The sequence below is a fragment of the Anopheles cruzii genome, chromosome 3 (genome assembly GCF_943734635.1).
Source record: "Anopheles cruzii chromosome 3, idAnoCruzAS_RS32_06, whole genome shotgun sequence".
Lineage (NCBI taxonomy): Eukaryota > Metazoa > Arthropoda > Insecta > Diptera > Culicidae > Anopheles > Anopheles cruzii.
Genome location: NC_069145.1, coordinates 20,389,654 through 20,456,972, shown reverse-complemented (window position 1 = coordinate 20,456,972; position 67,319 = coordinate 20,389,654). Strand labels below are relative to the sequence as shown.

Here is a 67,319-nt window from a genome sequence, read left to right as displayed (position 1 = left end):
GCCGGCTTCTTTACGTCCTTCTTAGCAGTGGCAGCCTCCTTCTTGGTGGCATCCTTCTTGGTGGCGTCCTTTTTCGTGGCATCCTTCTTCGTGGCATCCTTCTTCGATGCGTCCTTCTTCGCAGCATCCTTCTTCGAACCGTCCTTCTTGGCAGCGTCCTTCTTGCCGCCTTCCTTCTTGGCCGGGGCCGGGGCCACGGCGTCCTTGGAGACGGTGGTTGGGGTCTCCTTCTTGGCGGCCTCCTTCTTGGTGGCTGCTTCCTTCTTCTTCGCGGCTGCCAGCTCCTTCTTGTCCTTCTCGGACGTGATAGAGCTGCGCGAATCGCGCATCGACGACAGGCGCGACCGGCGTCGGACGCGCTCCTGACGACGACGCAGAGCCAAGATGCGGACGTACTCGGCCTCGGCCTCACGACGCGACTCCGAGCGGCGCTTCTTGATCAGAAGACGGTGTCTCTTGCGCTGCAGCACCACCGGTGTGATCAGACGCTGGATCTTCGGCGCCTTGTGGCGAGGCTTCTTGCCCTCCTTGGCCGGCAGCGGCCGCTTCACCACGAACTGGCGCACATCGTCCTCCTTGGTGAGGTTGTACAGCTTGCGGATGTTGCTGGCACGCTTCGGGCCAAGTCGGCGCGGCACCTGCGTATCGGTCAGTCCGGGAATGTCCTTCTCTCCCTTGCGCACGATGATCAGCGCCAGAGCGGACAGGTTCTGGTCAACAATGCAACCACGCACCGACTTGCGCTTACGCTCGCCGGTACGACGCGGACGGTAACAGGAGTGTCCCTTCTTCAGCAGCAGACGAACACGGGCTGAAAATCGAGCAGAAAACCAATCCACATTACCGTAAACGAACATAGTTGAAGCACTGAAGATCACAACGCTTCTCGAATACTCACTGGCCGTCAGCACGCCCTGCTTCATCGGGAATCCCTGCTTGTCGTTACCACCGGCAATCTTGACCACATAGCCCTTCCATTCGTCACCCAAGAAGTCAGCGACGAGCTCAGTGCCCATACGCTTCTCGAAGAAGTTTCGCAGTTTATGGTCATCCGACGGGATGTCGAAGGTCTTTTGGGCCCCCGTCGCCGGAAACGATACGTTCAGCTAAAATCATCGAAAGAAAAACAACAAAACAACGCATGTGTTACTTGCACATAAGTTGGTTAACGAGAGAAATACAATCTGATCGAAGTGTTCGATCCTCCGCCACCGGGATCGCCCGGCCACTGGAGCGACTGTCGATCGTCGGAACGGTTGTCAAACATTTTGCGGTCCGACGGCCACCTACGAGGGTAGAACTCAACATGCGCTTGCCATTCTGTGCACAATTTGTGCAGTATTTACGCCATCGCATACGAAATATTGTTTGAAACTATAGCACACTACGTAAAACGCACTTTCGGTGCCATGTTTTGACCGAAATCGCACTGTAAGTGCAACCAAATTACTCAAAATTCGTTCGTACCTTCATTTTACACGTCTATTCCCATACACTCCAGGAAGGTGAAAAGGCTGTCAATATGAAGCACTTTGCCGAAGCTGAACTGAGACGGCAGTCAACTTCCGTTTTCCGTCTAATTGACATTTCACGACAGCTACTCTAGTCGACATCCAAACCGAGTGCAGTCGATGCTGCACCAATGTCGACTTCATGTCGACTCACCAGAAGCTGGTTGACGAGGCTTATTAACGATTATACTGCGAAAGCTTGTTGAGAAAAGAACATAATTATCAAAGGGCTCAATGGATGAAAAGGTAAAACTATTTAGAAATTTCTGCAAAAATAATATTGTTTTCGAAAGCGAAAGCACTAGGTGCATTAGCCAGAACCGCCAATATGTTGTCTCAGTTTCACTAGTCTGGAAAGAGTTGGTATTACGTTTACTGTTTTCATTTACTACTGTTTATTTCGAAAATCATAAATCAATGTCCCCTCCCATCCGTTAACGATGTTCTTGTCTTTATCAGTCCATCACGCCTTCGCCAGTTTGTGGTTTAGTTCTGTTCCTCGGTTTACAGCTCCTCCATTCCCGTTCGTTCGCCGTTCAACGTACGTTCTGAGGCGGAACATCCCGTCGGTGTCACGCTTGTACCGAAGCAAGGTGAAGCCCGGCACTCGCTTTATCTTATGCTCGAAGAACAAATGCTTCGACAAAGGAGCGCCGGAAAGGTACTTTGCTTTACAAATGTGGCATTCAAATCTTTTCTTCGTCAAATTGAAGTGCTCCCGCATGTGCTGGTGATTAAAGGCAAAATCGGGCGATTATGGTTAGACACATTCGAATGGCGAGTGAAAATAGTCCAGGCGAATTACCTGCCCCTTTGATTGTGCTGTCTTAAACACCATGTTGCACCCGAATTCGGGGCAACGATGTATCTGGTCATGTGTTTCGGTGTGCTGTTGAATATCTTTCGCCGTTCTTGCACGGTACTCGCACTTATCGCACGGGAAGGGTTTTTCCACATTCCGGTTGTGCTTTGCGCTGTGTAATTTCATCCTCGACGCAAAGAAACATTTAAACGGGCAGTGCGGACATTCAAGTTTGGCAGCGTCTCTGTGAATGTACACATGCTTCTGATACAGCGCGGCGGTTGAGTAGTATGTGCCACACTCCATACACTGATATTTGCGAACTGAAACGGAGTATTTTACAATTTTTCAATCAATTTGGTGGATACAGAACCAGTCATACTTACAGCGTAGATCCATCATCCGAGAGCAGTGTTGAATGTATCTGTGGCGTACGCTAAGCATTTCACCACAAACGAAGCAGGCTATTGTTTTTTTGCCGCAATGCAACATCAGGTGATACTGTGGCATACACCTTTTGTACCGGTACTTGCAGTCTTTCCAGAGACATGGCACAATTCTTCCGGCGTCGGCGTTGGCCGCGTTGTACGCTTTGGTGTGGGTCACCACGTGTTCGAAGAACTCCATAACTTTAACAAACCGTTCCTCACACCCATCCCATGCGCACGTGTAGCTCATCGGTTGATCCGAGATGAAGTTCCGTTTATCGAAATCACGATTGCATTTAGGGATGTCGATCAGCTTGTGCAAGCTAGCCGCGTGTGTCTTTAACTTCATATGATAGCCATGATAGTGCAGGTGCGAAATCAGCAGGTCCGCTTTGGCCGTAATGAAATCGCATAGATCCCACTCGCAGTGGTAGTTTCGGTGTGCGTTCGGCTCAGCCATCTCGGCATGCTCTTCCACGTGCGGAAAGAACAGATCATCCTTCCGAGTTCGAAACCGACAATCGGCCCACTCGCACCGATAATCGACTCGATTCAGCCGTTCCTTTTCCGGGACGTTCGCTAGGGTATCGCGCAACCTTTTCTGTGTTTTCAAAGGGGAATGCAGAAGTAGTAAGCCACAGGCGAACCAGGGAAAGTTTGTGGATAGATGGCACAACGTTACCTCGGTGTCGGCTGGTAGCTCGTCCGTCAGGTTGCCATCGTACCGCAATAGTTCCTCCCAGTCTAGATCCTGGAACGGATCGTCTATCATAGCATCCAACGCTGTGTACAGGCCACTTGCCGCCGGTTCCGCACTGGTGGAAGCAGTTTCTGGAGCACCACCGCTTTCCTGCTTCACCTTAGCCGACGGCATCGTTTCATCTAAACCGGTGTCGTTGGACTTTACTTTTTTCCCCATTATTTTAAACAAAACGAACAGATTCACGACGCGCGTGTTTAAAGGTTTTGAAGAATGACGTCCAAAATGTAAACACTACGGACAGCATTGTTTTGACAGTTCGAATTTTGTACGTTGTTTTGACAATTTGTATCTAACTAAATAACGTTTTTTTATTCATTTAGTTATTTTATTGAAATTGTGTGTTCGGTTTCAAGTTGTGTCCAGAATGGACGGAAACCGCTAGGAATAAAAATGCCCTCAAAATAAGTCCATTCACAAGCGGTCTCCATTCACAATAGAGTATATTTTTTGATCTCCATGAACAATAGAGTCCATTCGTTATGTGTGCAGTTTATTATAACTTATTTAATTCATACTTTCAATGAATTGCGTGTGCCATATTTCCGTGGTATACAAGAAACACTGAAAGGTTTATTTTAAATCTTAGAAGAACGGACCGGGAACACTGTACGGTAATTGATTCTTTATAAAACAAAAGTAAGCAAATAAGGACAAAACATTCAAACAACGAAATAAAATACAATACGTGTATATAACGTGCTTCGGTGCAAGGACGATTCAACCGAGTTTGCCGTCAATTTTGGGCATTTTGCTCACCTTCAGGTATCTCTTCATTACCGTAAAATCTTGCACTTTCTTTGCTTTTGGTGTAGTTTTCTCCTCCGGTTGCGGCTGGGCTTGGCTTTTGGTACGTTTCGCCTCCGTCCCGTTCGCCTGCACTGGTTGCTCCGGTGATTCCGTAACCATTTCGTCAACTTCGTCGCCCGACTGCGATTGGTCACCGGAAACCACCGGAAACGAAACCTGAACTGCGAACACATTGTGACCGATCGGTTCGATAGCGCTAACCGCGGGATCCAATTTGACCGATGACGACCGCGTCTTCATCTGCCGTTTGGGCTCAGCCTTTTCCGCTTCAGATTCTGATTTTTCCGGCACCTTGTCCGAATCCGTTGCATCCACGACAGATCTCCCCCTGGCTGAGGCTGTTGAGTTCTTGTTTCGCTCAACATACGTTGCCAGCCGATAGATACCGTCCGTGTCGAGTTTGTACCGGAAGCGGTTATGCCCGGGCTGTCGCTCCATGTGATGCAGCTGGTGCAAGTGTTTCGACAGCGTGTATCCCATGGTGTAGCTTTTGGAGCATATGTGGCACTCGTAGTGCGTCGGTTGACGGTAGTGACTGCTAATGTGCTGAAAAAAGAAATGCGAAAAAACCCGTTGCCTGTACAGTACACCCATTTTCATCCCTCTCTTCATCTGGCTGCCTTACCCGTTTGATGGAAGCCTCACATTTGTACACTGCGTTACAACCGAATTCGGAACACCGGTAAAGATTCTTCTGTGCGTTCGTGCTGTGCGTGACAATATGTTTCTCCAGTTCATACTTCGTCACCGACCGGTAGCTGCACTCGTTGCACATGAACGGCCGTTCCTTTAGGTGGCGCGCGAGTATATGCCGCGATAGGGCCGTTTGTGTCGCGAACGCCAGCGGGCAACTCGGACAACTAGCTTGCTTCTTGTGGGAATTCATGTGATTCTTTAGCAGCCGTTCGGTGGAGTAATATCGGTCACACTCTGTGCATTGATACTTTCGACCTGCAACATTCCGAAAACAAAACGCTGATAATATAAGCCTACTTTGCACAACTATTGCCCTGAGATCATACTTACGACCCAGTTCGATCTGTCGATTGCAGTGATCGATATACTTGACGCGCTCACAAAACATGTCCCCACAGTTGTAGCAGGCGATGTCTTTCTGACCCGTATGCTTCAACATGTGCTTCGTAAAGCGCTGTAGTCCGCTGAATGTTTTGTCACAGAACGACCAGCCACAGCGCACTGGCTCGTCGGTATGCTTTTGACCCGTTGGAAACATGTCGAGAATGTGTGATTGGATGTGATAAAAAAATTCCATCACCTTGTTTATGTGCTCGCCACAACCCTCCCATTCGCACTCGAAGGTGATCCGCCGACTGGTGATGGTGTTTCGCATACGGCTATCGTAGTTGCACTTGTGAATCTTCAACAAGATGTTCAGACTCGCCCCGTGCACCTTTAGCTTGGTGTGGTAACCATGGTAATGAACGTGGCTCACTAGCTCGTCTAAGTTGTCTGCCACAAAATCGCACAAATCCCACAGGCAAGCGAAGCAACCGTCACCGTTAACACTCGCCTTTGCCGCGTGCCGTTCGATGTGCTGGAAATATTTACGATCGTGCCCGGTCAGGAACTGGCACTTGCTCCATTCGCACTCATACTTGACACTGGTGCGTCTCTCCAGTTCATTTCGGTTTTTCAGCGATATCCTCATCGGTATCTGTGCGGTGAGACAAAACAATCCAATGAATCTCGATTGCAATTGAAACGGACAGTTAATGTTACCTCTGTGTCTTCGGGCAACACAGTCGATTGCTCGTTTTCATCCTCCGAAATTTCATCTTCCACATCATCGTAGCCAACGGTTTCGAACGGCTCCTGCTGCTGCATCCACTGCTGCACCTTGCCATTCCGATGATCCAGTACCGGGTCGTCGCGGATCGTAGAATCCGTCCCAACGATACTCTCCTCACGTACCTGTTCCTTCGACGTTGACTGTGGTTTCGGCTTCTTTGCCGCCTTTTGCTCGTTGCCACTTTGCTGACGCTTGCGTTTCTTGCTTGGTTTCACCATTTACGTGCCGCCGATATTAAGCCCGAAAGACAAAACAATACGATTGTACGACGAAAAATGGTACGAAAGACCAAACAATTGTTTCACAAACGTCGAGAGTGCGCCAAACGCTGGTCGGATCTGACATTTCAACACAAACCGGAATGCTGTCAGGCGGCGACAAAAATAAACGACCAAGTAAGAACAAGTTGACCAGGGGTTTTTATGTTAATTCGTGGCACTCCAGAACATTTTTGTATTAATTTTAAATCATAAATGACCATTGAATAAATAAACAAATAATGAAGCGAACTGGGAAATTACAACGAAGAAAGGGTGTCGGGGTCGGCTAAAAATTGTGAACAGCTGTGTTTTGAAAACAGCATACCATTACATTTTTTTATAATTTCTGTTTAGAATAACACTCTGCCAAAAACTCGATTAATCTCAAATAAATGATTGAAAAAAATTCAAATCGAAAGCTGTGAAGACGACAAAACACCGGCATCGACTGCACCCGAATGTCGACGCGTCAGTCACTGCTGTCACTTTCGATCCACTTCCTGTCGGTCGATCCTGTTCGCTTTACGGCTGGCAATTGGAGTTCTTTTCCGGCTGTCACTGACGAGAAGGTGAGACACATTCTGAAGCTCGTGCTGAAAATATCACGAATTAATGGCGATGCCCCGTTGGCCGGCCATCGAGATGGTGTTAGAAGGATACCTTCGCTTCGCCTTCGACCAACGAGGGCACGTCGCTACGTGACACGCCAAACCCGATTATTTAACGCGTTTTGTTTTCGTTCGTTCCACTGACTGCTGCTGTAGGAGAGAAACATGGCTCCGAGATACGAACTGTGCGTTGGCCTGAACCGTGGCCACAAGACCACCAAGATAAAGCAGCTGCAGTACCGCGGAGACCGCAAGGTCAAGGGAGTTCGTCCGTCCCGCACGAAGGGTGTAAGTATTGGCAGTAATTTAGTTTTCTCCGATGTCCATCGTCCGGATGCACAAATGATGAAACTTCCGTAATCCATTCACAGACAGTACGCATTTTCCCACCGGCCGCTGGCTGCCCAATGTTCTATTGGAACGGCTTCGCTGGCCCGGTTCGCAAAATCGTACAAACTGGTTAATTATTGGTGCTGACTTCAATTTCTCTTAGCAAAATCCCCCTTGTGCCCTTTGCCTTTAGCGGTGGAAGTAGAATTAACGTGTTGAATTGTCCTCAACTTTCAGATCCAAACCAAGCACACCAAGTTCGTGCGCGATCTGGTGCGTGAGGTCGTCGGCCATGCCCCGTACGAGAAGCGCGGTATGGAGTTGCTGAAGGTGTCGAAGGATAAGCGTGCGCTCAAGTTCCTGAAGCGACGCCTCGGTACGCACATCCGCGCCAAGAGGAAGCGTGAGGAGCTGTCCAACATTCTGGCCCACATGCGCAAGGCCGCCCACAAGTAAACGGTTGGTGGTGTGGCGTACGGTTTTGTGGTTAGTTTCCGGAAGCTTGATCGCCCCTTCATCTTGGTTCGCCACTTCCGACGAGAGTCACGCGTGTCTGGTGTGTGTGTGTGTATTTCGGAAATGAGCGGCGCCAGGTGTATCTGCTTCCATGGCACACGGGAGCGTTTTTTTTGTAAGAATTGCAACATTCTTAAGGAATAAACCTAAAATCAAACAAAATTTGGCGTTTTCTGAACACATTTCTTTCCCATCCGCCGCCGCCGCCGGATCGATCGATCGCGTCGGAGCTGAGTTGTGGGGTGATCGATGTTAGTGCTATGATTCTTTACAGTAAAGTCATGTTGTATTGTATTGCTAGAGCAGAGAGTCCCCATTTATTGAAAGGTTTTCTTATACATTGCACTGGGAGAGCTTATTTTACAACACATCAAGCACAAATTGCGTTTAGATTTGGTAACATTTGTTTTTTCATTTTGCAGGGAGAAGATTTGGAGTCCTCTTTGCCCCCACATAACAGAACACATATCTTTTCCTCGAATGATTTGTACATTGTAGTGTGGCGAAAGGGGGTAGTAAAAGTTGTAAAACTCGAATCGGGTCATCGCGAATGTTTCCGCGATAGCTTCACGTTTAGCATAATTTTGACTATTGGAATAATATGATGCTATAAGAAGGTGTTTCGTACAATCATCATTGGCCTCTTTTACCGATTTTATCTCCCTGCTGCATAGTAGTATCGCATGCTTTGTATACTTTCCGATAAATTACTTCACATCGAGTAAGTGTGACCCAGCTTTAGTCTACTTTCGAGTGGATTCAGTGTATAGAAAAGTGGTGCGCGAAAAGAGAACCTATCGCATCCTAAATCCTCGTAAATATTGGTGGCTATAGTGTTCTCTCATCATTTTGTCATAATGTCTAAGCTTACACTAAACGGTGTACCAGGAACCGGCATTAGAAAACATAAAACCTACATGCCACGAAACCTACGAGCCATGAAAGGATAACGGGGACAGTGAACCACGGGAACACAGATACACTAAGGCAGTCAACCACTGGGAACAAACAAACACCGGGAAGATACGCCACAAGGAATAAAGATCGACATTCATAGTGAAAGACCCCGACAGAAAAGTAAGACACCGAGGGGTTCGGGGTTTTAAGAGTAAACGAAACCGAGGAAGAGAACAAGGCAAAGAATAAGGAAACACCGAGGGTGATGGCATCGTAATGGGTCGTTGTTCCACGCATCGAGTCCGGCTCTTGTTTGAAAGTAGTGAACGGAAAAAAGTTGGTTTTTCTAACCACATGCTACCATCCGCGCCGTCTGGGGGCGCGTTCCTGTGTCAAGGATTTGAGAATACGTGCCCTCCGGGGACGACGTCCCTGTTCCGTGTCGAAGTCAATGGGGACTTGGGATGTTCAGATCAGAGACATTGCATCGTACGGGACCGATCGGTTCTATCAATACGGGCTAGAATGTACACAGGAACAGAAATGGTTCAACTTTAATACCACTCCAATGGAGAGCTCCGGTGCCGGTACTTCGGGTTCGCCGGGATGGTTTATTGTTTTTGTGGCCTCAGAACACGATGGGAATGGGGAGCATGCAGCAACAGAAATAAAGTTTTACAAATCCTTAATTTGGAAAAACAAAATACTAAAAGAATACTAATCAAAAGGTAACATTTTACAAACCTTTCTTTGCAACTTTTAACTAAACTAAAAAGTTTGACAACACTCTAAATTTCATGGATTTCACTAGGCAATTGACCGGAATAGTATCTGATACGGATGGGGATTCTTACGCAGTAACAAGGACGTACAAAGTCTATAAGTGTTAAATATCCAACGGTCTATTCGGGACTTACCTCTCATTCACATCCAAGAATCGAGAACTACCCGAACAATAATTAAATGCTTTGGGTGCCCGGAAATATAGTTAACATTCCAACAAACAAGACAAAAGAACTAACGATGAAAGGGTGGTGCAATGAAAATTAAATAAACCAAAAGAAAAAGTTATTTTCCCGGATGTATTTCTTTATTCGTGTAATAGTGTGTTGTGTTGGTTCGTCACATTGTAAGCCTAAGATAAATATAAACCATACGTAATTTACGTTGTTCAGCACAAATGTTAACTTGCTCTTGTTAGCGGGTGATCGTTACGTTTGCTATGCCTAAATAATAAACTCCAGTCTAAGCGCTGCTTGACAACTTTCACCATGGAAAGTTATGTTATCTAAAATACGCACTAATCTTGCTCAGCATCAGCCATAGTTTGAGTGCCACTTTTGATAAAACAAAATGTCATTCAAATCGATCCTTTGAGCACAAACATTGTTCACAACAAATTTGCTTAGAATGCTTTTTATTTCAACTCGGCATCACAAATTCAGAATTTATTTGTCGTTTAGTAATTTTGTGTAAAGTGCAAAAACTTAGAAAACATATTCAATCTCAGTTGTCAGCGCACCCGCTGAGGAAGTACGTTGTGGAGAGGTACGCCATGTGAGTGTTTTTTTAAGTAATGACTGGGAAACATACCTTAAGGGGATTGAATATATTTTGAACATTCACAGACATTATGCAAACGGTTACTTTAAACCGTCCAAATCAAATAAGTGTTTCCACATTTATACCGCCTGCCATCTCAAACGCCAGCCATTGTTTACTACGATCGCCACTTAATTGTAGCCCGTGGAAAACTTCTACGCAACTAGACGGACAGAGGAAGAAAACTTGCGCTAGGCTTGTTGTGTCTTAGACAAATTATTGTATCGCAAAACTAACATCGGGGAAGTATCGCACAGATTATTGTGTACTTGAGACATTTTTATAAAAGTGAATCAAAATAAAAAGGAACGGATATCAAACACAATCGAATCATATTATAAGACTAAGGGCAAAGAAAGTGCAAAAGATGCTAATATCTACCAAAGGGATCGGAACGTTTTTTTTATCGAACGAAATCGAGCATTTGGAACAAGAAAACAAACATTTCTTCTTTTCAGTCACAAACAAACTTCCTAGCTCGATACACGCACGAAAAGGCACTAATGATTACGAAGGAGAGAAAAAACGTCCCCACAAGACTCGAAGAAGTAGTAAAATAACGTTGCAAAAGGGTCAGGCAAAACATTTACACCCCAGAAGGGAAGGAAATTGAGTGGGACTCCGGCGAAGATAGAAAGAGTGACAGATAGGTGTGAATGAAAGATTAAGGAAACGCGCTACCAAAGGGGGGCCCTCGGAGATACTGGCCAGGTGGCTTGGGTGGTGGGGTTTGGGAGAGGTGCAGCGCTAGTGTCTTAGTACCTGTTGAGAGTGCTCTGTACGGAGGCGCGGGCAGCACCGGCGGCCGCATCGCGCACGATCTGATTGCTGAAGAACTGACTCTGGAACTCTTCGCGCGCCTTGTTCATGGACATATTTTCTCCCGAGCGGTAAATACGGTGGACCTGGAACAGCAAAGAGGAAGGCGTTGAGTTAGAGATCCTTTCGCCGTACTTTTCTAGTGGACAACTTCTAAGATCTTCTTACCCGTGTGAGCATAATGATGTTGCCGATGGCGCAGGTGCCATAGGCGAGCGCGATACACATCAGAAATAGGCCAACGACAACACCCCAACCGGAGCTGAATTGCTTCACGGCCATGATGATACCGCACGTACCGGAACCGGGAAAGCCAATGGTCTGGATCGTGGTCACCAGCGCTTGGAAGGAGAAGATGAAGAAGAACATCATGAACTTGAAGCTGGAGTCCGTCTTGAAGGCCTGGTACGCTGGGCGATACCTGCAAACGGGCAAAACAGAAATCGATTAACCGACGGAACGGAATGTTGATGAATGGTGGCAGGCACTCACCAGCACATGAAGGAGGCTGGCGTGAAGAGCACCGCGTAGAGGATGCCCAGCCCGAACGTGCGAAACTCGCCGGAATGGATCAGTATCACTAGACCACCCAGAACGTTGACCACCATCACGAGGGCGTAAAACATCCACAGCCTGTAGAGCCACTGCACTACTCGCTGGAACTCGACCGGAATGTCGACATTGATATCGTGGTAGAAGCACGGATCTACCGGGCACATCGAAGGTAACGGTGGCCAGTTGTTGGGCTGGTTGTGCGAAGGCATATTCCTATTCAGGTTCGCTTCCCGGATCTCCAGCTGTCGCGTTTTGCGTTCCAGTTCTTCCTGAGCTCGCTGCAGAGCCGGTGTAGAGAAGAAAAATTGTGTTCATTTTAAAATGTAAAAAGGTTGGGGTGCAGCAAAATTAAAAGAAAAATTGGCATATTATATAAAAAAAGATAACAGATACTAAAAAAATGCAATTATTGATCAGCTTAACCATTGAAAAAGCTCGACCATAACAAATACATGCATCTACCATCCGTTATGGACATCATATGGAGTGCGGGGAACGATTGTCCATTTTGTTCTCTCATTCCACGGCTTAAGACATCGACAAATATGGCCACCAATCGAAACTCGCGAAAGATTGTTCGAAATTAGTCACGCTACTAATACCAAGGGACAAACACATGATGCGTCCGTTAGATTTGATAAGCAACTCGTTTGGTGACACCAATTGGTGACTGGCCATAACAATACGCGGGGGTAATCAGTAGTGAAGAGAATTTGGGAGAAGGTTTTTTGTTGCTTTCTCTCCCGTTTGATAAGCTTTTCGCTGGGTTCGAGATCTGCCGAAAATCTGTCCCTGTTCCATGAAGGTTTAATGTATCAATTTAATTAGCAAACAAAAAAATTAAGCACGCACGAAAGAGTAAAGCTTTGTGGTAGTAACTTCAAACATACCCGGAGATTCTGTGGCCCGCGCGGATGGGGTGCAAATGGGGAAGTACGTTTTGTCCGGATGTAAGAAGAGTGGAAAATTGACCGTATTTGGGTGAATATTTTTTAAACATGGGCATTAGTTGGTGGCGATGGGGACTGAAGCAACGTATTTGGGTTGCCCCGTGCTGAACCTACCTCGAGTTCAGCGGTGGAGATTTGCGTCATTCCGGCTGGTTTGCTCCCGGTGGCGCTCGTCGCACCATTATTGTTCGTCTGGTACTGGGCCCCGCTCTGGCTGTACACCGGCGGCGACTGTGTGGACGGGTGGAGCGTTGCCGGTTGATTGGCACCGTTGGTGCCCAGCACGTTGCGATCATTATCGAACGGCCGATAGTCATCGAGTGTCTGTTGCAGGCTGGTCGTGTTTCTCGTTATCTGCTGTATCGATGGATCCTGTCGGTGGGGAACGGACGGAGATGCGAGTGACTAAAGAAACCAAGCCTGTGGTCGAATCGAGTTTCTTGCCTCCGCCACTTACCGCAAACGGATTGTCAATCTCCGGCTCACCGAACGGATTGTCGTTCAATCCTGCCATTGTGTAAGGGATGTTTAACGCGAAACAGAACCGCACACCGCCAGCTGTTCGTTCGTTGCCCCTGCCGCTGCGAGGTTCACTTTGATCGCAAGAATGGCCGACTGTCAACTTGTTCTTTCTTCCGATGTGGGCTTAGCGCTGGAAATAGTATCGAGCAACGACCATTAGTCGGCGGTGACGAATCGTAACCCTCCTCCGAAGCGATTAGTGGAAGCGAACGGCGATATTGGTTCAAACGAACAGCAAATTCTCGTCCTCCGCACAGTCTTTTTGTCACACAGCTTGAACAGCGCACAACGGCTACGTCACAAGGCTCTGTTATCAGTGCGGCTCGGGCCCGTTTTCAGAGAGCCTACTGCGATGCGAGCGGTGTAAACACGAAACTGTTTAGATCCTGCACTATGTTGGATCCTTTACTAAGTTACGTCTAACAACAATAGGCCTTATTCAGATGAATGCAGAATTCGCATACCATTCCGTTCTTCGGTATCCGTTCGTCCAAGCAGCTGGAGAGCTGGAACTTTTGCAGACTCTCTTCCCTCTTTTCACTGACCATTCGCTTACTCACCGTGTTCCTGTCAGGCGGGTTTCTAACTTTTTTTTCTTGAGATTTTTGTGGGGATTCCTTGCCTCTTGACAGCACATCTGACGGCGCTGCCACAAGGTTGCTAGTGACCAAGGTAAATCCAACACCATGGTGCGGCGAAGAGGCCCGAGTGGCAAAAGAAAAACCTTTCTTCAAAGGAATTTATTCCATTCAGGAAGTTGTTGGGAAATGTGTGGTTTTATTGCATTATAGAATCAACCACTTTTGCGGTACATAACTTAAGCTTCACAGAGCATCTTCCTCGCTCTCATCACTGTCTTCGGCATCCTCTTCATCCGCGCTGTCCATGTCCTCGTCTTGCGTTTCTTTCGGTGTCGGTTTCGCCACACTTCGGGACCCCTGCGCCTCCATATCGTCATCCATTGGCGTAAAATCATTATCCTCGCGGAACTCGACATCACCTTCATGGGCCAGGCTTTGGCCCACCTCCACATCCCGACACTGGCCCGCCATCAGTTCTCTCCGGATTTCTGGTGTGATTTTGTAGTGCGATTTCTTCCTACAAAATAGAAGCAGGAGGTAAGTCAAATGGGTTATCGTCATCACAGCCAACCGGTGGCCACGAACGTACTTTAGCAAATGCAGTAAAGCGTCACGCTGCTCGGACGAGATGTCGTTCTTGTACCGCTGGGCGAAAGTTAGCAAGGCCTTGTGCCAAAGGGACGGTAGCTCGCGTTTGTCGTGCTCAAAGTTGAGGAAATGGAACACCGTGGCATCCACCACGCGATACGGTAGAGCGTAGCGCTTGTCGAGGATTATGCGGATGAACACGGAACACGCGCCGGAGTACTCCATTTCGCAGATTTTCAGCAAACACGCCGATGTGTGGAGCACCGGAATACGGGTGGAGCTAATGATGCTGCCCAAGATGATTGCCTCACGGAGGGTGCAGTCTCCCGCTTCGAGCAGGGGCAGCACGATCCCCTTCATGAAGGCGGCCGGTTTGAAGAGGGCTTTCTTCAGCGCACGGTACAGGTAAAAGTTCAGCCGATTGTACTCCGCTAGATCATCGCGAACGCGCGGCAGCAACACTAGGTTGTAGAATCGCTGGGCCATGTACTGCGTCAGGCCGGAAGAGAACGCACGCGTTGCCTGAAACATGGCGGCGGCACTCCAGCTTTGTGGCTCCGTCAGGTACAGGAACTGTTCCCAGTTTCGCAGCTTGGGAATGAGTTTGAACGCTTTCGGGATCTTGCCATTACGGTAGCGCTTCAGCACTTCCCGGACGCCTTCGTACATCTCACGAACGCGTGGATCGATCTCTTCCATCTTCAGGGAACCGGTGTCGGAGAATTGCGTTTGAATTTCCGTTTGCTTTTCGGTAATTTTATCCATAATCAGGTCGGCGAGCGTGCGTGTTTTGGTGCCATCCCTGTCAAATCGGAAAGCTTAGATCGGTTCTGCAATCACAAAACGCTTCAACTCGGTTGATACTCGCTTGTTTTGAAACATGACCAGGGCGCGTTCATCTTCTTCGGTAATTTTCATGTCATCAAACAGATCCTCTCCATCGATATCGGCTTCATCCTGTCCCTCCAGATCGGACTCATCTGACGATCCTCGGTCTGCGGTGGGGAGGTAAAAGCGCGATCGAGTGACAACGGTTTTGTGACAACACGTCAATAGTTCGCCCGTCTTACCATCCAACCGGTGCCGTTTCTTTACGGTAACGGAATCTGCTAGCGATGGGCCAAAGGAGTCACCGAAAAGGTTCAGCTCTGCCTGTTGTTTACGTGCTTGGCGAAGAATTTTCTTCGATGTCTTCGAGTCGACAAAGTCTTTCTCCTCGGCGCGCATTCGCACCTTCGGTTGCCTCGCTTTCTTCGACACTCGGCCCTCGTTTGAGTGATCATCCATCGAAGCCTTCGGGCCCGAGAGGCTTTTGATACGATGCGCCTTTGATTTACCCATTTTTACGCAAGAAAAACTAACTATATGTTCGACTGCAGCAACGGCGCACCAAGGGACGAATCAAAACAAAAACCTCGTGCGACGGCGACAACTGACGTTCGATGTTTCGAAACCGGCTGCTGTCGAAAGTGACAGTAAACTTGAGGCATTGCTATTCTAAGCATTTGTTTCCTAGCGGTTTTTTGCTGAGCATTCACAAAAATTTCCTTCGAAAAATGTGTTTTGTTCTGCAAAATAAAATAATCTCCATTAAAAATATCATAACACGAATTGGCCGTCGATCTTAGTGTTATTTTGCGCCAAGAAAAATGTGATTTTCTAAACAAATATCAGTGCACGGTGCCGGTCTCTAACCGTCACAGAAAGAGACGAAATGGTGCTCGTTCGAATGCGCCTCTCTCTTTCGCTCCAACGGGCACGGCCTGCCTCCTCCTGATAGGTTATGGAGCCCTGTTACAATCGCCGGGTTCGGCTGGCCGCGGTTTTGCGCCGGCCGGCGGCAAACGCATCCAACGCAAAACAAGCGCGCCACGATCCGCAGCGTTTGCAAATTACGCCAAATTAGATGGGAAAAATCGGGAATTGAATCGACAGAATATACAATAACACTTTAAATTACCTTCAGCAAGATTAATTCAAGAGAAATAACTTTTAAATGGCGGTTTTGGGGTAGTTTTCTTTCGGAAAGGAATAGTCCACACACGTTGCATGTTCAATTATTTTGATTCGTTTATTTATTCGACTTCACGGTTGTGTTTTGTTAAAAGTAAAACTAACTAAATATGAATCCGTTTTCACTGCACTTTACAGTGATTATTGGTGCGCGCACGCGGTATAGTATGGTTTGTGGTATAAAATAAATACGAAGGACACGCAAGGACAAAAATGGTGCCGCAGCAGAGCAACAACGGATCCTCGCCGGCACGCGTCCGCGACAAGGATGTCGACGAAACAGAGAAGCGCAAGTTTCGAAATGATTGAAAAACGGCGCAAAATGTGCTCGGAGAAAAGGCAGGTGAGTTCCGGCGCTCGCCTAGCTGAAATTCGTCCACTTAACGACTAAAAATGCGAAACACATATCCAGGTAGAATTAAAACAGAACGGTACGCTTATGTCCATGACTCCGTGTGGGTGTGTATGTGTATTTCCTTGTGTGTCTATTTATGTGTATTTTTATCTTTTCTAATCAAAATGGCACCCTTCATAAACTAGCAACATCACACGGCTTAAACAATGGGTCTGCTTCGGACCACACACAGCCTCCCCCACGCGGCCATCCCTTCCTGGCTCCCTTCTCCTAATGTGTGGCGGCGGGCGGGAATCCTTCTAGACGAGATGGATTCTGGGCTCTTTTTTTTTGGGGCCACTCATGTTCCGGCCGTACCGCGACGCCACCATCGCCATTCTTCTCCGCACCTCATCGGGCAGGCTTCGCTTCTTCCCCTCATCAACAGGCTCAGTTTGTTTCTTACTTCCCTACGTTAATGCTAGTTGTAATAAGTCCTAAAAGTTTCACATATTCTACATTTCCTTCAAACAGTTACCAAGTGTGCAGTTTTGCGACTTGCGGAAAGTTGTTTACCATACTATTTTCTTCGATAAACCGGCTTTTTCTTCTTCTTGTCTCCGAGCGCTCTGCGTGTGTGTGTGCGATTTCTTAACTTCCTTCCCTCGCGCAAGGAAGGCCAAACCCATTTGGAACCCGTTTGAGACGAGACGCCCGCAAGCGTCCAGGGGAGATCGGGTAAAGTAGAGTAGATTTTCGAGAGCAATGAAGTTGATGGAGAGAAGAAAAACTATAAATGACTTGGTTCAACAGTGAATTGTGCGTGTTCAGCCCGACAGTCTGGCCACGAGAGATGAGGCAGGGATGAAGGGAAAGTTTTGTCCGCGGTGTGTTGTGCCGCGTAGTCTCAATAGCGTGTATAGCCCCCCTATTGCTTTGCTTTGCATAACCTATCACACATTCGTCCTCGACGCGACGGAATCGCGCATTTCGAGGAAACCCACGGGAACTCAAAATTACGCATAAAACCAATCGCACCAACTCTCTCTCTCTCTGTCTCCCTCGGTACTCGGTCTGGTTCCGCTCCATGTTTGCCCACCCCCCCAAAAGTAGTGTAAAATCATTGTCTTTCGCTGCGCCAACCACTCGAGGCCAACGGTGCGTTTCCTCTTTCCGGTTCCCGTCCCTAAATACTGCAGCGGTTTCAATTTATTGTACAGCAACTGACACAACGGAAACGGAAACGGTGTTGTCGAATGTGGTGAAAGTGGCCAGATCACTGCGCTGTTGTAATGTAATGGTGTTTACACATCTCATCTTGAGCAACTCTCTATCTCTCTCTCTCTCTCGTCAGTTCGTCTTAAAATGTAATAAATTGACCCAAAAATGCCCACCGCGATCGTCGTAGCTGAAATTGAATGTTCCTTCGTCTTTCGGTTTCTATTCCCTGTCTGTCTGTCGGTCTCCCAAAAGCCTATTGCTTGTGTCGTCTTGGGCCTTGGGTGAAGATGAAGTAAATACTCAAAAGAAACATACAAGTGGCCCTGGGGTGTAGGTTGGATTGATCGTGGGGTAGCCTCATCCATTGGCGCATCGTTTTCATCCCATCTAGATCAGAATTGCGCCCCATGTTCCCCGAATTGGTCGGGCAATCAAGCCGAACACGATTTTGATTCTCACAAACACCTTGCTGGATTGCTTGCTCTCACCAACACGGATTGCTGGCATTATTATCGATAGTTTTTGAGCTTCTTCACGTCGTCCTTGACTGTGGTTTTCCAATTAGTTCGGACATTTATTTCCAACCTAACACTCCAATGGTGTGTTCGACATTCACATTTCACGCTGCATGGCTAATTCATTTACCCTGATTTCACTGTCACGCACCTGCTGTCTAGTTTCGTTGGAAAATGGTTTCTGTTTTGCTATATAAACTATTGTGTTTTCTTCTCTTCTAGTGTTGCAAAAATCTGTCTCTCCCAACCTTGGCGCCTTGGTTTAGTACCACCGTAACCGTTGCACCGTTGCTGTAATGGTTTAATATATGCTTAATATACTTTTATGATATAGTTTTATATGCCTATCGCTTTTGAATGTAATGCTTTCAACGGGAGATTTCTTTCTGTTGGCATCCTCAACTAGGATTAGAATTTGATTTTTCTTTGTTACCAGAGGGAGACGAACTAGGGAGAGCTCGCTGTGGGCTTGTTTTCTTTCCGGCCTGTCTCTCTGTGCTCTCTCTTTCTGTGTGCGTGTGTGTGGTTTCGAGTTTCGGTGCAAGCTTCGTTCATCTGCTTGCGCCAGCGGAATCCATTCCGTTCGCTGGCTCTCACTTATCGCCGCCGCCGCCGTCGTCGGGGCTTACAAATTTAATCTCTAAAGTGCTATGTTAGTTATCGATTTTTTTGTTGTTGTTTTCTCTTCATAATAGGATTTGGTATAAAAAGGTTTCCTTCCAATCATTCGGTTCCATGTCTCAACTCGTTTGCGCTTAAATCTATAACTCACACTGCATGCCGTTTGAAACACAGTAGGAACAACGAAAGAGGAAAATCGGGCCGCGGGCAGCAATAATAGTCTACTAGAGCTTAAAGAAAACTGACAACATCGTAACATCGAAAACCGCAAACTAATGAGAACTGTCCGCCGCGAGAACACCTGACTTGGCGCCGACTTTCGGTGAATATTAAATGAATATTAAAACCATCTCTAACAAAAAAAAAAACGACCCAACGGCCGAAAAATAGTTGTGCTGAGAAAAGAACCTTCCCCTTAGCGGCAGTAAAGCTACACCTATACGACCCGCCACACAACTTTGTCTTTCGGTTAATGTCTTGTCTTTCCCATGTATACTTTCCCGACGCTCTAAGGTTTCTAACTTCCCAGTTAGCCAGTACTGTTGTGTGATCATGCTTTATCTCTCATTGTTGCTCTCTGTTTTGTTTCACTAGGATGTTTGTGTTCAAACACTGCTCCGTGTTTGACAGCTTTTGCTTGTTTTGTTTCACTTTACGACCCTCTGAGCAGTATTTTTCGACTTTCCTAAAGTTGTTTGAAGTTAAGTTAAATGCTTTTTCCGTTCTTTTTCCGCCTTAAGGAATGTTGCAACATTTTCTTTCTTTTACCGACTCCTTTTCGTTGCTTCACACTGCTTTTGAGATGAGATTTTTGTTCCTATTTGTTAGACTATTAATTGTGATTGCTCTCTACTTTTTACGCTGAAAGGACCGGTATTGAATAACATTAACAGTAAAATTGATCGTTCTTCGACGGAACCGCCTCTATGTACAACTGGTGACCGATGTGACTTCGTTCGAGCATCGTGTAAAAATTGGGTTCGATTTTTTTTTTTTTTTTTTGGTACGTGAGATACTACGTAAGTGGTGCCGGCCCGCCCCGGTGGGGCAAACCCAGCCAGCCGTTCATCCTTGCTTGCAGTGGTTCGATTTGCTTTTTACTACTGTCTTTTTGCGTTCGTTTCGGCTCCAGCCAGGTTTCGTTCGGGAGTCGTGCCCCTTCGATCCGACCGCGTGTCTCGAGAGGAGGGAAATCGACCAGTCGCTGACCCTCTGTGTGATCGCTACGTATTATCTCGTTACGTATGAGAACTTCGCTTCGTGTAAAACTGCCACGGAATTCGGAATCGAGTCGCGTACGTTCAGCGGTTCATCGTCGACGAAAGAGCAACGGTGGGGCCCGCGGTAGAACGAACCAGAACAGGAGCTGATTGGTGTTGGTGAGTCGAACTTAGGTGGCAGAAAAAACAAACTTAAAAATCAAACCTTTCTCACAACTCCGTCACCGAGTAGAGATCGTTGTTGGCCTGCAGACCGCCGCGTTGCAGCGAGCGATAGTAAACGTTCGGGTTCTTGCTGTTCGCGGACGGCGGCGCCGTTGTTCCGTGGCTCGCGTCGTGATGGTACTCATGGCTGCTTCGGTGATGATGCCCGGAGCGTTCCCGGTCGCGATCCCGGTCGCGATCCCGATCTCGGTCACGATCTCGGTCACGGTCTCGCTCACGGTCTCGGTCTCGGTGCTCCCGATCTCGATGGTCTCGCTCGCGATCTCGATCCCGCTCCCTGTCTCGGTGGTGGTGATCGCGGTCCCGCTCCCGCAGCTCCCGCTCGCGTTCTCGCTGCTCGCGTTCGCGAGTTTCGTTGGGCCGAGTTTTGCTGAGAATGCTCTTCGGTTGCTGCTGACCACCGCCACTACTGCTCACAGACCCGAACGAGCTCGATTGCTGTTGCTGGTATTGCTGTTGCTGCTGCTGCTGCTGCTGTTGTGGCGGATAGTGATGGTGGTGGTGGTTTTTCGGCAGCGTCTGATAGCTGGCCACCATCGAACCGCCCTTGGCCTTCTCGATGTTGTTCGGTTTGCCGGTGTGGTGATCACTGCCACCACCGCCGGAACTACCACCGGAGTACGACCGATTGCGACTGCCGGTGTTGCCACCGGCGCTCGATCCACGCTCGTAGCCAGCAAAGCTACCGGCATTGGCACTGGCGGTGTGCGCACCGCTGGAAAGCTGCTCACGCTGCCACGGTTGCTGCGTCAGCTGGTGGTACTGCTTGAAGTGTAGCTGGTTCTGCAGCTGCTGCTGGATTGCATTGAAGTTACTCGAAACACCACCGCCACCGTATTGGTGCGCTTGTATGAAGGACGACTTGCCCTGACCGCCGCCGCCGCCGCCGCCCACCTGTGGCTGACTGTGGTGATGGTGATGGGACTGCGAGGGAGGCGGTGGTGGGGGCTGAGGTAACGGTTGCTGTGGCCGAGACGATGGCAGTGGCGGCGGTGGTCCTGCGCCCGAGCTCATCGAGGACGCCAGCGCCGACGATTTGCTCTGGTAGTGTGGGTCATCTTTGTGGCGGTTTTTCGGTGGCAACATCGGTGGGGTCACTTTCGGTGGAATCGTGGGCTTTCCGACACCGAGTCCCGGCGGTTGCGGGGACGTTACGGAAATGCCTCCATTATGTTGCTGCTGGTGCTGCTGCTTGTGGGGACGCTGCAGAGAGCGATATTGGTTCAGGGTAGCGGCGCACAGCGGTTGCTGGTTGTTTTTAATGGAACTCGCACCTCCGCCTCCGGCACTGATAGGAATGTCAGGCAGCGGCTGATTGATTATGGACACGTTCGAGCGCGTCGTTGTGGTCGAAGCGATGGACGGCGGAGGGCTTGCAAACGCCGACCCGGCACCGGTTTCCTGATACAGCTGGTTGGTGCTGGACAACGACCTGTGGTGTTGTTGTTGTTGTTGTTGTTGCTGCTGCTGCTGCTGATGGTGATAGTTCTGGGACTGCGCCGAGGCCTGCTGGACACTCGGGGAATGCGACGAGTGATGATAACTACTGCCACTGCCCTCGCGTTGATGGTGATAGGCGGACGTGTCGATGCTGTAAACGGTCGGAGCGTACCGCTGCTGCTGCTGGTGGTGGCCGTCCAAATTGCTCTCCTTTTTCAGAATCGATGTCGTTACGGGTGACGGAGCGGATGACGTCTCCGTAAAACCGCTCCCGGGCTTCTTGTACGGAAGCGTAGCACACGAGTACGACGACGGTTGGTTGTACTCTTTCGAAACGGTGGAAATGGCCAGCTTCTGGTCCGTTCGATCCAGCCCACCCATTTCACCGCCCATCTGTGGGCCCAGCGGGCCGGTCTGGGATCGCTCCTGGTGGTGCTGCTTGTATTGCTGTGTTTGGCTTTGGCTTAACATCGGCTGCTGAACGTTCTTCAGATTCGGACTGGGGCTCGTACCGGAGCGGCTTCCACCCAGGCCCATTCCTGCGTGGTGGCCACTGCCGGCACCACTACCGGCACCACCACCGCCGACACCACCACCGCCGGCATTACTCACGCTGAGCGAACCGCCGTAACGGCCACCGTGGCGCAGGGTGGCGCATTTGTTCACGTTCACCGTCGCATTATTGACCGTGGTGCGAATCGCCTTCGGTCCGATACTGACGTATTTCGGATCGAACCGATTGAAGCCATTGTTGGAAATGTCACGCGGATCTTTGTCAGAGAGTGTTGCCGTCGATGCTGTCAGTTTCTTATCTGCGGGGGAATGGGAAAGGAAAGTTAGATATCCGAACCAGGTTGATCCGCGGCCGACCGGCGAGACTTACCTAGCTTATTGCTGCCTGCAGACACGTTGCAGGCAGGCGATTCTCAGTAGAAATCGTTCGATTCGAGCGTTTTGCACTGTTTACTGAGCGTGGCATACTTGCCATTGTTGGGGCCCATTATGGGCGCATGTTGTGACGGCAGCCGTCCGAGAGTGTGGTGTCCCGAAGCTCTGTGCACGTGGCGTAACCGAAACGACAAAGAAGAAAATATGCAATTAGTCAAAAACATTCCGAGCGAACATAGCGAACTAACAGAGGGCTCTAATAGCCGATAGTACTAAGACGTTGGACACAGGCCCTACAGTGCTAGAAGTGATGAATGGTGCCGAGGATGCTCGTAGTCTTAGAGGAGCTTCCCCAAGCTGCGGTGCAATAATAAACAGAAACACTAAACACTGAACCGAATATGAATAGCCAACATGAAGTAACTAGCAGTGACATCGGTAGCGGTAAATATGGCAAATGGCTGGGTGACGAGTGTCACTGACACGAAAGAAATGCAATGGGGTGTCTCGTCAAGAAAGAATAATCACACTAGTGAACTATTGAAACATGTCTCGGAACATATGGTGCTTCTTTTGGGGCCCGCAAACGTTCCACGTCCTGTGCGGCAGCCTCCGGCGCGTAGTGCACTTCCAGTGAAGGCATGAGAGTAAGTGGGAATTAAGGTAACTTAAACCGAAAAGAGGAACAAAGAAGCCATGCCTGTTATCATGCACCACAACGTTATAATCTGGCGGCGGTGACTCATCGCCACTATAGGTTGCAAACCCGCGCATTCCGTGTGTGGTTCCGTTGCGGCCACTGGTCGGGATGAGGGTACCGGTGGCGCCGGCGCTTCCCAGGCCCGCACCACCGGACCCGACGCCAGTTGCACCGTTGCTGGTGGCCGTCTGTGCGTGCAGCAGCGTTCGGTTGACCGTCATCGTACCGGACGAGATTATTGGGGCGGCCGGCGATGCATTCGAACCGGCCGGGAACAGTGGAGTCGTTTCCGCTTTGTCTTCGTAGCCGGGTCGTCTGTGGAGGGGAAAAACAAACGATTACTACTGGCGCTGCGCAACGCAGAGGCGGCGGATTGTGAGTTACTTTTTCGTCAGATAAATCCAGGTGTGTGAGTCGACGCACACGAGCAGACTCAGTATGGCGGCCGACACTAAGCTGGCCAGCAGCATTAGTGTGAGCCCGAGGAGACCCCCTTCACACAGGCTACGCGTAGCGTCCGCGTAATGCTCGGCAACGGTGCGACGATCCAGCATCACCGAGAGGGCCGTCAGTTGGCGCTTGCTGTCGTCCAGCTCGCCGTTGATCTTGTTCACCTTCGAGCTGATCTGGATGCCCGGGTACAGCTCCATACCGATGCCGTTCACCGTTTCGAGCGATTCTTTGGCGCGGTCCACGTGCACTTTGGATTCGTTTAGCCGCAGCACGTACCGGTTGGTGCCAACCGTGCTACAATACGTATACTGAACATCCTTTAGCTTCGGCTGGAACGAGGGCAACAGAAAGAAGAAAGCGTCAGGAATCATTTAAGATTACCATCGGCAATTTAGTTCCCCAGCGACGTTGAAGCCCGAGATACGGATCTTAGTACGATGGGCGCAACTCGTGGCAGGATTATAACTTGGAGCAGTAATAAAATGAGTTTCACGGCCAGGAAGAACCACTTTCCCCATTTTATGAGCAACCCCGAGTGGATCATCAAGGTGGAACACGCCCTTCACTGTACGAACGTCGTCCGTTATGAATCGCGACCAGATCTCCCGAGAGCCGCCTTTCTGTAGACCACCACCCCAACGTGATAGGTGTCCGGTGTTTGGTCGTTAAACTGTGCATCACACACGGGTGCTGCTTCGAATGATGCTTCCGTAGTTGACCTCAGAGAATCACCAGCGAACATAAATAGGGTTAGGATGTTTTATATCAAAAGATATGTGTTATTGTAACAAGCGACACAGAAAGTGTATTTTCAGAATCCAGAATCACAGCGCCCCAGTTGGTCTGTCATATTTGGCAAAGTTTTTTGTTCAACCATTGCCATTTACTCATGCTATGAGTAGTGTTCCAAATGGGAGTGAAATGCTGAACCTTTGAAGAGTTACTCGACGACGACGAAAGGCGAGCATTTTACACCTTGCTAAGAGTACTTGATCGACATTTCGAAAACCTGACGACTTGACGATGGTTAAAAGTTGCTTGTCACAACCGTCACAGCCATCTATGTTAGCGACAAACCGAGAGAGTTCCATACGTGCCCGGAACAGAACGGAAGTGAGCGGTGTTGACCTACAATGCGAAGAATTCATTGTTCTAAAAACGTACATTTCTTCAGGATTGCAGCAAAAAATCATAGTCAGTGGTAAAACGAGCAGAAAGGTGTGACTGTGTACAATGCGTACTATAAGAGTAAAATCCGTGCTGTGAGTGGCGTACAGCAGACCTCTCCAGCGTTGGTGCCTCTGGCGGCAGTTAACTTACTTCAGAAAAATTATCAGCGTTCTCGCCAAAGAGGCGACATTGTTTCTTTTGCCGAGGCGACATTGCCGCACGGTTCAGTGTTTAATTGTTGCTGAAACAGTGCCCCAGCGTCGGTTGGGAACAGCGTCTCCAAGGAACTTTTTCCGAGCAAAACACATCAAAGCGCGCGTTTTTCAACTTCAGCTCGAAAAGCAAAGTTGTTAGAAAGCACAAAAAACCCTAGCCATACGCACGAAGTGTCAAGACGTTTGCGATTCTCAAACGAAACGGAGCGAAGAGCGTAGACTCGCAGGACGAATTCTGGCAGCACAAAATGTGATCGTGGGCGGATGAAATAAAACCCGCCGCACCGTCCCCACACCTGACACACAGAGGCGCGGCGTTCCGCGCGGGTTTCACGGGGTAAGCATTTGGTGCGCGCCGAAGCCGAAAGCGCGCTCAATCTCGTCTAACTTTCAACTTTATTATCCAATTAGCGCTGAGATATGACATAATGGAGACAATTTTATATTTTGTTTATCTTCCACCACGCTTTGCGCTCGCGCGGAGACGGCTGTTCTAGAGAAAACTTTCCACCAGATTTCCTTCTCAGGGATTTGGGCCGACTTTTGGGCCATCTGCTGGAGGTTAAAAAAAGAGCGAGTAAAATTTGCGTATAATATGATTGTCGGAATGTGTGGAAAGTTGTAACCAATAGTGTGGAACTAGGAAGATGGGAATGGAATTGGAATTGTAGTTCTAACCACACGACCACGGAAAGCAATCGGCAAGGACGAACGGGGTACATCGAACGACGTCAATAGCGAATGCCAAGTCGGCCAAGTTCTAGTGCATTGCAGTCATCACTCAGAAGTGGATAGTAATTACAGTGCTCGACCACGGAAGCAGAAAGCATCACGCCAAACAGCGGCCACTAGGCGGCGGAGTGCCGTGATTTTCCTTCGGGGAAACTTTCCCGGTGGTAACCACTTTGGGGAGCTGTCACTTGAACGACGGGAACCTTGCCGGTCTCGCGAGTACGATCTACTCTCGAGAGCGCCGCGATGATGAGTGGATGAAAAATGGTGGAATCGTGACGCGAAAGATTACTTTTTTCCCGTCGCATCAGGACACACCACAGCAGAAGGAAACGACGCCCATTCGGTGTATGTGTGTGTGTGTCCTGGAAAATTAAAGAGTTCTTTTTTTCCTTTTTTTTGTTTATCACCGACGTTCTGCCGGGCATCGTGTCGTCGTTGGTTCGTGCGATGTGAAGGATTGACGCCCGTGAGGATCCGTTGAAACCGTCGCCCAATGGATAACAAAGCCTTACACACGGGGCCAAGAAATGGTTGAAAGGACGTCACGGGGCGCGAAACAGGGTTGATCGGATGCGGCCAAGGAAAAGCCAGGTTATGTGCACACATCGCGTAGTATGTATAGAACCCGCCTTAAAAAATGCTGTGTTCAGTCCGACAACCACCCAGCAATTGACATACTGCATCTCTCCTCGCTTACACTCGGGACAAGTCAGGAAATCGTCCTCGTGAGCTCCTTTACCTCTTGCGAATGCCGTGTGCCAAGCCGTTACAGCGCGAGTTCCGCTTGGCTCGACTTGGTAAAGAAGCGCGTTGGCAGATTACAAGCCGGTTCGTGCTCGACATCGCGCCAGCAAGCTGCTGCTGGCCGGTGATATTTTATTTTTGCCTTCCCCATATACTTCATCGGACATGCATACACGTAATGTGACTGCAAAAAACTTCAAAGCACACACGGCCACGTGGTTGAATGGGAGGGACCGATGTACCACATCGTCGTGCAAAAAAAGCAAGAACGTATACTGCCGTTGATTGTACTACATTTCAATTTTTATCTCCATCGGCCGTCGGTCCCGCGGACTGAAAAGCAATGTCGGAAGTTGTATCGAATGTTGCCACGGTTCGTAGAAGCAACCGTCCAAAGTAAAAGGGTCAAAAGTAGTTGAAAAAAATGTCCCGAAACTTTTGTGTGTAAATAATTCGACTCTAAAGTACGGTTCGAAGTCGAAAATGGAAAACATTAAAATTAAAGTAAAGCAACAAACGGAGAGAGAGTAGCACGACGGCAGCATGAGGAACAGGAAGTCAATTTATCCTTCGCCGAGTATACCCCGAGGTGATTGAGTATTACGAAGTTTTCACGGCACCGTACTGAAACAACGAGCGAGCAAGCCAGATTGTTAATCCGGTGGTAGCGGTACTGTGACCCCGGCCGATAACATTGTTGTCAATGTTCTATCCATTCGACATTCGAACCCAACCGCACCGTGGGGTACAACAAAGCGGTTCATTTTACGGTTCCGCCGGGCACGTAACGGACGTTAATAATTGTGCTGTGGCCCAGAATCGAAACCCCTAATCCGCGGCTGTTGGACACAATAAAATCAGCGAGCGAACAAACGGAAAGAAAGCGCCGAATGGTATTAACCGAGAGGTTGGTTCTTACATGGCTGCAGATGTAATCGTTCGGTTTCATGCAGAAGTCGCCCAGGGCGACGGCACTGGCCAGATAGATGCCGGAGAGCAGCCAGCACACGGTGACGGCCAGCAGCCCACAGACGCTGAAGAAGATGAGGGCACAGCGGGAACTTCGCGTCGCACCGATCATCAGTATGATGCAGAGCAGCAGCAGGAAGGTCAGGAAACCGAGCGTTATGGGCCACCGAAGTTCCTCGTAAAATTCGTAAGTCTGCAAAAGAAGTGAGAGAGAAACGGTAAAAATCTTAACGATCCAACGATGTACAGAGTTGTACTAAGGAGGGTAAAAAATTAATTCACTTCTTTCGTCACACCGAAAAGGAAGGGAAGCACCAAACCGGAAATAGTTGTCGAAGCGAAGTTTAATGAGATACCGGAACCCGACGGTAGGCGCATTCATCCTGAGAGGATGGAGAGCACAATTTTGAAGCCCGGAGTGTGAAGTACAAACATAGAACATTAGTCATACAAAATTAAAATGAAACCTGTTTTGGCGCACTATGGCTTTGACCTTTTTGAGACTTTTCGGGAACTTGAGCAACCGATCTTCCGCCGGGAAGAAGGATCTCCCGTGGAACGAACCCGCAGGTCTCCACCGGCTGCGCACCGTACAGGAAAACTATTTTAATTATTAATTAGGAAAGTTTTTCGCCGGTTTCGGCAGGGCTCTTCCTTGGCGCAAATGTGATGATATCAACTTTGGGGGCCATTCTAGTGCTTCGATGCTCTTGGTCGGCGCTTTTCCCGTGATGACCGGGAGATATTTTCCGCCCGATTCGCTGTCGGTGATCGATGAAATCAGGTGCGCATCACACGATGGGCCATGGAGAACGTCGTGGAGCATAAAAAAGGGCAGACGCAAAGCTTCTCCGAACTTTTTTGCACCAACCGCTCATCGAAAAAAACTTTTGGAAGGTTTTAAGGAGTTGCAGATCCACCGGGCTTAGGGCGCACAGACACCGCCTTCGTACGGAATACGTAATTCTTCTTCTGCAGGTGGCAAACTTATTGTGATTTTTTCTCCTAGTATAACTCTTTTCTGCTAACTTCCGTGAAAGGGGGGAAAACCTGTAAACTGTGATCTGTTGACGGGGCGTATATAGTGACAAACTTTAGTTGACACCTCATATCCGACACGGCCGATTCGGTGATGGATGGGTGAATTTTTCATTATCCACCAGAGAGCCTCTATGTTGACTTAGCTGAGGCACGGTTAACCGCCGTTTCACGTCTCCCAAATCTGTGCGCCACACAGCTTGATGGTGCAACTATTGTTCGGTGCAACTCATCGCCACATACATTCCACAGGCCGGGCCGGAGCATCCTTTTTGTGCCAGTGAGACTGGGTTCGGGAAATCAATCCGTGCTGGTGGCACCCTCGAGCCAAACGTTAAGACAAAGAAGGCACCACTTTTTGAATGGAAATGAATGAAGGATGCAAAAGAAACGAAACGAAAAACATGTCACCATCATCATGTTGGCATGGGATCTAGGAAACAGGGCATGTCAAGTTGAAGAACGATAGTAGAGTGAACGAAAACAGGCCGCGAGAGAAAAGACACATTTGAAAAGTTGGACCCCACATTACGTTAATCACACGACCTAAATCAAGTGCCTTGCGCGGATCTATCAGTGCGTTCTCGCCCAGAAGTCGGCCATTTGGGATTCGCAAAAGTGGTGGAATAGTCTGCATGATACCAAAGCTCTTCTGTCACCCTCAGCGTGTCCTATATAGCTCGGTGCAGGGTGCACAGCCTTTCTCCACAGCTCGGAGTAGGTCTCGATGGTGTTCTCGATGCAAGGGCCGGAAATGGATTGTTCAACTTCATTTCGCGTTCCTCGATGGCTTACTAACCAATGAGTTCACTTTTTTTGCTGCAGAACCGTACACTGAAACAGAACGGATTCGAGGAGAGTATGCAGTCAGTCGCATACGGGCTGATAACACGGGTTTTTGCCAACCGAATGCACGTGCACATTAACAAAAGGCCAGCTGAGTACTAGGTTCTAAAAAGATACGAGCGGTAGGAGACAACTTTAGACGCACTAGGGTGAAGTACTTACATCGAGCAAGCTTTTCAGCGTAATGTCCGTGTAGGCTGGCCGCGTCAAATAGACGATCGTTTCCAGCGCGTTGATCGCAAGCGTCGTGTTATCCTTCGCCATCTTGACCGTATCGTGCAGCAGATAGAGCGCGGTCACGTTTGGTCGGTGCGGTGGCTGCTCGAAGATCTGCTCCAGCTCCGACAGGACCACCTTCGATTTGAGGTTGTGCTTAACTATTTCCGTCTGCCAAGTGAAGAAGAAGTAACGGACAAGAATTATTAATTGAACATAACTGATGATATAGCCGATCCCGTGGAATGGAAAGGTTTTCCCGTCAGCTTCGGCTGATACCAGGCGACATGCATCGAAACAATCGTTCGAATTGTTCCGCGCCCTCCGGATTAAATGAATTATATTGAGAGGTTGGTAAACATGCGCCGCTGCATCTCTGGTGGCCACCAGCATCGCTGCGGAGGGAGCAAAGTATGCAGACACCCTCCAGGTTCGAAGGTTATGCGGGGCATCCTGCCCTATGCTGTTTGACTGAGGCGTCGCTCTCGAATACGCAAACGATAGGGGAGCTTCATTGGGTATGACAATTTGTGACATTGTTTTGGGTGACTGACAATGAGGGAATAGCGGCCTTTAACGATAAAAGCGGTAAATCAGTTGTGGAATATGGTGAACGTTCGTTACGCAACATCGTAACACTAATTCTGTTCGCGGGTGGCCTTCGAGGAGTCTTACAGTAAGTTATTGCCATTGAACTAATTCATCGATACAAAAATAGCTTCTCGTGTCTAGTAAGCCATGAAGAAAGTGACATGACATCCTCCTCGCAGGTTCCAATGGATCCAAGCGAATTGGAGCCGCCCTTTACACTAGGCTAATCCAGTTGATCGATCGCGACAACGTTGGCCACCAGCCAAAGGCAGTTTTAACGGATAAAAACCGAGCCGTAACCACAAACGGAGCTCGCTCGGTAGACGCTAAATGGTGGTTTCCGTTGGGCCGCTACTGTTTAAACATAAATTGACATATGACACAGGGTGGTTATCGATGAGCGTAGCAACCCGTTACCACGCCGGCGATCACTCGAGAACCCCGCGGACCGGGTGGTGGTTTCAGTGAGGCTTCTTCAGTTACTCACCTGATTGCGAACGTTCAGTATCAGTTGCTCGATTTTGCGGCCCGAGCCGAAGATCTGCAGCACACCGTTGTGCAGGTCGTCGTTGCCGTACAGTCCCAGCCCGATCGCCGCACAGCAGACGACGGCGAAGAAGATCAGCGTGCACTTCTGGCAGCCGTGCGACTTGGGTTTGCGCGGCTTACGGTCGCAGCAGCGCGTCAACAGATACAGCAGCAGAAACACGAGCGAGATGATGAGCAGGGCCGCCGGTATCGAGGCCAGTATGCCGAGGCTCTGTGGAAGGAAACCAATCAGATCAGTATCGTCAGTGAACCGTGAAACAATAATTGAGATCCATCGATGTACAGGTTTCGTGCACGGCGGCAATCTATTACCGCCGTATATTTTGTGTCGTAGTGAGAAAATATGCCTAAAGTGTTTTTATTTAAAAAAAGGACAAGAGTAACCTCACACAACACGCCACGCGAACGCCGGCATGTTAGTGGGGTATATTCACTTAACACAAGCCACTGGGCATGCTAACGAGCAATAAACTATGCAGAGTTACATTTACGACGACCGTTTGCCGCTCTTCGACCGCCTTTCTGCTGGTGGCCCACATTGGCGACGGCCCGACGGGAAGAGGCCCACCGCAGGGCGGCCCACCCGGCCACACACCATCGACCGCGGGTGGCGAAGAAGTAATCGAACGCGGCGTGTCTGCCATTCTTGTCCGGCGGCTCTGCAAGAACTGCAACCCGGAAGGAGGGGGGGCGGGGGGGCCGACATTACCCAGCGCCGAGCGTCCCTGCCGCTAAAGGGATACCCTGGCGTAAGGAACGGGTTGGGCAAAAATAAGGGTGTCTCAAAATAAGTCACAGTTTGTGCTCCAATCAGCGGACGACCGCCGGCGGTCTCTGTGAAAAGTGACGGGTGGGGCCGGCCCGGTTTTTATATGAATATGATGAGGACAAATCAAGACAAATTATTCATAAGCTCCCTTTTCTCGGCCGCCCATGTATAGCCATGGGTGGCAAGCGAAATGGGTCGATTCCTTTTGGCTCCTGGCGCAAGGTTTTATACTTGGCTTGCGTCGCGGCGTATTTACCCGCCTCAACATGTATGTCCGGTACCCGACCCGCAAGTCGTTAGTCGACGGAAAGTGCGCTGGTTCCGGTGAACGAAATAAGAATGGAACCTTGCTTCCTTTTTCCATAGGCTCCGGTTCGTTCGGGTCGCTTGGGAAGGATTATGATCAATTTTTGGGAAAACTTTCACATAGCCGAATTTGGATAAAAACAAATTCCAATAACAACGTCAACCGGTCAATACCCTATCTCATGCGTTTCAATTGACCAAACATTTATTAGGAATCCCCTGAAAAGGAGATGGAAGAAGCTGACCTGAAATACACATTGTGACCCAAATACCGGAACTCGCTCTGAAACCCAACCCAAACCCGAAGTGGGGAAAACTTAATCCTTCACCGTCAGCGAATGCCACAGAGCCGCGGACCCACCGCCTTCCTACAGCTTCTACTTTCCGTCGACGGTGCCCGAAAGATGGTGGTTTAATTACGCTTTAAGCTAATAGTGCTGCACGCGATTCTGCTCATGTCTTAATTTATGCCGTGCGCGGTGGCACATATTTTGCGTGAAAGAATGAATGACGAGGAACGGGACACGAAAGCCTTGCCGCCATTGCACCGGGGCGCGACATACGGTGGCAGCGCAGTTTGAAGTTTTCTTCCCCGTGCAACTTCACGAGATGGTGCAGCCACATTCTGTGAAAGTTCTGCGCGTTGCGGTGCCGCGTCACACAACGGTTTTGGCGCCCAAATTGTTGGACGAATTGCTGGTGGGTACCATTTTGGGGTTCCCACAGTTTCCGCACAAAGCAGCAATGTACTAATCGGCACAACACTGGCAAAGCGGGTTTCCAGCGAAACGATGGATTATACTCTTTGCTACGGTCGCCCCCCACTAATTTGGGCTCGGTAAAACCACGTGCCTGCGCGGGGCCGACCTGTTGGGCTCATTTGTGGTACGACCTCCAGCCGGTACGACGTCGGGATAGGCTAATCAGGACTTCAAATCTTCCGGATCTGGCTGGGCGAGCATTCCAAGAGGATGTGGCTAGGTGCCAAATTTTCGACCGACCATCAAGCGACCAAATCAGCTTCAGCAAGACTTCATCCACGAGCGATGGTACGGAAAAGCAATCATAATAAGGACATAATTGCATTCCACGAGCTGCAGGCAGGAGTGACCAGCCATGCCCGAAGGATCACCGGAACCGATCGGTCCAGCTAAACGGAAATCGCTCGTCACGGGCCGCAACAACGAGACTATATAAAATACTCACATTAGGCGACGCGACCGCTGGGTGATGTTTTGCGTGATGCAGAAAATTAATTATCGGCCATGGCGGCGGAGACTTTACTCTCCACCTTTTTTTTCCTGCCGTCTTCTACACAATTCATTAGGGCACTAGAACGGGCTCAGGCCGTCGGCTCGTTATCCAAGCGTTCGGTGTGCAGCTCTTAAAAAAGATGGGTAATGATGACGGGTATTACCGCCGTGTCCAGTGCAGGATGTCCGTGTCCGGTGTCCGCTGTTTCTCCTCGGAATAGTTTGCAAGGGTTGGAAAAGTCCCTTTTTTTGTACTGGACGCTCCACTCTGTAGCCGGGGAACGTAGAGCTCCCATGTGAATTCAAGTGTCCCACATTTCCACCAGAAGCGCTTCCTTTTAGCGCGCGCCGTCGGTCGATACCGCATTGGAAACTGGTCTTTGCAATTAAACTAAACATAATTGATGGGAGCACTAGAGTATGCGCACCCAACACGGCTTGAATTGAAATTAAAATAAAATAAATAAAAAAAAATTAAAAAAACACACCAACGAGAGAACCAGCTCGTATCCTGTAACAGAACCAATAGGAATCCAGGGTAGGCAGCAGAGAGCGCTCCGCCGGAAAGCTGACCCTCCGCAATCTACATCCACCTTGAGCGGGAAGTGGCAACGACCCGGGGGGAGAGGACTTCTGATGCTTATCGCTAACTTTGGACAGGCAATGAGCGAGAGCAAGAATGGGGCGCATTGTAGTGTGGCTCTCCTTTGTGTCGTAGTAGTTGCCGGCTGGAGTCCGGAGTACCGTGTAGCTTATTTTTAGCCTTTGTGAGTGTGCTTTAAACTGATGATGGAAACGAACTTTTCTATTTACACACTACGTACATTGTCGGCAGTGCAATGACTGACCGACGCTTCCTCCAGTGATGTCGAGCACCGCTCTCAAGGTATCTTTGACGGGGGATCGAGTATCCTTTGCTATTTGCTACTACTAGTACCGCTACAGCAAAACGGATTGAACCCGTTAATTGGCTTTTCCCGTGCATTGCACCCACATGGATGGGCCACGGGAGCAAAAGGTTGGCAGGAGTCTGTGAATCGGGTTGTAATGAAACCCCCAAGCCCCTGAATTACATTTATTTTGAGGAGCTTTGAGGTTTAATTGATTTTCCATTAACATCGGATGTTGAGGCATCGACCTTTTTGGCGGACCCCGAGTTTCCCAGCTGTTGAGCGCAGTTGCCCGGGTCGCAGTAGAATATCACCTCCACAGGGTGACGAACACGGCACGGTTCCCAACAAACTGACACGGAACACGCCGTTGCCCTGGAAACGACATGTAACGACAACCGAGACAGGTTAGTAATTGATTGTTGTAGCTTACGCCCCAGGTCACCCAAACACACCGGCGGCACATGTGTGCCATGTTGAAGGCGAATTAAGAGGCCTGTTTTTGTTGATAACAACTTATCGCTGGGAGTTTCCACCGCCAACCGGAGGTTCTAACAGCCCATTCGTGCAACCCGCAGCAGTGCGTGAGAGACAAACAGTGCTCCACGGTGACGGAGCAAGACAAATAAACTTTAGCAAACGTTGGCCAGAGCTGTCAAAACAAATGTCAAAACCACTCAACCGTTGCGCGCCCGAGCAGCTGATTTCGTTCTGTATTTTCTTTTGGCACAACAACACTTCTTCTGCCCGTAGGCTAATAAAAGTTGATGACCGCGTGACGAGTTGAACGTCCAATTGGAGGAACGCGCGACTGACTGTGTCTGTTTTATGTCTGGTTTAGTTGTCACGCTAATCCCTCGGCCCCTTCCAACACGGTTGCTACGTTGTTTTTGGGTACACTCGAAACCAAAATAAATGCGAAAAAGGTTACTCATTCTGTTTTTGCATATCGTTTTTCTGCCTTTTTAAATTGACGGTTATTAGAGCTAGAACTGGGCACGTCAGTCAGTCGACTTATACAAAAATGGCGCCGCATAAAAGTGCTTAATCGTAACATTCTTATGATGCACCGTCAGGCGACGTAGGAAGCGGGCACCACCTTTTGCGATAGAAAGAGAAATAAAAGTGTAACACATACCGCCGGGCACGGGCACCTTATAATCAACCTTGGACGCTCTGTTGACGGAAGACGCGGGCCGCGGGCCGCGGGTGGCAAAAGTGTAAGACGTTTGCGTAGCGCAAATACACAAAACACCCTCTCCCAGTGCAAAAAAATAGACAAACGTAGCAAAAGAAACGAGAGACCCGTTGGCTGGCACGGCGACACTATTGTAGGGGGCCGTACCGCGCCCGGTACGAGTTGGCCGATGTTTTGCCTTTCGATGCCTGCGGCCGCGCACGACCCGTGAAGGGAAAAATATTTGCATTTATAATTAGGCCCCAATTTTTTGTGCAGGCGCGATTTGCGAGCGCGAAAACCATTGGAAATGGGGTGGAAATCTGTTGTGGGTAGCAAATTTAATCGAGATAAATCGTCAAAACCGAGGAGAGTGTTCGCCATCAGCGGTGGCCAATGACGCATCGATGCAAAGATATTGTGTATAAGCTGTTCATCAAAGGAAAGACTATGGAAACATATTAATTAAATAAGACACTATTTTATGTTCGCATTTCAATAAAAAAGCTGATTTTGAACAACGATCGATGCGTGTTTCTCTTATCAACATTCTAATTCTTGCTTTGTGTTTAAAATAACTACAAAAATACACTGCTCCGATGTGATTGTATCGATCGACGCGAGGTAGAAACCATTGCACACGTCAACATGTTAGAGCGTTGGGAGATTTAAATCCACCACACACACATCAGGACTTTACCAGGAAAACGGAATTGATGGATAGGCCGGAAAAAGTGCATTTTAATCGAACTACATCACCAACGTTCACGATGAGCGACAGCGACAGAAGCAACAAGGATCCAAGCAACCAAGGCCCTACCGGTCAGTCGGGTCAGTTATTCCAAACAATAGTCCATTGCCAGGGTACTGGGCACGTTACGTTCAGCCCTAAAAGGGTTAGAATGTATTCGTAATCGGCCGTAAAACGCGATCCGACAAGAGGCACCGATAGTCCAATGGTACAATATTATACTTTGACTATGCGCGTTTGATTGATAGCGTCGGTTTCCTTTTTTTGTGGGGGTACACCTAAAACTATTACAATAACCTTCGAATTGAAACAACAAAGAGCAAAAGTACACCCTCCGGTACTAAACGAGCCGGTCTGGCCAACATGCCAATCACAAGAAAGCGTAACATGATTTAGTAAACAGTGCGCCAGCGGTTGAGAGTTCCGTGTTCCGCACCGTGCGGTGTGTGGTGGTCGCTGGCGCACATGCGATGTCCATTGAGTCAACTTAATAATTATGCAAATTTTCGAAACACAGCACGAAACACAGACATTCCGAGAAACCCAATTCCAAACGCCCGGTTTGTCAAGCGGCGACGGCCCTATTCGGCTTAATTGGCCGGTTGGTTTGATGGAAAAGAAAAATGCAATCTCTCCAGGGGCCTCAACATAAAAACAAGGACCACAATTGTAAGAACAACCGATGGAACGTCGGAGTTTCATTTGCATGAAATAATAATCGAATTACTGGCCGCGCTTTGCACGGCTGAGTAATCAGAAATCGGGCTGAGCAAATTGTTTACCTAGCCCGAAGCACATTTCCACCTGTTTTCCACATCCCGTGCCCGGAGCGCGATCATCAAAACAGATCCCGATGTAGGTCAGCGGGAGGCGAAAACAAAAATTTTCGCCTGTTCGCCAAATTGAGCAGACAGAAAACAACACGAGAATTGGAAAAACAAACACCGAACCCAACCACCGGCTCCAACTACTCTGGGTTTGGGAAGCTGGCCGATTGCAAGCTACCTGGTGGCACCGTCAATCGACCGGTCAGACGCAAACACATGTCCACAGCGTGCCACCCTTTAGCTAGGAGTTTGGAAATGATTTCTTCAGCAAGTTCCGCAAACAAGTTCGGGAAACAAGCGCGAATTTGTGAGAACCGTTGCGTGCAGGGTACCCCGAAACCCGTCACTCGTGAAGATTGCGATTAATCAATCTTTTCTGCCCGTTTGCCTGTCCGATAGGTAAATGGTAAACGATCAATCTCCTTCGCGAAGGTAGGTCACACTCTGAACAGTTGCAACTTACTTTTAGCTCCGCAGTTCAATTTCCGAGACAAATCTCTGCCACGGAAAACGAACGAAAGGAACCGAGCTTTGCGAGCTCCCAAGGTGCTCTAATGAAGGCAGCGGAACGGCTGCCGGAACGGTGAGCGCGGTGGTTTTCAATTTTCCCGGCTTTCCATCGGAACGGGAAATCGAAGTGCGAAAGTAAATGATTTCCTATCACACGGAGGCGGACAGGACGGCGCATGAGAAGTACCGGCATTTGACAAATCTCCGTTTGAAAGTCCATCTCGCAGCAGGTTTTGCGATCCTTCCGAATCGATTACGGTCCACGCTGGGCCATAATATCTTACGAGGCTTTTTCTCATTTTCACCAACCGATTGATCTCAGGATGACCCAAAACAGGAGAGTATAGAATGACATTTCAATTCTCGTTAGTCTAATTTTCGCCGAATCGACATCAAGCAAACTCCATCAAGCCCTCATTTGGAACTTACCGGTCTTGCTTAATTTAATTATGGCCACAGAAACTGTCCAAAAAGGGGTGGCCATAAAGAGTATCCTTCCCGTGCGCCATAAATGGCCATGGCAGACAAACACACAGAGTTACCAAAATGGGAGGTTTCTTCCCGTCAGACGGTGAAATATTAAAACGTCTTGTGGCCCATGAACTGGAACTGGATTACTTGTTTCCTTTCACACAAACCTCCGGGGCGGTATCCGCCGCCAAAGCATTAATCACGGAGAAACCTCCTCCGGCAATTGACCGGCTCACCGGTCGTGGCCGGCCACCCGAAGCCGGGTCCGGGAGGTGGATTTATGGCTACGATGGTGTTACTCTTAAATAGACAGATTTATCATACACTAAACATCCATAACGACTTCCGCGACCGCGATTGTCACCTTTTACCGTCACCACCCCCCGGAGCGCGATGGACCATTCTTGTTGCCGAGCGCCCCGCCGAGTTCGGATTGACGACGTCGCAAACCCACCAACAGTACCTTATTATTAGATCCAATCGATTTCCTTATGAAGAAAGTTCACTTCCGGCGTTGGCCACGGCGTTAGGCGGAACGTTGGAACTCTTGTCTGGGAATTCTCTTACCCTTTCTGGGTTCCATTCGAAGTGCAGTTTATTATTTCAGTTTTCCAATTTTAAATACAACTTTAAGCACTCTTCCGCACTGTTAATTCTCTTCAATTTAAATACACTTGACACACACACACACACACACACAGATTGTTGCAGTCAAATTTCACGCACGTAGCCGATCGCAATCAAACGGTGGGCATCTTTGGACCACCGGACCCTAGAAGTTTCTCAGAAAAAGCGGAAAACAAACGACGGCCCGGGCCCGTTTCAGAGAAGCGAAGCACGCACCATCGGAACTTATCGATTCACCGATCGAAGTCTGAGTGGAATTCATAAGTGTCAAGATGCTTCCACCTCATGACTCCCAGGACGTGGAATATCCAATAAAATAAAATTGAATTGAGTAAAGCAGGAAGCGGAAATAAGACAAGCTAAGCCGCCGGGGCCGCGCAAACCGCCGAGCAAGGGAGCGCACGGAGCCCGGGTCAGAAAGAAGAAACAGGATTACATTCCTTTGCACTGACTCTTTTCTCCCCAAGACGTCCGTCACACGTCCGCGCGCTCCCGGTGCGCTTCCATCGGTGTGGGACACGCGCGTTTGCTACATCGATACCATAACACCATTGGGAGCGGGGGCAGCAAAAAATAGACACCGACAGGACGGGACGGCAAGTAACCGGCCAGCGAACGGGAAGTTGACAAACTTGGTTCAAGGTCGAGCAACACCAAACATAGGCGGCCCTCTAGGAGCACCGGCAGCGGCTAGGGGATGGCGCGGATTTACTTGTTGATGGCGGGCAATGGTTATGACGCTGATGACAGCGTCGATAGTGCGAAAAGCGGATTCGGGTTCGGGCGAGGGTGATCGATAAAACGTAAACGTGGCCGCCTCGGAAACTAGTTTCGACCGAGAGGATCCGTCCGCGTCAAGGTCTCTACCGCCAGTCAGTCAAACCCCAACCCCCATTTGTTGCCACTATCCGTTGGTATCCTTGTCGGTCGGCGGACTTGTTGCGAATGAAGACGTTGCGATACGCGAAAGGGTGGATTGGATGGTAGTCTATGGGCCGCGTAGAAGGGGTGCGCGTATAGAATCAAACACCGAAGTCCCGGTGTCGATCAAGAACGGGCATCTAGGACAGACCACGAAGAACACATTTCCCCGTTGGCGGTTCAATTTTAGGCACCTTTTAGGCCACGCTGCACCAATGCCTCTCGCCACGCTTTTTATCGCCATTTCACCAGCCAGCCAGCCAGCCGGCAAATGTTGCACGTTATCTAAATTGGAAATGGATATCGCACCGGCACGCAGCTGTCCTCGGTTCTCGGACCCACAATCTTATCGTTGAGTAAACACAGGCACACACAAACACCAAACCAAAAATGCCCATGAAAAACCAGAAGGTTGCCTCTGTCCGAGAGTTAGTAGTGTTAATTACACGTTAATTGTGGTTGGATTCTGGTTATGATCGGGGGTGAGGACCGTCGATCGGAAACGCATTGGTCCCGTTTTTTTTCCACTACGCTACACTACGATACGACGAAATGATCATCGTGGATTGGCGGCACACAACCCACACGTTTCGTAAGAGAAGTTGTAACGGCTCAAGGTGGCAGCGGCATGAATCAGAGCGCGTTCAAGCAGCATGGGCTCTGTGTCTCTGACTCAGACGGGTGTCACGAACGTTGACACGCCAAAAAGCCCTACTTTTATTACTCCACAGACTTTGGCACGGTTAGAACTCTTGGAGGTGAGTCCAGAGAACTTTAGTTGGTGTCATAAATCTTACCCGGTCGAGGGTCGCGATCGTTCTGCGCCACCCGATGCGCCTGTTACTTCTGAGTTTCACCTCCCACAAGGGCACAGGGTGCCGGTTTTCCGTGAACTGCACGGCATTTGTTTGCAACGAAGCATAGAGCAGCTGTTCCATCGCAGCAACAGCAAGCCGCAGACAGAACAGAACAGCGACAGAAACGTTACCTGCATGAAAATGAGATAAAACTGTTACCCATAAATCGGGGATAAGCTCGAGCCGGGATCGACACGCACCGAAATAGGAACGGTTTATGGGGCCTCTAGTGTCCCGGGAAAACCCAAAACCGCTCCCAGCCTAATCTGCAAACATTAACGGATCAAATGCTGCGCGTTTGGGATCGATTGTAGAAATGTGACCCAAAATTTACACAATCCTTAGCGCCGAATGGCACGACTTGCGGAAATAATGTTGTCGGACGTATCGAGCGTTTTATTGGTCTACGCCCTCGCCACGATGATGTGGCCCGAATAAAATGGCCTGCACGTGGCTACATTACTATGTAGGCAGGATGAGCCCTGTACACCGTTTACACGGCTACCGAAGTGTGATCGACCGTCGTCGTAAAACGGAGAATATGGTGATCGTGCTCGGCATCCTCAGCCTGGGCGCGACTTCAAATCGGACACTCGGAAGTGCGTGGGAAAACGGTTGCCTCCTCCTTCCTTTCGCTTTCGAAAGGTGATTTGTAAATGTTTTCCGCCTAACGACTTCTATGGTGGTTCGGACGCACAACGTGCTTTGTGGCACCAATCCGATGACAAATGCGCAAACTTTTGATACCGCCAGTCGGAAGTAATTACTTCCCCAGACCGAGCATTGCCGGCGAACATATTTTTGGACGATTGGAAGTAAGTTTTTGGGCGGATACGGCCCATTAATGGCTCCCCATTAATTCCATTGAGCGAGCGGTAGATTGAAGGAAAAGAATTAATAAATTGTGAAACCTAGTTGGCTATCAATCAATAAGTCACCCATCATCGGCGGCTTCGACATTCGATCGAAGGAGGCCCTCTGAAGAATGAGTCGTAACGATCAAAATCTCACCCTCCTACTATTAACCGAAAATAATATATATCTCATTTTCTATTTACATTCTGATATCGCCACGCAACTCTAAACACAGTTACGGCCCGATAAATAATGTTGCAATTGATTTATTCCTTACCACGTGAGCGTGAGCGTCGAAGAGCAACGGAGCAAAGCATAGAATGATGGATCGATAGAATTTTCGGAACACGACACATTTACTGCCACAGCAAGCGACGGAGAGATGTTACGCTGAGTTGAATTTTCACCACCGGGGCAGCTTCACAGTCGCTAACCAAGCATAACTGAATCGATAATCGGTGCCCAGTCAGCCAGCCAGCCCAGACGTGCTAATTCTAGCCGATTACAGACTTATCGAGTTTCTAATTCGCGTCCGCAATGGCCTGGGTGCGTGGGGTTTCTTGCACCGCACGTTTCTACACTTCCGGTGATTGTATTTATTGGATTTCAAAGAAAAAAAGCAGAAGAATCCTGGGCTCGTGTGACTAAGTCGCAGTCGGCGGGGCAGACTTCAGGTGAGTTGCCCATACTAAAGTGTGACGCCTACTTGATCGTTGCGATTGATTCGAAGCATACTTGTATTATGCTTTGCACTTAACAACTCTCAGTCTGACGACATATTCCACACAAAGTCTGTGGGACCAAAAATTGCGCAGCCAACAACACTCGCACAACTCAACAAACAATAAATTACTTATCAAAACATACCGGTCACGAGCGGTGTCGTGAAATGGACACCCAACTAGGGAGATAACGCACGATACGGGACGAGGGAGCGAATACGAACCTGGACTGTGTTGGCCAACCCGGGGTTGTGATTCATGTTGTGAGCGGATCAATGGGCAAAACAACCCTCCTTCCGCATGGCGATCGGAATCGGGACGCGTCGCGCGCCGTGATTTATGCGCGCACCAAAGTGTTTCGGACTCTCCGTCACATCGTGAGCCTGGGACCATAATCATTTCACTCTCACTTTTCCATGCTATGCTCACTCTCACTCGGAAGACGAGAGAAGGTTCCATGGACTGCGCCGGACTCTCGCTCAACACACCCACACACACAAAACCGTATGATTGAGGGAGGAAATGAAATTTATGAATATTTATGCTGCCGGTTATGCTCACAGCGGTGGGCAACGGCAAACGCAACCGGTACGGCAGCGTGTTCTTCTGCTGGAGGACAGATTCTTCTGCTGCAGCCGTTTCGCTCTGTCTACGCATCACTGAGGGCTAAACGGCTGGGGTGGTGGGAAAAGAGGCACCGAGTGCTCCGTTGTGCGCTGCACGAACGACTCCGAGTCTCGGTCGGTTTAGCATAGCACAGGCGAACGGATGTTGGGCCGCCCAGCAGCCTTGCTTGAGTTTTGATTCTCTTGGCTCTCGTTTACTCTTTCCCTGCCTGCGTCAATCGATGAGGCATGGTTTCCGGTGTGGAACTTTCTTAGGCGGAGAAAGAGAGTTCCAAAAGGGAATTTTGAAAACAAAGTATTCCGTTTCTGAAGGTATGCCGCCGCATTTAGACTCGAAAAAGACGCCGGTTGTCGCGTTTCAGGGAAATGAGAGAAATGCAATTTTGAAATTGAAAATAAAATCCGCATCACCACATTCGCAGGCCCGCGCTTGTGTCTCTCTCTCTCTCCGCCGGCGGAAGATAATATTGAAACACGAATAAATCATGGTGGCATTAAATATGGATGGATCAGCCGGGCTTCACATATATCCGAAACGGCACAGCGTAGCGACACACAACGCTGAAGGGCCCATGCCGAGGCCGAAGCGAAAGAGTTGGCCGTGCCGGGCCGGCCCGGTTGGGGCTCATGAAGATTGACATTCCCTTATCCCATCCAGAGAGACCCCGCCGAGTCACATATAAATCATGCGCCAAGCATAAGCGTACATTCGGAGCACCACAGAGAGCATCCAACAGCACGGCGGACCCGGAAAAGATTGTCGTGCCAGAAAACCCTCGCCTGAACCGGCGTGTCCTCGTCGTCACAGAGCATTAGTCGGACCACCGCGCAAAATAATCGCCGCGATCAATATCTTCATCAGCGCTGCAACAACATAATGCCCACCCTCGAGTGGTCAATGCTCGGTGGACGTGCGCGGCGCGCGAATTGTTACGTTCGTCACTCCGGCAAATGCTACGCCAGAGAGTGCGACGGCGGGGCAAATCGAATGAAATCATCAATTTAACTTAACGTTGGCGTTGGACGACACACTCTACGGAGGGTCCGGAGGGCCGCCCGCCCCTGAGGGGGAGCGAATATGGCCAGTTCCGGACCGCCAGCAGCCGTAGCGTGGTGATGACGATTGCGCGGCGCTGCACTAACTCAATTTCTTCTAATTTATGTGCAATCACGCTTTGTTTGAAGTGGCGCAGCAGACGATTCGTCGTCACTCCGAGCGGTGCAAGAAGGACACTGACAGTTGCACTTCATCGCTCCCCCACACAGAGACACGTAGAGGGAGCCAACAACGTCGGTTCGAATCGGTCGGTGCGTGCGTGAACAAATCGCTGGAGAGTCGTCTGACGTCATTTAGCAGACCAGCAGATGACGTCATAGAGCCTAGAGTGTCCCAGTTCCAGGTAATCCGCATCTCGTCCCGGATTGTCCGCTGGCCAGATGTAGGCCATACGGTTCCAGGTCCGCCTGTAATTAGTTCCAAGTCCCCCGACAGGGGTCCCGGTTTTCAAGTCGAGTGTCGAACGCACCACGCTCTGCTGGAGGTCTACGCTAGAGACCAGAGATTACCAGAGAGGAATTGTTGGGCCGATCACCGCCGCGGGAGGTTGCGCTGTGCCCAAGACATTTTCGAGGGTTTTTCTGGGTCAGCAGCCCTTGACGGGGTTCTAAAAATATTTTCCCTAGGAAGTGTTCCAGTGGAGGTCCACCACACCAGGCACACGGGTTGGCAGCAAATTGAGACACAACGCCGGTCTGCGGAGTAAGTGAAGATGACTGGCGAAGTTTTCGGCACAAAAGTACTGCACCAAGGGGTTCTCCACAGCGATACGTGATAAGCTCGCGGAACGCTGAACACCAATATGCTTTCTTGGCCAAATTCTTTTCTACATTTTTTTTTGGTCCATTACAAGTCCTGTCAGAGATGAAATGGTTCGCCTGCGGGGTTTACAATTTTTTGCTACGTTCGCCTTACAAATGACCAGGCTAGACAGAGGGTCCGCTTTGAAGATAAAAGGAACACAACCCGAACGGACGAGAGAGCATTTATCTTCGAGGGCCATAAATTGTGCAATGTGCAATGTGCTCCTTCATCCGGCTTCCGGCTTCTGTTCCGTGTTGGCCTGATTTTAATGAAATATGATATCGTGCAATCAGACACACTCATAGCAAAAACATTCTCCCTGTCCAGATATTGGCCGCCAATCGGGCCCCGGAAACACTTGACCAAACATACACACACACGCGCAGACTTCTTGAGTTCACTTCGGAGGGCCCAAAAGATCCACGATTTGCATTCAATATGAGGCTTATCGAGCTCACTTGAGAAGTGACCCCTCCTTGCGGACGAAATGGTATTTGTTACAACATCGGGCGCATCTCGGGAAGTGGATTGCTGCCGCAACCGGACCGGGAGTGCTCTCAATTTACAGCATTCCCGTCGCCTTAAAGTACACACAACACCACACAGAAACAACAACATCCGATGGGGCAGCCCCCAGTCAAGTCCATAAGAAAAACTTCGACGTCCATCCACCCAAGATCCATCGTTTCGGTTTTCAGTTCAATAAACTTTCTCCTGGTGGCGGCGGCGGTGGTGGGCAGTAGGTAGTCGCCCACAGCTTATCGAATGCACTCGAGCATAGCCCCGAACGCGTGGGTCGCTTCTTCATTGCTGCGGCGGTCCCGGTGTGCCAAGAACCATCTGGAGCGATGTAGAGTCAGAAACCTCAGCTGTGCCTAGCAAAGTTCTGGTGAATGCGAATGGGTGATGGAAAAGCCAACAGCCACGAGAGCTGCGCAGGTGCAGGTGTTTCTGCGTGGCAGGTCTACTAAGCCACGCGGAGACACATGGCAGGATCATTAGTATCAATCAGTCACCATAAACTTAAGGCAGCAACTAAAAACGGTGGAACGGTGGAAGAATGACAAAAAGAATTTAAATTGTTGTATTCACATTCTTCTGTATTACGTTTTCACTAACACAATCACAGAATGGCAACGCGGGAGATGTTGTCAAAACTTGGATCCTGTCTGTTACACTCCACTCTACATTATTGGTTGAATCAAAACTTCAGGACGTTCATAAACATTGCATTTCGCTCATCAGACCGTTGAGCTAGTTATAGTTAACCCTATATAATTCAACTTGTGCATATAAACGAATCCAGGTTGTTTGGCAGTGACGACCACGAAACGTAGCAACCTTAGCTAACTCTCCGTGACGTTTCAGCGGTTGTAGAACACACAGATGTCAAAAAGTTTCTGAAAAAGTTTCAATTCTGTAGTCGCCATTCTTGGTCTTTACCTTATCTTTAGCACCAACCAGAGCCCTTACGCGTTCGGTGGCTAGGTTTAAAGAACTCAACAAACTACCACGCCACAGAACCGACGTCGGAATGATCATTAAGATAATTGGATAAGGGTTTCGTCTACCAACCGTTCGTTTTTGCTTCTTTGTTCTTTATAGATTCCAAACCGGCCACGGTAGTGTCAGCGGCCTCAACCTGGAAGCTAAAGTGTCTTTCCGGTGGGCCGAAGTAGTGGTGGCCAATCTATCTAATCTTCTAGGTACTTCAGTGAAATTCGACACGAGGCCCGGTTTGTGGAATGCTCTATCCGACACCGAACGACCGGCACCGCAGAGCCCAGTGTCTACCACCAGATATGCTGTAAGCTGACAATTTTTGGATTCGCTTCGGGGTCTGGCTCGGACACTCAGCGGAGCATGAACCCGCGACGTGAGCCGCGTATCGTTCGCTGCACCCCGTCGCATTCGACCGTGCACAGCGCTCTACGTCCATTTGGGACTTCTTGGACTGTGACCGCCGTGGATCGGAGTCATAAAGTGTGCCGGCTAAGCAGCCCGCCAGGGCGCGTACGAAGCGGCGAAATTCGATGCGCTCTCGGAAGGAATTTCCCACTTTTTTCCCGCTAGTTCATTGATTTATTTTTTTGGTTCGGTTTCCACCGAAACCCCACCGATCGAGAGGAGCAACCGTTTAAAGATTTGGAGCAAACTAACATGGAATTGTGGTATGCTGAGACAACTAGAGAGAGAGAGCGAGAGCTCCGTGGTGTCAGGGTAGGGTTTCGTTGGCCCTCGGCCGACGCGTCATGTAATGGTCTCAATTTTTCAATTGGGAACCCGTGGATATCAAGTATCTAAAGTACCTAAAATTACCTTCGTTTGTTTGAACGTTCTCTCGTCATTAGAATACCGAAGGACTGTCCTGTTGTAGGGGTCTCTTTTCGCCCGTTTCGTCGCCCCTTTTACTTGCTAGTGACCTCAATGCGGCGGAGAAACTGGAGTTGTGTGACGTGCGCCACAACTGGATTAACATAGGACTCCGCCGGAGACGCTGCTCCGTGGAGAGCAAGAAGAAAGCACCAGATCCGAACGAGAAGACGGCGCAAACTGATGTGGCCAGCCGGTAAACCCTCAGACTCACTCTGGTGGCCGCTGCGCTGCCGTGACTCCGCCCTGTAACCAACTTGCGTGTGTGCCTCCATATGTAGTCGTCTGGTAAATTAATATTTTCTTTTTTTACGTCGCCCTGAACTCTGACCCATGCGCATACGGAAAGCATCCCCAGGTTCTCTACAGCATCCGCACGACCGGCCGGCTGTTGCCGGCCGGACAAAGTTGACGTCTATAGGTTCGTCTACGTCTCGGCCTTTATGGAGCTCGATCGGTGGAAAAGAAACGAGCAAACAAACGATGGAGGGGCGAGACCGCGCAGAATGTGCATAAATATTTGATGTACTGTTTAGCAGAGCACGGTCCCGGCAGAGAGAGAGAGCGAACGGTGCAGCGGCAGCATGACAGATTGCCAGGAAGTTGATCCCCATTTCAAAGCCCTCTGTGGGACGCAGACACACCTGGGCGGGCAGGCCGAGATTGCAGTCTGTGTCCCGGGGAAGCAAATATTGCTAACCTTTTCAGCCCGTCTCGTCGGGGGGAGTGGGGCCAGTAACCGGAAATCGTGCGCTCAACTCCGGCCAGCTTCAACGAGCGGTTCGCGAAGCAGCGCAAAATGGTGAAGTTGGACGTTAGACGTAGCCGGATCGACTTGAAGACTACCAGCACACCAGGTCCGCAAGCAATCGAGTTTAATCAGTCAGCCAAGTCGGTCCATCTTATGGACATTTCTCTCTCTCTCTCTCTTTCGGTCTTTTCCTCCTTTGCTCGCCGCCACGTGCACACGTTCGGTCACATTAACATTTTCTGATTAATTACCGTTAGTCGGAGCGCGCCGTAGGTTCGACACACACGTGTTCGCGGCGGCTGGGCGTTCTAAATTCGAAAGGGGAACCGCGCCTCGGGCAAACCGTTGCGCATCGAGCTGACCGTCAACTTCCGGTCGGTGGCGCGGGCTCAACGGCCGCCCGACGGGGCAATAATTTCGTTCTCCCCGCGTTTTCCATCTATGTTTTATTGGCGTTGTGCGGACTCGCGGGGCACGGAACGAAATAGACCCGTTTCGCGGTGGTCGAACAACCTTAGCGGTGCCCATCCAGGGGGAGGACGAAACTGTTTGCGGGAATTAATATTTATAAGAACGAATTCATTTCTTCTCGGAGTCGCGCCGAGAGTCAATTGACACCGTGGATGACAGAGAAAAAAAAATAACGGTTGCAATAAACCGAAAGACAAAGTCGACCACGAAACCCGAGAAGGCTCCGGGAATCCGTTACGCAAGAATGGTGGCTCCGGTACGTGATCCGGGCGTGGTTGCCCGTGAAACAACCATTTCGAAACCACGACCGGCCACGTGCCGACACCGCGCTCCACAGAATCCCTTCGGTGATAATCGATCCTTTCGGGAAGGAGCAGCCAAACGAAAACAAAAAGAAAGAAAACCTCCAACCAACAGAAACCGGTTGCGAGCGCGGGGCTCTGCCTATAAATATCCCGCCAACTCGCCAGGTACACGAAACACGAAAAATCAGCACCTTCCGGTAACGGGTTGGGAGAGTTAACGGGTTCAGTCAGTGATACAGCGGTCGACAGATTTAAGTACCGGACAATCTCACGGTTCAATCAATGCGTTACGTTTTGCCGCCAAAAATGGGTGCACCCCGAAAAGGGTTTGTGTGATGGTCACTGACGACTAACGGGCGATGGATGGCCATCGCATCGCATCGCTTTTTTTAATTCTAAAAATATTTTTTTGGGTGAAAGGACGAAAACCCCATTGTCCTTCAGTCCTGTTCAGTCCATTGTCCTGTATCAAATGGAGGGTTCCTCATCAAAACGTAATTAAAAAGTCGTTTGTTAATTTAAAAGTACACACGAGAAACATGTGGCAGACAACCCCGTGGCTTACCGGTGAAGATATGTGTTGTAAGGAGCATAGGAACCACCTATGGGCCGTAAGCCCAAATCATGCATTATCATAAATAACGAGATGCGAACGTACCGGGCCGTGCCGTGTTCGGGGCCTTAGAAAGTGACGGTGACTATAAGACAGTAAATAATCCACCCAAGCTGATGCGGCTTGGACCACGCAGCTGGAGGAGACTCGAGTGTGCCCCCCGTCTTCCAGGGAAATGGAAATTTATCGCCAAAGTCGCGGCCATCGCCACCACAATCGATTGAAGCGATGGCAGGCACGGCACGTCTCCTTGGAGGTGTTTTGTGAGGTGACTTCACAAAAGGGACCCGAGTGTATCCACAAAGGCCAGAAAGACAATATCTGGTGCGCTCTTGATGAGCTTTCGGTGGGTTAATGGAAGTGAAAGTGGTTAATGCACGAAAGACCCTTCAAGATGGTGAGACGGCTTAGGTGAACCGAGGACCCGGAAGATGGTGAACGGCAATCAATTTCTGTAGGTTCCTGTAAGCGACGGACCGGGGCAATTGACGGGGCGTTACTACATGTGGGGACCCCCCCCATCGTGTGGGAAGCGAAGTGAATGAGTTTTTGCATAACAGGTTATGGGCAGGAGAGCATATGACAAGATTTCACTCGCCTTTGGGGCTCGTTTGAGTGTACATTTTGGCACTGGGTTGGCACTTATCTTGCGGAAACCGGAAACTGGCCAACTTTACACCTTTTTTTTGTGAGATGTTGCAATATTTAGACACTTCTTTACATTGACTCGATATTTGGAGCACTCATGCCCCGGCGCCCCGATGCTTACGAGACCAAACGGCACAGGATAACCGATCGGTTGCCATGGTTACAACAAGCGGTTTGCTGTCATTTTTCCCAAACGCACACCACAAGAACGCCGCACACAGACTGGGGGGCCATCTGAGAAACTGCTGATGCTTCACCTTTGACCGCTGTTGGTTCGCTGCGCCAAGCAAGAGCCTTCGGAGGAGCGCGCAGCAACATGAGTTGCGTGTTCGTGCCATTCTCATGCAAAAGTTATTCGCCAAGTAACCGATACCATCGTCCGGGCGGGCGGTGTTAACGAAGCGGGGTTAAGTGACACAGTGCGCAAAGGCGCGCTGGTGCGCACCGAAGAACCGGGTGGGAATCAATGTTAAAATTCTACCGGTTTCTCGTTTCCAAAAAAACGCGTCAAAGGGTGCAAATGCTCGAGTAAGTGTTGTCTCGAAATCTCTGAATGAAGCAAAGGGTCTGTCCGCCGCGTGAATGGGGACCAAACAAAAGTCCAGAAAACGAAAACATAACCGTATTCCGTGGTCGCGTGGGGGTTTCTGATGGATATTTTCCTGTCACACACACTCGCACGCAGAGACAGAAACCGACGTTTGATGCTGAGGGTGCACAGATGTCTGATTTATTTCCCGTACACTTAGGTAAACACCATTTAGCAGGAAACCATTTGAAGATTCCTCTCTGTCGGGCACGCTTCGTGTGTTCTGCCACCGTCAGCATCATCATCATCATCAGTCGTCGGCAAACACCGAAACTATCGCACCCGAAAATGTGAAATGAACTGTGGCGGGCCAAACATCTGGAATTGAGCCGTCTCACCCGAGCGAATGCACCGAGTCCGAGGGTGTGTGTGCTACACACAGTATAGAGCAGCATAAACAAACACCAGCGCAACCCGAGCACCACCGGGGGGATCCGGAGCGATAGAAATTTACACCGTCGCCGTCGCCGTGGCAATGTCCGAAGCAAGTTTCAAGCCTCGAAAGACTCGACAGACAAGCGCTTCTCGTGGCGTGGCAGGCGAAAAAGAAATGTTATGCTCCAACATCATCATTTGTAAACTTTTGTTCGACCATAAGAGCTCCTCTCGTCACGGTCGAGTTTCATATACAGAAGACCATTTTCCTGCAACCCGGGCCAAATGAAAAAGAACCCACCAAACACACGAACACACACGACTCATGATGTTCCGCCGTTCCGTGAGTTCACGGATCTGGAGAGCTGTGCTAGAGTATTTAAAATTCTTTCCATTTCCTGTGCCGGCTTGTTTTGCACAGAACCAAAAAAAAAATCAATTTAAAATCAGTTTTTCCGCTGCATGAATCATGGAGCAGCGCATAATTTCAGTTTTTCTGTTTGCGTGCTGCAAGAAAAACCGCAAAAATGTACCAACGCCACCGGCATCCGGAAAGTGCACACGCTTCCGACCACACGCGAAAAATGGCAGCACGGACAGGCAGTTAACGTTAATTTTTTTGGGCGCCCATTTCAAACTCATAAAAAAAACCCACCCAAAAACCTGCACACACATTGTAACTTTCCGCTTTTCCAGCACTTTGGTCCGCCGTGTGGTGGCCCTATTAATGACTGTAACAGGTCCCTCTAGCACACATTTTGCAGCACATTTGGGGGAAAGCTTTAGGCCCGCGAACGACGACGACGTCGACAAAACGCGGGCGTGTGCGGCTCGAGCAAGGCAAAAACGCGGCCATTTTAACCGGCCAACATATGGTAGTCATTAGGGTGACGCTCCGACACTCACGTGACGGCAGAAGGGAAAAGAAAAATATGCTCCGCACGCCCGGCGAGTATTTGCATAGGCCAAGGGAAGGAGCGGAAAAAAGGCACCTCTGCATCCGCAGCCGCAGGCCGATCCCGACCGACGGCGTTCGATCGTTGGAAAGCTTCTTACCGTTCACAGCCCAACGGGCGCAATGAATCGACGCCATTTTCCCGTTTTACGATAAGGCTCCGCGAGCGGACGAGCGACGTTAAGTAAACGGCTTGATTACGGGCCGCGTGGTCGGCCATTAGTGGGGCGCCCAAAAACACCATTAAACTTCCGGTTACTATATCGAACCATTAATTGGCCTGATGGTTTCCCATTTATGCGCCTCCCAAAGGATACGGTTTCCCGACCGAACCGACGAGAGGTTAGTTATGTGGACACACTTGGGCCTGGAAGTGTTGTGTTATCTATCTGGAAATACCTCATTTCGAGACTCCAGATACAAAGATGGACCCCGAGTGGGTCACGACGCGATAACGAAGTTACTCCACAATCGTGGTAACCCGAAAAAGATCGGCGATTTACGCCGGGGGGGACACAGCTCGCGTTAACACATGTTTGCGTATGTGCCGCACGTCGCGTGGCGACCGCGTGGTGCCAGCCCGGAAGCTGAAGCAGCCAAAGGACCGATTCTGCAGTTAGCTACGGGCCCAGGCCCGGTGCCTCTTTGATAAGTTTCTGGCACGCCCAGTGCACTGCAATCGCAAGCCGTGATACGGACCCCGAGTTTCTAGTCGTTTCCCGAAGTTTTATCACAAAACTGCAAGCTGGTCCTAGTCCCCCCCTATTGGTCTATCGGTGTTATCGTCCCGCTCGAAGGGACATCCCGGGTGCAGTGTTCTGCACTTCACAGCAAATCATGTGCAAACATCGCACAGCATACCGAACAGAACACAACAGAGGGAAGACCCAGGGGCTCACGAGTTGGTTGACATCGACTTCCGGGGCAGACGGCGCCGTGACCGCCATCGGCAGCTGGCGGCCGTGTCTGGCGAAAGGATTAGTCAGATATCACGTACACACACTGACACACACAAAGACGAGGTGACCTCCCTGTGGAAGGGAAAGGCTTGAGCGATGGTCCCGCTGGTCGCCGAGACATCGATGAAGTTTCGGGACCCAACCGCGCTCTCTCCAGTGGCAGACTCACGTACTCGGACCGTCGGTTGGGTGCATTTTGACACAGTTTTTCTCATTTTTCTTTCCGGTGTTCCGGAGTCAAGAAGCTATTTGTTCGAACGGAACAACCATCTGACACTCGAGATTCGGGTATTCGGGTTAGAGTGGTGTTTGGCATGATTAAATTCGACGGAGCCGGGGACGGGCCGTGTCGGCGGAAATGGGAAGTAGCTGGTAAGGTGCTTGTGCAGCTACTTGTGCTAAAACTGCCCCAAAACCGTTACAATACAATTTCCCACACGCTCCCGGATTCGGACCCCGTACGCGTTTCAACACAAACGATGCCCGAGATTGAGGTTGAAGCGAAGCCACAAATTATAGATCCTCGAAGAGAAGCGTTCAAAATAATTTCCCGATAACGTTTATTGAGGGTTTTTCGAGGGTTTTGCCGTGCGTGTCGCACTGCCGAATTAACGTTCACGATCCATCAATGTCGGTCGGCGAACGAAAGAAAACGCTTCCGTATCTCCGTGTGACTCACAGGTTCGCGCGAAGTCGTTCGGAATTGTGACGGACCGCGGACGGGCGAACGCTGCGCCGGCATTGTTGGTACGGTTAGGTATGGCCTATGAATCCGACCGCAGCTCGGATACCCAACATAAATAACGAACAACGCAGCGTGGGACCATAAACCGGCACCCGGGTTCGACAGTTTTACTCTCACCAACGAGACGACGTTGGTTTACTTTTGTGAACCTCGCGGACAGCCTTGTTTTATTGGTCGAACGGATGAAGATTACATTCCGAGCGAGCATTGTTTTTTGTTATGCTTGCCTTGGTAATAATAGTTTTTCTTGTGCTGTCAAAGCCCTTTCTTTGAACGCTATTTTTAGTTTTCTTTTTTGTTGTTTATGAGCAAGCAACAAATGTATATTTAATTCGATAAACGCGGACCCATTACTAAAACACGAAACGCAAAAGAATAGTTTTAGTATGTTACAAAATAGGTTCACAACATTTGTTTCAAGTACGGAGTTGTGTTTCAAATTTCAACCGGTTCCAGCTGGAGCTAGTTCCCTCCATAGAAGGGCGTTTATTTTAATTTCCAATACGTCATCAAAGAGGGGTCTGCACTCGCTCACACGATCGCAAAACTCATGCAATCAACTAATTACAGAGTCACGCGAAATAAATTCAATCACGTCGTCATTGCCATCGTTATGTCCGCCCTTTTCACATAAACGGTGACGGTCGGTGGTGGTGGCGGCGGCGGCGACGGCGATGCTCGACGATCGATCCTTTCTGGAAACATCAAATGTCTCATCAAAAGCGCGTGGGTGGGAGAGCTCCTGAATGGCGGCGTTTTTGGGTCCTCCGGTGTGGAGAGGAGATCGGTGCCGCTGTTAATGGCCTCAATCTCCGCAATCGAAACGAGCGAACGAGCTTGGGAAGATGCGTTACGTCATAGCAGCCAGAGTTCCCCCACCAGCACCAGCAGCAGTTGTCGGATTCGATTAGTCAATCACTCAATCAATCTCCACCCGTTTAGCCATCGATAGCGCCAGCCGCACGGGGACCAACCATGTGCCACATCCTGTGGAAATCCCGTATGTGTGTTTCGTGGGGAAATGGAGAAAATTCTTCACCGCACCCGAACCGGTTTTCTCTCGCGCTCCTTCGATCGAAGCAAAATTCGCCTATTATTGTCAAAAGTGTATGATCAGATCCTAGAATCAGAATTGCGTGAGAGAGGATGCTGAGGTGATGAAAAGGTATTCTCCGGCACCTAAAACGGGTGGCACGCATACACTCTGTCCACGGGCTTCACACACATCCGCAGCCACCGACTCGTACGATGCACGCACGCATACACGAGTGTGGGAAAAATGGTAAAATGTGTCGCCTTTTTTCGTGGATGGTTTGGCACGAGATGAGGTCCTTGCAGGAAATTCCTCATCCCATTGAAGCGTGAGGCGTGAAATTTGTAGGGCTTTTGTCACATTTCAAGCCACGCCGAATGTTCTCCTGTTCCACTCTGGTTACTAACACATTCAAAAGAATAGAAAGAATGAGAGAGAGAGAGAGAGAGAGGGAGAGCGAGCTTTAGCAACGTCCTTAGGATCCGTAAAGAGCAAAGGATGCTGATGACTGCCTTTGGAAGAGTTTGCAGTTGAAGGACTGACGTTTCGTCGGCACGAGGAGTCGCAAGCAATACGCACACCACGAGGGGCGTCATTTTGTGCAAATCCGTACCCAGGATCCCTGTGCAGGACCGTCCGTGCCTATGTGTTGGTTCTAAGGGTTTGCGTAGCTAATGAGGGGGCTTCTTTTTGCCTGTTTTGCCACCGCTACGCTTTTTCGCCAGTCACTCCGAGTTGTGGAACAGAATGGACAGAATGACGTTAAATAAATTTTCACCAAAAGCATCATTAGCGTCACGCTTCGGAGCAAATTGAAACACGAAACATTTCCACGCGACACAGGGCAAGGATCGGGCTTTTAACAGGCACGCCGCCGCCGCCGCCGTAGTGGGTGGGTGTCAACCATTCGGTTCGCGCCGGTCGCATGTGTGTGCAGCAACCCGCACCCGCACACACACAGACAGAAAACGTGGTAGCCCAACCAACATAATTGAGCATCCTTGCGACGCTCTCCGTCGCGTTGATGCTGTGCTGCGAGAGAGAAGTGTTGCCAGATTCGTGACTTGTTTCGCGGTGAGACATTTTTCCTCGACGTTTTGAAAAATCGAAAATCGAGAAAATTAGAGAAAAAAGAAGAGTCATAAACGAAGCACATTTACACAAACAACTCGATGTATAGGGAAAAATCATTAGCTATGTACAATGTTGACACTGCAACTCTCTCGAGCGTGTTCGTCGCTCGCTCATCTCTATTTTCCATCCACAGCAACCCATAATTCTCGCATCTCTCGATTGGGTTTTCCTTATCGCTCCCTGGGGTTCTCCCAAGATATTGTGACATTTCGTGATCCGAGCTGGCTATGCGCGTTCTGTGCGTGTGTGTGTTTGTTACGAGAAACAGTTACGCTATTTATTGGGATTTGATTTAATCTTTGCTTCACACACTAAAAACCCAGTCAAAAAGATAAAATTGATGTTGGAGAAAGGACTCAAATTATTTCTTCTTCTTCTCATATCGGAACCGGCAGCTTACCTCGATGTAAATGGTGCTGTTCGGATTGAACGTATCGTTGACCCGGTGCAGCGTGATGTTGATGTGCGGTACCGAGTGCAGTAGCTGCACCAGGAAGGACGGGGCGGGCTGATGCTGCTCCATGATTACGTTGCCGTACTGCATCGCTGCTGTGCTGTTTCTAATTTCGGCTTCAGTTGCTCTTTACTCACTTTATTCTCGATATTCCGAATCTATTGCTATTGCCGATTGCCGTAATTCGGTGCGTTTTATGCTTCCGCTTTTAGCAGCACATTTTAAGCACACTTTAAGCACTTTTTGCTGCACACTTGCCGACTTCTTCCACCGATGGGAGGACACACGGGGACTTCAGCACTCACGCCTTCCCGTCTAGCACGGGAACCACCGCGCCCACCGTAACTCGCCGTTGGCGGCCTTTGGCGGCTCAGCACAGTGTGGGCTGTTGGAGATGGTCACGTAAAAAGGACACCGTTCCGCACGATCGCTCACAAACTTACTGCTCGCTTACTTCCGGCACATATTTCCGACGAGCTAACATCGTATTGCGTACGAACCGGAGGGATGCCACACGAACTCACGAACTGCGATCAAACTCTCTTAGCGAAGCGCATCACACATCGCCACGCGGGACGGGGCAGCAAAGCAGCGAGCTGGGTATGGGTAAATTTTAAAACATTGTAGATTGCTTCGATTAATAATTCACATGTCTCCTGAGCTGGACCACCGTCGGGGCATCGCAGCGCAGCGCAGCAGTTCCGATTTGCAATTATTTACTAAAAATAGAAGAAACCATGGGCGTCCGGAGGATGCCGTCACGTGCTTTTGGGGGTACTGCGCGGTAATTGGCTCTGCGTTGGCCCGTCGAACGCCCTGCTGGCAACGTAAAGACCAAAAAAGGACTCGCAGCACACACACACACCTATACACAGGGAGGCCCCCTGGTACAGTTCGGTACGGGATTCGCCAAGGCAACGCTACGTAATCAAAGTAACCCACCGGAGGGATTATCCGAAGGGTGGTTTGCTCGCCTCCCCGCGACTCTGTCTCCTTTCCCCGGCGTTAATGCGTAACACAAATTGAAAAACCATTCCCTGCACTCCGGTCGATGCTCTCCGCGCTGCAGCATCCGGGCAGGGCCTTGGCCCTTGGCTCGCAGCGGCGGTCGACCAAAGCGCGTGACTCTTCACACCATCCAACCAACAGCCAGTGCCAGTGAGAACAGTGCGGACACTTTTCCAGCGGAGGAGAAAAACACTTCAAACGCCCCTCGGGGCCGTTCCTGGTGGGTGGTGTGCCTCGCATTGAGTTTGACAACTCCCTGGATTACCCCAGGACGGGGTTGAGTTTCAAGGTGCGGTCCTTATTGCGTGCGTGCGCGCGTTGCTGTGTGCGTGCGTGCGTTGGTGGCGTATTTGTTTGCTTCTTCCTTGCGAGAAAATCTGCAGACCTCCAGGTGGCCCACGCGCTAATCCTCCTCGTGGCTGGCCAACTCGCCAATCACAAACACTAAACCCGTTGATCTTGCCGCTGCGAGCACTCCCGGCGCACGAAAAGGGTTTCCACGCTTTGGGCGACCGTGGTGCCACAGGACCTTTGCGGAAGGCCGGCCGTCGGTCCGGTCACGCTGCGGTATGCGAAAACACACCCGCGAGAAGTCAGCTCCGGTGCTGAAACACACACATGAGCACACTTTCGGCACAGTTTTCGTCGAGCAACACACAAATCGGAGCGCGTCCGCTACTTCAGTAACAGCAGCAGCGCTGATTTCTTCGCTGCACAGCCCCAGCAGGCTGCGGCGGGCTCTCGTTGGTGCTTTCTCTTTCGCGCTCGGCGGCGGTGAAAGCCTAGGCGTACTTGACGACCGCTTCTAAGCCTGCGCCCGTCTCACTCGGGCGTGAGGGCGCGGGCGCGCACCGTTGGCTCTCGCTCTCGCAGGCACAGACCGTGTGGCTTCGGGACCCCCGCGTACTACGCAGAGATGCTGTGGCCATATTACACAAACACGCTCTGCCTGCTGCTCCCGGTGCCTGTTTTTCCACCCGGCCGATCGATAGAAAACCCACCAACACAACCAACACGCGCGCGCGAGACTGGGCAAGAAGACGAGCAAATCACGACGCACGACGCGTTGCCACGAGGAACACGAAAAAGTGCGTTTCAATTGCATATACGCATTTTGCGTTGCACGATATCAGCGCAGCATGGTGTTCACCGGGCCTTTCCTCACGCACTCACCCTCTCGATCTGGCCTTCCCTCTCTCGCACACACTTTGTTGTTTCCTGCGAAGCGCGTCTCGACCAGCTTCGCAAGCTCCGTACGTACGCACACCTCGAACTCGCACACTAAACTGAGCAACTCTTTTGCTTGCTGCTCTCGCCACGGCCAAAGGCCGGCCCAGACGCTACGATTTGTCTGTGCGATTTGTCGAAGCGATCTATGGAGCGTCCACACGCTACAATTTCATAACGATTTAACATCGATTTCATAACATCAACATGTCAAATCGTCATCAACACACGCACACATGTATGGAAGTTGGACAGATATTAATGCTCGTCTGCTTTAATTTTCTAAAACTGCGGCGATGGCCAACAACGACAAAAGTCGGTGCAATTACGCTATCCACACGTTACGATTTGTCTGTGCGATTGCACAGTTCAAAGTATCAGTCAAATCGTAGCGTGTGGACCGTGCTTACAGCAGCTGTCGGGGGATTGACGTCACAGCGACGCAGAAAGCGCATACAAAACAAAACACACGCAACCGGAGCAAGAGAGAGAGAGAGAGCGGCGGGAAAAGGACGGCTCTAACTGCTCTCTCTCTTTCTCGTTCTGTCGTGTCCGTAAACAATGCGCAACACGAACGAAGGAGAGACAGAATAGAGAGAGAAAGAGAAAGAAATTTCAAACAAATACAAAGCTTTCTACGAAATCACACAGAGGGCGCCACCGGCGTTTTACAGTAACGGTTAAAATTCTAACGACAGGCCCAGTTCGCAACATAAAGAATGGTTTTATAGGTCTATGCGCGTGATTTCCCTCGTTGTGACCACTGAGAACCTACAAAAGGAGAGGTGAATTTAGGTGAAGTGGTATTTTCTGTCACTACAGCGTGGTGTGCTGGTGTGCCTAATGGTTGTGAATCGTTAGCGGACGACAAGGAATGTAACTTGAATTTGAATTGACGGTTGGCTCTAACACTTTTATGGATAATTAAATTCGTTTATTTGAGTAAAAAATGAGGTAAAATGCTGTCATAATAATCGTGCAATGTGTAATGCGCTACGCAAACGGTAACTTTAGCAGGCGATTGCGACGTAGACGCTTAAATATTGGGCCACGCACCACCAATCAGATTTTTGCCGCGATAGCGGAACGTGAATGTTTTAACAGTGAACGGTTTTCCGTTCACCGCCAACGGACACTCCTTGTCCGGCCTAATCTGGAAGCAAACGGTGTAAAGCGCAATCTCCAACTCCGGCGACGTGCCGACGAACAGTGAGTTCGACGGTTTCTGCAGATTGTCGAACGTTAGGCGCACCTTTGCAATTTCACCTTTCTGTGGACGAGAAAAGTGCCCTTTAGACGTTTTGGCCGACCCGCGGAGGCTTCCGCTCTCCGTGGCTTACCGTTCCCAGCTCCATCTTCTTGATGTAACCCTTGTAGTCGATGCGCCCACTCTTTTCCATGTCGTACACGTAGAGCCAGTTGTGGAGGCCGATCATCGTACCATTGCTGACCTCGTTCAGGAAGACGTGCTCGAACCCGGAGCTACCGATCTTGCCGTTGCCGCGGGAGTACAGTGTGAACCAAATCGTCTTCAGCAGCTCGTGGTGCGTCTTCGGGTCGGCCGTGACGATGCCCTTCTTCTGCAGGAACAGCATCGCCTGGCGCATAACGTTCGTGGCCAGCAGTGCGTCGACAAAGTCGTTTTCCTCCTTCTTCTCCAACGGCGTCACATGCTCGTTAGTCATCGTGTCCAGCTCGTAGTTGTTGAACAGTGCGTGCATCTTCTCGATCGTCGGCATCGCGTAGATCTTCGCTTCATCGACCGCCAGGAATCTAAAAGCGATCACCAATGACCCGTGTAACCACTCACGCGAACTCGAAACCCTGTCCAAAGCCCTTCACTTACGGATTCGGTGCCTCGTCCGTGTTGACGAACGACGACGTTTGCTTCTGGTAGTTGGTGGTGACATACTTGCTCGGACTGTTCGAGTCCTTGGTGAACAGCAGCTCGGACAAGGCCACCAATTCTTCGTCCGTGGCCGGTCCATCGCCCACCGCCGACGCCGATGCCGGTGTGGAGCTAACCTTGGTGCCGGGTGGTGCCGGTGGCGTCGGTACGAAGCTTACGCTTCCCGGTTTCCCGGTCGGTGGCGTAGCGGTCCAGGCATTGGCAACGGTGGACGTAGAAACGGGTGCCGGTGTGGGACTGCCACTGCCACGCGACGCTGGAAGGGCCGGGAATGCGTCCTTCGATTTCGGTGTTGTTGAAACTGTCGGTGTTCCAGCGACGACAGTTTTGGCCGTGGTTGTTGGAGTGACTCCTACGGCCACTGCCGGTGTTTTGGCCGTTGTCACTGTGGGAAAGGGAGGCGAAGCGGCACGGGCCGTGGTAACCGCTCCCGGTTTAGCCGTGGTTCCTGCCTTCGCCGTAGTCGATGGAGCGACGGTGGTGGTGGACGTTTTGTCCTTCTTCCCACCGCCGAACAACCCACCGAAGAAGCCCTGCTTCTTGGTGGTCGGTGTCGCTACAGTTGTCGTTGTCGTTGTTGTGGTCGTGGTGGTAGCGTCTTTTTCTTCCTTCTTCGAACCACCGCCGAACAGCTTGCCGAAAAAGCCCTTCTTCGTGGTCGTCGATGGCGGCTCCGGAGTGGTGCTGGTGGTGGCGGCCACCGTCGACGCGGCCGGCGTTACGCTCGGATCGACCGGAGCGTACGAGAGCAGCGACACATTCGGATCTTCTTCCGGTTTCTTCTTGCTACCGAACCACTGGGCATCTAACAGAATGGGTTCGAAAAGGTAAACAGAAGCCACATGTTTGAGACGTACTAAATGGTGTGATAAATTGTAAAATTAAATAAAGGTGTTACACAGGCTACTGTCTTATCCGATACTTTCACGTGTAGGCGAGCACGACCTTTAGAAAGTAACAATTACACAATCGCGTAAGGCATTCGCACGCGAAATGACTTTCTTTTCAGACGATCAGCTGACTACATTCCTAGCCGGCGTCTGATTCCATCGCAAAGCACAATCTGTCAAGGAATTATAGTTGAATTGATAAATAAATTATTGAATCCACCCAGCACATTAATGCCGATTGAATGCATGAATGAATGCAGAAATGCCGAATGACCTTAACCAATACTTGGAGGCCAGCATAAATTAAACGCAGAAAATTATCTCCTATCATTAGGGCGAACACATACCTCTTCTTAAATTATCAACTGCTTAGGATTAGGACGGCCCCAAGGTGGTGCAAAAGCATCGAGCATTGGTATTGGTAAAAGTGGGAATCAGAACCGATTAGCTGGCATGGGATTACCTAGCTCGCGAAAACGTGTTTGCCCGAGAACGATGGACGACAGTAAATCAAAACATCGCCCGATCGTATCGCAAGCGCGAGCTGGACCACCGGACCAGCGAGAGATGTCGGCGTGTGAGGCGTGAATTAAGAAGAAAAATCCGCCAGCCGCGACCATTTCGCAGCGGGTGTCAGGAAGGTCAAGCGATTGGGCGGCACGAGCGAGATGGAACGTCGGGAAGAATAAGTTCCCGACGTTCGGACGGTCGTTTCCACGAGCCACGTTGGAGGCTTATAATTCCTCCGCTCTCGTGGGCGCATCATTTGCAAGTTTAACCGGGTTCAATTGAATCAATCGGCGAAAGATCGAAAGAACGATCACCGAGCCACACCGGCAGGGCAACCGGCTGGGTGGCAATGAGCACGAAACTAGCCCGAGGGCAAGGTGTGGCCTTCGAGGGGCTTTGTCGAACGGCGACACTTTGGTTATTTTTATGAGCCGGATGACATCACGCTGCAGCGATGTACCGCCGGCGCTCGGAGGGCTCCGAGAAAAGTTCAACACACCAGTTACTGGTCTATAGCTTACCTATGGCCACAGCCAGGCACAGCAATACCACCGTTCCGACATACAAAGTCCGCATGGTGCAGACGAAAGTTCCGGAAGTGTTGATCCGGAAACAGCACCTTCAACAGGAACTCGATTTGTGGAACTCGTTACTGTAACAGAAGTGTAAACACAACGGAGATCGTGGTACAAAGTGACCGACCAACACAACCGTAAACAGCTTACCTCGGATTGTCACTCGATCACTGATCAACCGCTCTCGACGACGGACGGACACGAAGTAACTGTCCAGTGGCGATGATGGCGAAAAGACTCTCACGACCGATCGCAGCTGATCGACGCGAAAGATCGACTTCGGGCGTAGGACCGATACATGCCACAGTACGTAGTGGTCGTTTGGTGATGCTTTCATCTTTCTCTGCTTTGCCGGTGGCCTCCGTGACGCACCGCGGGAGACGATCAATTAAAAGGGGCAGCATAACCTTTTGTGGTGACCTTGAACCAATCAATCAATCATTCTTTATGTGTTTTCTTTCTTGTTTCCATTTCTGGTTCCACTGACGCCTAAGATTTTACAACGGAACATCCAGCCAAACTATAATATTCTAGAATTCCTTGCCGATGATGACCTTGAAGATAGAAACTGATTAGTCAAAGCTCGAAAGCTCTTCACACGATTTATCGCATTTATGGTTGCAATGCGAATGAACTGAACTGTTCTAGAGGACAAAAAAGAATTAGCAGAGTTAGCGATTTAGAATCAACTCCATCTTTGACTCCATTCCTCATGCTTGACAAGTACCTAATGATCCCAGGAATTACCTGAACCATGCAAATAGTGCAATAATATCTGTGTGTGGCTGTGTGTTGCAGTGAAGTATGGAGCCGGATTCGATAGGAACTGGTTCCGTTCAAGCGCCTGTAATTAGGGCTGGTGAAATAATTAACTCTGCTTCAGCTGTGAACTTCCATTAACACGCACAGGCAGTCTCGAAACTGGCCAGTGGGTTTTGTTTGCAATTTATGCGTTATGTTTGTTAGCATTAAAGTTTGGTTCGCTTCGTCACAGCTCTCAGTAACGCTATTGCGACAAATATAAAAATGTGTTTAAATTTGAATTCAGATTAATCTATTCTTCTCCATTGGCGTGTGGTTAGAAAATTTAGTGTGGTACTGTACGGTGCGGCTCGAAATCTCGGCAACGACAGCGCCAATGGCACAGTTGTGCAAATACGCGTCCCAGGAGCAGAACGCTTTTGAACCGTTGAATTTCATTACTCTGAAGAACCTAATTCGGGTCCAATATCCCAATAGGGGACAACCGAAGCTAATCGCAAAGCAACTTAGGCACACGAACGCACTTGGTCGAACTCAGGCTCAGCCCTCGGTCATTCCGACCTAGCCCCCCGCGGGTGGGCCTTATCTGGGCGATTCGATTAGGCTGTTCGATTGGATAAGATTGCGTTTCAGTTCCCTACGGTCGGTCGGACCCGCTGGCAGTGCGTGTCCAACTCAGCACAAGCAGTTGTGAAGCAAAGTGCAGTGCAGGTGTGGTGCAAATATCAGAACATGACGATGAACGAGGCTCCCCCGATCCGGTACCAGTGGGCCGATCCGGTTCCGACGAAAACCTCTACCCAGCGTGTTCAGGAAGCGCTGGAGATACTGGTGAACCTGTTGCTGTTCTTCGTTGAATCGATTCCCCTCTGGTGGGAAGCACTGGTCGGGTGTTTCTCCAGTCCGCCGCCCAAGTCCATTTCCGGCCAAACGGCGCTGGTAACGGGCGGCGCAAATGGGCTCGGACAAGCGATCGCTTTGGAGCTGGCGAAGGAAGGCTGCAACGTTGCCGTGGTCGATCTGGATGAAGCGAATGCCCACGAAACGGTGACCAAGCTGCGCCGATACAACGTGTCCGCGGTGGCATACAAGGTACAAGGCGGCTCGACCGGCTGACGCGATCTTGGGCTTATCATGGGCTGTGTGGGTAAAGGTCGTTTGGGCAATAAGTGGGTTCGTCACCGTTTGTCATCATGAGTGGGGCGTTCTGTGTTCTGCTTTTGTTGGATAGCGGATCTGACATGATCAGGAATGAGATACTTTCTCGGTGAAGTAACTAAACTGTCGGTCCTTCAGGTGGACGTGTCCGTACACGAGGCGGTTCGGCAACTTGCACGCGACGTCCAGCGTGACCTTGGGCCGGTGGACATACTGATCAACAATGCTGGCATCTTACCGAGCAGCTTCGAGCTGGACAACCTTCCGGCGCACATTCAACGCAGTGTTGAGGTCAACATTTTGGCAGGCATTTGGGTATGGCCAGACGCCAGACAGAAGATGAATCGAAAGACCGTGTTTGGAATTGGACATAAACTAAACCCCGTTTCTTGGCTTCTCTCTAGACCACGCAGGAGTTTTTAGAAAACATGATTCGCCGGCGAAAGGGACACATTGTGGCGATCAGTTCGGTCGCCGGGTACGTCGCACCGGGATGGGCGAAAACGTACGCAATGACCAAGTTTGCCATTCGCGGCTACATGGATGGACTGGAGGACGATCTATATTTGCGGGGCCACTCGAACTACGTCCACACCACGACCGTATTTCCGTTTGCATTTAATACGCGCAAAGAAGCCATGGATCTGATGAAGCATTCTGAGTAAGTGTATTTGAAGCAATACGGGGTTCGGTTCGCCTACAATCCTGCGACTATCTTCTTCCCAGGGGGCTACGGCGTTTGCCAATCCATGAACCGGCCACATTGGGCAAGAGCGTTGTGAAAGCCATCAAAACGAACCAGCGGAAATTGATGGTCCCCGACACGGTCAAACCGTTTCTGTTGTCCATTTTTGAGTAAGTGTCAACCTTCACCCATAGCTTTAGAATGCGGGTAACGCAATCCGTTTCTTCCTTCTGCAGCAATCTGCCAATCAAAATCCGTCGACTCCTGACCAGGACAATGGCGCAAGGTGAAGTGAAACTAGTGGATTGAATGCCGCTAATAAACAACGGATGTAAGCGCGCGCGCTTTCATTGAATCTAATCGAAATTCGATGAAATCGTTGTGGGGTTGAAATATTTCAACAAACGAAACATTTCCCCAGGGCCAACGGTCTTCTGGCGCCCAAAACTGGGTGCGATTGTGTTTTCGGACGAAATATAAACCAGGTTTTGTCGGCCGAGTTCGCTTTGTATTATTACATCTATAGTTTTTATTTTCTCTCAATATGTCCATCCAGTTCAGATTCAGTTTATTCGTTTAATTAGTTCTCTCTCGCTGCGCGGGTTGCGTTTGTTTTTGCCACCCCCCGTTTCTCGCTAGCTTTAATCATCGTAAAAATAATAATAATAATAGTATAACTTTCAATAACCCTCTCACACGGCCACTAGGCTCCGTTTTCTTTTAATATTATTATTCTTTTGCATCATGCAGCAGTAGTAGTAGTTGTAGTAGTAGTCATAGTTACAGTAATAGTAGTGATAGTCTTAACGGTACAATTTGTTTAATAACGGGTTCGTCGTCTCCGTTTTTGTTCGGTAGCGCAACCCACGTGTGCTCCTTTGCTTCCATTGTAACATGCTTCGCCGACAGGCCCAGCCTGTTTTTCTTGGGGTCACGATAGGAAGAAGAGTAACCCAACCGAACGATCGCGAGGATCGAGTCGTGCGATCGCGACACGGAGAGTGTGGGTGCGTGTGTGTGTGCTAAATTTAATTCATCTCTAACTTGCATTATTTTTGGTTGGCTTATGATTTCTTACATGACTATGAGACATTTCTTCGGCCCTGCCACGTCTTCAGGCTAACACAATTGCTCCGTTTCGGCTATTGACACGATTACATGCGCTCCCCGTGCCTCTTGGTGCGGTGGTTACGTCAAGGGTAGCGTCGTTACTGGAATTGGGTTTGCCACGTGTAGGCCCCCCTCACCCCCGCAATACACGTCTCGCTTGGTTACACAGCAAAGAGTCGACAACATCGAACCAGAACCAGAGATGGTTCCTCATCGGGCGCTGCATTGGCGCAGCTCGAAACAAACACTCAGGACGCACATGCAGACAGCTTAAACGGAAGGATCAACTATGGATTTCCACAACTATATGATACACACGTACACACAGATACACACACGATTCACTAAACGTGAAGACAACAACGGGAAGTGTTGCGAAATGGACCTCTTCACTCGAAGGCCTTCAAATTCCAATTCCAACATTCGACGTCGAACCGAATCAGCGGATTGGATCGGGTCACTGTTTCGTTTCTTCTTCGGGGACTGTGCCTCCCCGCTGTTTATTTACAAAAGAGCGACAAAGCTGTCTGCGTTGGTTTTTGCATTTTGCTAAACATTTCCATAACTCCACCCAGTGGTCGATTCTTTTTGTGCCCTTGCGTCTCGATTGATGGAAGATCGATCCGTTACTACCTAGAGGATCAAGAGCTAGAGATCCTACTTTTATATTTTACCACCGCGAGACTGATGGTCTGCCGTCCGTCCGTCGCCGGGGAGGGGCTTTCAGAGCGATATGATCCTCCGGAGGCGACGAGTTCGTTAATGGCACATTACATATCACGCCAGGTTCCAGTTCGTCGGGGTTTCGTTACCCAACGCACTTCTGTTCACTTCTGCGTTCATGGTTTTGCATTGTTCTCTTTGCATAAGACTCGGGGAAGTGTCACACGTGTGGCACTTTACGCGCACGTGGAGGGCTGGTACACACTAATTTGACATTTTAGAGATCCTAAACTACGGGGGCCCAGGGGCACATCCCTTCTGGTGGTGATGTGTGGCTTTTCAAATGGCGACCGTTCACTCGATCGTGATGCTAGTTGTATGGTGGTGCTGATGGTGGTGGTGGTTGTGATGGAATAACGGTTTTCCTGATTGTTTGTTGCCTGCACAGTATTTAATTCAACTCGGCACTATTAGTAAACCACATCCGAGTTGGGAGATTTTAGTCGTTATCGGGGAGCACGCTAGTACTTTGGCTCCCAGCAGCAACCAGTTGCTATTAAGGTAGTTTGTTCGTGTAAATTAGATTACGTGGACTCGATTGATTGTTTTACACGTTTGGGTTTGGCCCTTTTTGCCTGCCACTCGAAATCATGGGGGAATTCATGGGAATTCACGGGAACGCAACCGAAGCGTTCGATGTGAAGCGATTTGGCCAACGTTGGGTTGGGTTATATCATTTTCAAAACCACTCGCATACTACTCATCTTCAATGGCCATCGTTGGGCTGCGCAAATGTGGATAACACTTTAATCAGCAAGCAAGAGAAGCAGAAAAAGAGCAGAGGATGCCGAAAGCCCGGTTGGAACCGCAGTTCCCGGCTCGCAGCATGCCGGAGGTTGTCAGAATGGAAAGGAGAGAAAATAGTTAGAGAGCAAACAAGAT

The 67,319-nt window shown here is 49.7% G+C and overlaps 9 protein-coding genes across 10 annotated transcripts in view; 2 read left to right on the top strand and 7 right to left on the bottom strand.

Annotated features, from left to right (window-relative positions):
• The window catches only part of LOC128274169 (40S ribosomal protein S6), a 1,992-nt gene extending 451 nt beyond the window's left edge, over window positions 1-1,541 (bottom strand). The window contains exons 1-3 of the mRNA XM_053012277.1: window positions 1,468-1,541; window positions 899-1,106; window positions 1-811 (exon numbers count right to left, since the gene is read on the bottom strand). The exon at window positions 1-811 is cut by the window's left edge and continues 451 nt beyond it. Of these exons, the coding sequence (XP_052868237.1) occupies window positions 1-811; window positions 899-1,106; window positions 1,468-1,473 (1,025 nt within the window). The 5' untranslated portion in view covers window positions 1,474-1,541. The remainder of the gene's footprint in view (window positions 812-898; window positions 1,107-1,467) is intronic.
• Window positions 1,542-1,974: 433 nt separating this feature from the next.
• LOC128270020 (histone H4 transcription factor-like) lies at window positions 1,975-3,660 on the bottom strand. Its single transcript, XM_053007423.1, has 4 exons — window positions 3,424-3,660; window positions 2,700-3,342; window positions 2,317-2,636; window positions 1,975-2,238 (listed from the first exon to the last, which is right to left on the bottom strand). The coding sequence occupies exons 1-4, from the start codon at window positions 3,658-3,660 to the stop codon at window positions 1,975-1,977; spliced, it is 1,464 nt and encodes a 487-aa protein (XP_052863383.1).
• Window positions 3,661-4,218: 558 nt separating this feature from the next.
• Window positions 4,219-6,339, bottom strand: LOC128273799 (histone H4 transcription factor). The gene is made up of 4 exons (XM_053011839.1): window positions 6,052-6,339; window positions 5,338-5,986; window positions 4,937-5,262; window positions 4,219-4,857 (listed from the first exon to the last, which is right to left on the bottom strand). Exons 1-4 carry the CDS (start codon window positions 6,337-6,339, stop codon window positions 4,222-4,224), a joined length of 1,899 nt encoding a protein of 632 aa, XP_052867799.1. The 3' UTR covers window positions 4,219-4,221.
• A 556-nt stretch (window positions 6,340-6,895) lies between these two features.
• On the top strand, window positions 6,896-7,991 carry LOC128271350 (60S ribosomal protein L36). The gene is made up of 3 exons (XM_053008835.1): window positions 6,896-6,950; window positions 7,146-7,277; window positions 7,557-7,991. The coding sequence occupies exons 2-3, from the start codon at window positions 7,155-7,157 to the stop codon at window positions 7,773-7,775; spliced, it is 342 nt and encodes a 113-aa protein (XP_052864795.1). The 5' UTR covers window positions 6,896-6,950; window positions 7,146-7,154; the 3' UTR covers window positions 7,776-7,991.
• A 1,681-nt stretch (window positions 7,992-9,672) lies between these two features.
• LOC128271783 (secretory carrier-associated membrane protein 1) lies at window positions 9,673-13,750 on the bottom strand. 2 transcript variants are annotated; one of them, XM_053009421.1, is made up of 6 exons: window positions 13,741-13,750; window positions 13,116-13,310; window positions 12,773-13,030; window positions 11,646-11,986; window positions 11,322-11,574; window positions 9,673-11,239 (listed from the first exon to the last, which is right to left on the bottom strand). In XM_053009421.1, the coding sequence occupies exons 2-6, from the start codon at window positions 13,170-13,172 to the stop codon at window positions 11,090-11,092; spliced, it is 1,059 nt and encodes a 352-aa protein (XP_052865381.1). In that variant the 5' UTR covers window positions 13,173-13,310; window positions 13,741-13,750; the 3' UTR covers window positions 9,673-11,089. The 2 variants fall into 2 exon arrangements, with proteins under 2 accessions (XP_052865381.1, XP_052865380.1); XM_053009420.1 differs by having other exon boundaries at window positions 13,645-13,742.
• A 241-nt stretch (window positions 13,751-13,991) lies between these two features.
• LOC128272668 (bystin) lies at window positions 13,992-15,717 on the bottom strand. Its single transcript, XM_053010527.1, has 4 exons — window positions 15,420-15,717; window positions 15,218-15,344; window positions 14,351-15,151; window positions 13,992-14,278 (listed from the first exon to the last, which is right to left on the bottom strand). Exons 1-4 carry the CDS (start codon window positions 15,688-15,690, stop codon window positions 14,005-14,007), a joined length of 1,473 nt encoding a protein of 490 aa, XP_052866487.1. The 5' UTR covers window positions 15,691-15,717; the 3' UTR covers window positions 13,992-14,004.
• Window positions 15,718-22,864: 7,147 nt separating this feature from the next.
• Window positions 22,865-55,970, bottom strand: LOC128272922 (protein tweety-2-like). The gene is made up of 7 exons (XM_053010809.1): window positions 55,827-55,970; window positions 30,991-31,263; window positions 29,859-30,083; window positions 27,763-28,005; window positions 23,911-24,308; window positions 23,527-23,841; window positions 22,865-22,991 (listed from the first exon to the last, which is right to left on the bottom strand). The coding sequence occupies exons 1-7, from the start codon at window positions 55,968-55,970 to the stop codon at window positions 22,865-22,867; spliced, it is 1,725 nt and encodes a 574-aa protein (XP_052866769.1).
• A 3,064-nt stretch (window positions 55,971-59,034) lies between these two features.
• On the bottom strand, window positions 59,035-62,192 carry LOC128269689 (endoribonuclease CG2145-like). Its single transcript, XM_053007076.1, has 5 exons — window positions 62,150-62,192; window positions 61,946-62,076; window positions 59,962-60,829; window positions 59,456-59,888; window positions 59,035-59,385 (listed from the first exon to the last, which is right to left on the bottom strand). Exons 2-5 carry the CDS (start codon window positions 61,998-62,000, stop codon window positions 59,152-59,154), a joined length of 1,590 nt encoding a protein of 529 aa, XP_052863036.1. The 5' UTR covers window positions 62,001-62,076; window positions 62,150-62,192; the 3' UTR covers window positions 59,035-59,151.
• A 1,184-nt stretch (window positions 62,193-63,376) lies between these two features.
• LOC128269695 (uncharacterized oxidoreductase YoxD-like) lies at window positions 63,377-65,094 on the top strand. Its single transcript, XM_053007083.1, has 5 exons — window positions 63,377-63,853; window positions 64,058-64,234; window positions 64,324-64,580; window positions 64,646-64,774; window positions 64,841-65,094. The coding sequence occupies exons 1-5, from the start codon at window positions 63,494-63,496 to the stop codon at window positions 64,911-64,913; spliced, it is 996 nt and encodes a 331-aa protein (XP_052863043.1). The 5' UTR covers window positions 63,377-63,493; the 3' UTR covers window positions 64,914-65,094.
• The last annotated feature ends 2,225 nt before the right edge of the window (window positions 65,095-67,319 follow it).

Bases quoted from the DNA above. Each gene is read 5' to 3' on its own strand.
- LOC128270020 (XM_053007423.1), bottom strand. From the start codon at position 3,660: ATGGGGAAAAAAGTAAAGTCCAACGACACCGGTTTAGATGAAACGATG. The intron at 2,637-2,699 runs GTAAGTATGACT...ACTCCGTTTCAG, and splicing joins TCGGATGATGGATCTACGCT to TTCGCAAATATCAGTGTATG. The intron at 2,239-2,316 runs GTAATTCGCCTG...TTTAATCACCAG, and splicing joins CAGCACAATCAAAGGGGCAG to CACATGCGGGAGCACTTCAA.
- LOC128271783 (XM_053009421.1), bottom strand. From the start codon at position 13,172: ATGGCAGGATTGAACGACAATCCGTTCGGTGAGCCGGAGATTGACAAT. The intron at 11,987-12,772 runs GTAGGTTCAGCA...CCGGCTCTGCAG, and splicing joins TCTCCACCGCTGAACTCGAG to CGAGCTCAGGAAGAACTGGA. The intron at 11,575-11,645 runs GTGAGTGCCTGC...GCCCGTTTGCAG, and splicing joins CCAGCCTCCTTCATGTGCTG to GTATCGCCCAGCGTACCAGG.
- LOC128272922 (XM_053010809.1), bottom strand. From the start codon at position 55,970: ATGCAGTACGGCAACGTAATCATGGAGCAGCATCAGCCCGCCCCGTCC. The intron at 24,309-27,762 runs GTAAGAACCAAC...CCCTCGTTCCAG, and splicing joins ACGATTACATCTGCAGCCAT to CCGAAGCTAAAGGATGTTCA. The intron at 23,842-23,910 runs GTAACTCACAAT...TCCCCTCCACAG, and splicing joins TGGATTTATCTGACGAAAAA to ACGACCCGGCTACGAAGACA.
- LOC128269695 (XM_053007083.1), top strand. From the start codon at position 63,494: ATGACGATGAACGAGGCTCCCCCGATCCGGTACCAGTGGGCCGATCCG. The intron at 63,854-64,057 runs GTACAAGGCGGC...TCGGTCCTTCAG, and splicing joins TGTCCGCGGTGGCATACAAG to GTGGACGTGTCCGTACACGA. The intron at 64,775-64,840 runs GTAAGTGTCAAC...TTCCTTCTGCAG, and splicing joins TTTCTGTTGTCCATTTTTGA to CAATCTGCCAATCAAAATCC.
- LOC128272668 (XM_053010527.1), bottom strand. From the start codon at position 15,690: ATGGGTAAATCAAAGGCGCATCGTATCAAAAGCCTCTCGGGCCCGAAG. The intron at 15,345-15,419 runs GTAAGACGGGCG...TCCCCACCGCAG, and splicing joins GAAACGGCACCGGTTGGATG to ACCGAGGATCGTCAGATGAG. The intron at 14,279-14,350 runs GTACGTTCGTGG...TCTATTTTGTAG, and splicing joins GCTTTACTGCATTTGCTAAA to GAAGAAATCGCACTACAAAA.
- LOC128273799 (XM_053011839.1), bottom strand. From the start codon at position 6,339: ATGGTGAAACCAAGCAAGAAACGCAAGCGTCAGCAAAGTGGCAACGAG. The intron at 5,987-6,051 runs GTAACATTAACT...CTCACCGCACAG, and splicing joins TGTTGCCCGAAGACACAGAG to ATACCGATGAGGATATCGCT. The intron at 4,858-4,936 runs GTAAGGCAGCCA...TTCTTTTTTCAG, and splicing joins GTGAGGCTTCCATCAAACGG to CACATTAGCAGTCACTACCG.
- LOC128271350 (XM_053008835.1), top strand. From the start codon at position 7,155: ATGGCTCCGAGATACGAACTGTGCGTTGGCCTGAACCGTGGCCACAAG. The intron at 7,278-7,556 runs GTAAGTATTGGC...CTCAACTTTCAG, and splicing joins GTCCGTCCCGCACGAAGGGT to ATCCAAACCAAGCACACCAA.
- LOC128269689 (XM_053007076.1), bottom strand. From the start codon at position 62,000: ATGCGGACTTTGTATGTCGGAACGGTGGTATTGCTGTGCCTGGCTGTG. The intron at 60,830-61,945 runs GTAAGCTATAGA...CCATTCTGTTAG, and splicing joins GTGCCTGGCTGTGGCCATAG to ATGCCCAGTGGTTCGGTAGC. The intron at 59,386-59,455 runs GTAAGCCACGGA...TCTCGTCCACAG, and splicing joins AGAAGATGGAGCTGGGAACG to AAAGGTGAAATTGCAAAGGT.